The 64,821-nt window shown below is 48.2% G+C and overlaps 1 protein-coding gene across 1 annotated transcript; it reads right to left on the bottom strand.

Annotated features, from left to right (window-relative positions):
- Positions 1 to 15,316: 15,316 nt before the first annotated feature.
- LOC149345792 (uncharacterized) lies at positions 15,317 to 62,474 on the bottom strand. Its single transcript, XM_089586230.1, has 2 exons — positions 60,619 to 62,474; positions 15,317 to 15,620 (listed from the first exon to the last, which is right to left on the bottom strand). Exons 1-2 carry the CDS (start codon positions 62,472 to 62,474, stop codon positions 15,317 to 15,319), a joined length of 2,160 nt encoding a protein of 719 aa, XP_089442356.1.
- Positions 62,475 to 64,821: the final 2,347 nt, after the last annotated feature.

The following is a 64,821-nucleotide window of genomic DNA, read 5'->3' as shown; positions in this document are numbered from 1 at the left end:
CAGAGCGGGTACTGGGAGATATAGCTCGACGAGTGGGACCACGAAAAAACGGCTTTCGTAACCCCCGACGGATTGTACGAACTTGTATGGATTGTACGAAGTGCTGCCTTTTGGCCTATGTTCAGCGCCGGCAACTTTCCAGCTCATGGTGGACACAGTTCTCACTGGACTGAAATGGCCAACTACTTTGGTTTATCTCGATGATGTCGTCTTATTTTCTGCAACTTTTGCCGAACACCTTGAACACCTCAGAACAGTATTAGATGCCCTCCGGTCGACCGATTTAGCGCTCAAGCCCGCGAAGTGCCACTTTGGGTACCAAGATTTGAAGTTTCTCGGTCATCTTGTGAGTGACGATGGCGTTAAGCCCGACCCCAAGAACACTGCTGCTGTCGCCTATTTTCTTGTTCCTACAACCAAGAAAAGTTTGAAACGCTTTCTGGGTCAGTGAGCATACTACCGCCGCTTCATCGCCGATTTTTCAAGGATTTGACCACCCCTGTACGCCTCACGCGCGATAATACACAGTTCGTCTAGTTGATGTGGGACGCCGAGCAACAAAAGGCTTTTTTTTTTCTTGAATAAGCAGCGCGAACGCAGACGAGCACAAAAGACAAGAAAACGGACGACACAGCGCTGTGTCGTCCGTTTTCTTGTCTTTTGTGCTCGTCTTCGTTTGCGCTGTTTATTCAAGATGCTTAACCAACTAGCCCGCCAAAACGTGTTAAAAGGCTTTTGCCGATCTGCGCAGACGACTGCAAAGAACTCCTTTTCTTGCGCACTTTGGGGAAGAGGCTGACACCAAAGTCCACACCGACGCCAGCAACATCGGCCTCAGCACCGTACTTGTCCAAAACCAAGGTGGCTCGGAAACTGTCATCCCGTATGCAAGCCACACGCTGTCTCGCGCTGAAAGAACTATTCGACTGCGAAAAAGGAATGCCTGGTGGTTGTGTGGGCAACCGTGAAATTTCCTCCTTACCTCCACAACCACTCGTTCCAAGTGATTACCCATCAGAATTGTTTGTGCTGGCTGGCCAATCCTAGCCCGATGGAGCCTCCGCCTGCAAGAATTAGAATACACTATTGTGCATAAATCTGACCAGAAGCGCGAAGACGCTGACGCACTCTCTCGCGCCCCTGTAGGGTTAGTCGATGAGAGTATGGCGGACGGACGAGAGTGGTTTTCTTCAAGTTGTCAGCGACTTAGATTAATGATCCGTCAGCCAGCAGACCCAGACCTGCGCCCTATCATTGATTATATGGAGGGCCGAGCTTCTGATGTGTCTCCACAATTTTCTCGGAACCTGCCGGCCTTCTGCCTCCGGAACGGCATTTTGTTTAAAAAAAACTCCAGCACTGTTGACCAAGCGCACCTCCTCGTCGTGCCGGCAGATCTCCGCCGCGATATCCTTTTTGCTTGTCACGATGAGCCCCACCTCCGGCCACATGGGCTTTGCACGCACACTTGCATGCGTGCGCCAAGCGTATTAATGGCCCAAACTATCTCACGCCGTCCAATGTTACGTCAGAGGCTGACGCGAGTGCCAACGTCGTAAGGCGCCTCATCTCAAGCCGGCGGGTTTGCTCACACCTATTGAACCGCCTCGGATCCGGTTTGACCAAGTGGACATCGATCGTGTGGGCCCATTTCCTCCTTCATCGGCGGGTCATAAATGGATCACAGTCGCGACCGACTATTAACAAGGTACGCGGAAACTAAGGCGCTGCAGCGTGGCATGTCATCCGAGATCGCCCAGCCTTTTATGCAGCACATCGAGTAGCGTCATGGCAAACCATCCCATGTAATCACTGATCGAGGTAAGGCGTTTATTGCACAGCTCATGCGCGACGTGTTTGAGCTCAGTCTCACGCGCCATCGCAAAACCAGTGTCTATCACGCACAGACGAACGGGCTCACAGAGGGACTGAATAGAACTCTCGCCGACATGATCGCAATGTAATTAGACTGGCAGCCCAGAACCTGGGACGAGATTCTCCCGTAGGTCACATACGCCTAATCTGAACATAAAAACGTAGCGTTGAAACAGGACACAGAAAGATGAGGACAGGACAAGGCTACAACTTACAACTGAATGAAATCGATCAATGAAAGAAACATCCCTTTTCGAGCAAAGACAAGCATGCGAAAACTTGAAATGGTAAAACTTTGATAATCTAGAGAAATCCGGTAAAAGAAAAAGAGACGAAAGGAGGAGGAATAGCCACAGCTCATGAAGACTGTTGTACAAACATTAAGTGCGTCTTAGAAACTTTCTTTTTCCATTAGGTAAATAGATGGTGTGCTAAAGCACGCGTCACTAGTGCGTTGTGATATTTCATGAGCTTCCAAGATTTCCCTCGCCAATTGATCTTTACCCCTTCCTCAGACCTTTGTGCGGTTTAAAGAGAGGAAGCAACCTGTGCAGCTCTTGCAATGCTTTGGCAAGTGCTCATCAGTTTGCTGACGAAGTGAAGATGCATGTTCAATCAGCTTCACGTTTAGGCATCAGCCCGTCTGCCCAATGTACACACTTGCGCAGCGGAGAGGGATCTGATAAACAATATCTGTGGCACATAAGACGTGCGGCTGGTGGTTTGTGCTACATCTTGAATTCTTGACGCTCTCATGATCTGCCAGAACGTAAAGCTTTGCAAGCTTGAGGGGAGCTGAAAATACCACATCAATACCAAATTTTGCTGCCACTCTCTTCAAGTTGTGCGAGAGCCTGTATACATAGGGCATAACTTCAAACTTCCTTTTTTGTTGTCCCGGTACCTTTATCTTAGGTAACTGGATGTGTTCTCTTTCTTTCTGTAAATTTTTCTTTAGAGTTTCTGCGACAGCCACAAGAACATCGCCAATTAAGCCTGGTTCTTTAAGTCTTTGAACATGGTTGTCAAAACTACTACGAAATTTGTGCGGACATGTCTTGAGGGGCGAGACATTGCAGCCGCATGTCTCAGGTCGGCGCCAAAGACATGCCAAAGCATGACTTGCCAAAGCATTGCAAGAGCTGCACAGGTTGCTTTCTCTCTTTGAACCGCACGAAGATCTTAGGAAGGGGTAAAGATCAATTGGCGAGGGAAATCTTGGAAGCTCATGAAATATCACAACGCCGTAGTGACACGTGCATTAGCACACCATCTATTTACCTAGAGCAAAAAGAAAGTTTTCTAAGACGCACTTAATGTTTGTACAGCAGTCTTCATGAGCGGTGGCTATTCCTCCCCTTTTCGTCTCTTTTTCTTTTAACGGATTTTTCTAGATTATCACAATTTTTGCTATTCTTTCAAGTTTGCGCATGCGTGTCTTTGCTCGAGAAGGGATGTGTCTTTCGTTGATCGATTTCATTCAGCTGTAAGTTGTAACCCCGTCCTGTCCTCATCTTTCTGTGCCCTGTTTCAACGTTACGTTTTTTTCGTTCAGATGATGTATGACCAACTGGCCCCACAGTGTACTCTGTTAAACATACGCCTAAAACATGGCCACCCATGAGACAATCCACTTTACACCATTTCTCCTGGTCTATGGACGTGACGCTCAGACGATTCTCGATGCCATGAATCCGTGCTGCACTGATGACCAACCGCTCACGCCAGACGCCGAGCAGTTCGCTCGGCGCACCGAGGAAGCACGTCAACTGGCCCTTATTCACATTCAGTGGCAGCATGGCACGGATGCGCGCCGATACAACCTCCGTCTACGGCACGTCACATACCTTCCAGGTGACGAAGTTTGGGTGTGGACCACGGTATGCCGCCCAGGCTTCTCTGAAAAAATGATATGCCGCAAATTTGGACCCTACAGAGTTTTTCGCCATGTCATAGAAATGACCGACGAAGTTATTTCAGACGTAAATATGCAGGCTGAGCGTTGCCCACCCCGGCCATAGGTCGTGCAAATAGTCCGCATGAAAGCGTACTTCACGCAATAATGTTCAGTACGCTCTGCGTTCTACTAGTTGTCGCGTGGGACACCTTCGCCCACCTACCTTGTACATTTTTCTGTTCTTGTGCTGATCTTTTCGTTTCCATTCTATCGCACGTGCTCCAGGCCCAATTTTATATTTTTGTTTTTTGCGGAGGGACAGCAATGCCACCTGGTGTTCTCAGGTGGCGCATGAAAGTGAGGACGTTGAAGTGTATTGCGCTAGCTAGCTGCCGTATTCCGTCTGTCTGTGACCTGTCGCCCTATCTTCCGTGACAGTAGTAACGAACACTCAAGATACGAAAGCTCTGATTATTAAATGCCAAAGCATGGAAGCGAAAGCACATCCATGAAAGCGTGAAAACACAGACAGATCGGAGCACGCAGAGCCATCAAAGCTACTGAAAAATGAAGGTGACAAAAGAAGTTTATTATGGAGAGAATTGAGCATGCTCTAAAGAACGCAGGTAGTGTAAAAGTGGTGAAGGGAAAGTCAGGCGTTGCTAAACATGAGATGTATGCGCTAAGAGAGTAAGCGGACATTCTCATAAGCAGTACGGATAAGATAGCGCAACCGAAGTGTTCTACACACATCCATACAGCGCAATATGTAATCAGAATGTTAATGAGAGTGGCAGTGGCCCACTGCAATGTACTACCTACAGTTTAAACAGTTTACACGGTTTCAATTTGTTTTTTCATGGAGCCGGTATGTGTTGGTGACATATATCGTTGTGTGTGTTAGACATAAGCTTCACGTGCGTCTCCTCACCGCGATGAGAGTGCAAGTCAGTGTGTGCGCGCGTGTGCGTGTGCGTGCGCGCGCGCGCGTGTGCGTGTGCGTGTGCGTGTGCGTGTGCGTGCGTGTGCGTGTGTGTGTGTGTGTGTGTGTGTGTGTGTGTGTGTGTGTGTGTGTGTGTGTGTGTGTGTGTGTGTGTGTGTGTGTGTGTGTGTGTGTGTGTGTGTGTGTGTGTGTGTGTGTGTGTGTGTGTGTGTGTGTGTGTGTGTGTGTGTGTGTGTGTGTGTGTGTGTGTGTGTGTGTGTGTGTGTGTGTGTGTGTGTGTGTGTGTGTGTGTGTGTGTGTGTGTGTGTGTGTGTGTGTGTGTGTGTGTGTGTGTGTGTGTGTGTGTGTGTGTGTGTGTGTGTGTGTGTGTGTGTGTGTGTGTGTGTGTGTGTGTGTGTGTGTGTGTGTGTGTGTGTGTGTGTGTGTGTGTGTGTGTGTGTGTGTGTGTGTGTGTGTGTGTGTGTGTGTGTGTGTGTGTGTGTGTGTGTGTGTGTGTGTGTGTGTGTGTGTGTGTGTGTGTGTGTGTGTGTGTGTGTGTGTGTGTGTGTGTGTGTGTGTGTGTGTGTGTGTGTGTGTGTGTGTGTGTGTGTGTGTGTGTGTGTGTGTGTGTGTGTGTGTGTGTGTGTGTGTGTGTGTGTGTGTGTGTGTGTGTGTGTGTGTGTGTGTGTGTGTGTGTGTGTGTGTGTGTGTGTGTGTGTGTGTGTGTGTGTGTGTGTGTGTGTGTGTGTGTGTGTGTGTGTGTGTGTGTGTGTGTGTGTGTGTGTGCGCGCGTGCGTGCGTGCGTGCGTGCGTGCGTGCGTGCGCGCGCGGACATCACCCATGAAACTCATTGTATTTTCCTTTCCTCCCCTTCCCTTTCCCCACTGTGGAGTAGCAGGCCTGGGTCATGTTACCACCGGCTGCCCTCTCCTCCTTTTCCTCTCATTAAAATTCCTTTATCTATATCTCTCGCCAATATAGAAACAGGCAGTAATGAAAGCCTTAACACCAGTGCAAAGGTGGGAAGCAAGTGGTGAAAATAATCTAACAGCAGATCTTTTGAACGGCGGTTCGGATATTGTGCTAGAAAAATTATCGATGCTGTATACGCCATGGCTTATGAGCTCGAGTCCATCGCAAAATTAGAGGAAAGCTAAAATCTTTTAAACCGTAAGAATCGATACGTAATGGACTTGAAAAATTACATCCTGATCAGAGTACTGTTGTTGCTTTACCACTTTGTTTCCTTAGCCACTTAAAAACTCAGGACAACATTAGACTTGAATTAACCAGATTCTCAGGCAGGCGTTTACAGAGGCTACTCGACAGAAACCAAGTTCACTGAATCCAGTGACAAAGAAGTGGGCAGAATGTAACGAACCCCTATATGGCCTCCACAGATAAAGCATGACACTCATTCGAAACCTCAGCAGTCATGTAGGCGTTACGGAATCTTGGAGCACTTGTGCCTTATGTCAAAATGATGCAAGATATGAATAACGGCTGCACAACCACCGTACTTCACGGTAATGCCATCAATAAAATTATACGAATGACGGGTCTCACACAGGAAGACATGATCTCTCCAGTGCTATTAACCGCATTTTTACACGAGGTGTACAGAAGTATGGACTGGGGACCGGTGTTGTAAGAAGTTAATGAGGAATACTTCAGTAATCGGCGATTTGCTGATGACATTGCCTTCAAAGCCACTCGTGTGATGAATTGCAAATCATGATCAATGATAGACCGGCAGAGCAGAACAGTGGGTTTAAAAATTAATACACCGAAAACAAATCTAATGTTGAACTGTCTCCGAAGGAACAGCAATTTAAGATTGGGAGCGAGGCGTGGGAGTGCTAAGAGTACACGTCTGCTTAGGGCAGGTAGTGCACATCATATCCTGATCATGAGAGTCATATTACTGGAAGATTGTGAATTGGTTGGAGCACATTCGGCAGCTTCTTTAAAATCATGAATGGCTGTTTGCGAATATCCCTCAAGAGGAGTGTATACAACAGCTGTACCTTACCGGTACTCGCCTATTGAGGAGAGCTGTGGAGGCTACAAAAAGGTTTAACTTAATTCCCTGAGAACGCAGCGAGCTATACAAAAAGACGTGACAGGCGTAATCATAGGAGACACGAAGTAGGCAGAGTGGGTCAGAGAACAAACTCGGGTTAGAGACATCCTAGTCGATATCGATAAGAAATGGCCTTCGGCATGTCTTATAATGCGAAGGCAAGATAAACTATGGTCGTTAAGGGTTACGGGCTGGGTACAAACAGAACGAAAGATTAGCAGTGAGCGGCAGAAAGTTAGGTGGGCGGAAGAGATTGAGAAGTTTGCGGGATAAGGTGGCCGCAACTGACACAGGACACTGTTAACGTGGAAAATTGGGCGTGTTGGTACACTGTTAGTTGGTGAGATTAGGGAGAGCCCTCTATCGTGTATCGGACGAAGTGAGGCTAATGATCACTATAATTCAGCTCCTAATACCACCAGCTGCTAGCCACCTTGCGCATGTGCTGCGATGCGTTACACTGCTGCCATTGTATCCACTAACTTGTGTCCAGCCTGAGCTCCTTCTCTAATGCTACCACTGATTAGAAGGCATTACGCATAAGGTCTCGACGCGTTACACGGCAGGTGTTGTACCCCTTTACGTGTGTCCAGCTTGAGCTAACTTAAGAGACTTCCTCGCCATCCAGGTGCCTGGAAATACTGCCAGCTGATACGTGCATGTTCCCATAGACATTGAGACAATACAGGCGACTGCCGCGTGCGACGACGCGAAATAAAAAAAAATCCCTAGAACTGTTTTGATAGATAATTCGTGTCATGATAAAGTAAATATTATGCAATTTTGGATTCAGTTGGGCTTAACGTTCCAATTGGACTCAGGCTATCAGCGACGCCGTATAATCTTCGAATAATTTCGACCAGCTGGGGTTCTTTAACGTGCACTGACACCGCACGGTACAAGGGTCTAGCGGTTCTCCTCAATAGAAATGCTACCGCCGTGTCCGTCACGGAACTTGCGTCTTTCGGGTCAGCAGCCAAGCACCATAGCCACCCAGCCACCGTGCCGGTAAAGTTAAATATTCTGGTTTTCTTTCGTGTGCCATTCTTTTTCGCACCCCCAAAAATCCTCCATTCTCCCTTACACCAGCATCAGCGTCATTAGAAACCACATTTGCACAATATTAATAATAGTAGTATCAGAAGAAGTTTAGTTCTGGTTGTCGTAGAAATCGTGGAAATGACTTGACACTTCTGCATGCAGACAAGGAGGGTGGTTTCGTGTTTCTTGCGACAAGCACGTCAGGGAAAAGACAGGTGCTGCCATAGCGCACACCTTCGCACCTAACAAAACGAAGCCCTGTAAGCTGAGGGCGGAAGCTGTAAGCGCCTAAAAGATAGCTTGGATAAGAAATCCAACGGAAACAGCCTACAGGTGTTATTTTGTGAAAAAACTCACTAGGCGGTTTCCCCGTTGCAAGCCTCTGTTAAGCAGGCAGGTTATGGGCAGAAACTACTGGGTCAATTTCTTCTTCGATCCCTGACGTGGCGAGTTCGGCAGAGGTGCTAGAAGAGCTAGCCACGGGCATCCGGGGAGCCACTGCAGCTTTTTCGATCGATATTGAGGATATATTCTAGAGCATCCTCTAGAGAAATTATTACGCGTAAAACCAAAGCAATGTTCAACAGTCTAGCATGGGAACAGCAGTTCGCAATTGCTAGCGAGGTACTGGAAGTAGTGAGAGAATATGTATACTTAGGGCAGGCACTGACCGCTGATACGGATTATGAGAGGGAAATAACGAGAATGGGGTGGAGCGCATATTGCACGTTCTCTCAGATCATGAATGGCAGTTTGCCAATATCCCTGAAGAGAAAAGTCTGCAACAGCTGTATCTTAGAGGTCCTCACCCATGGGGCAGAAACGTGGAGGCTAACAAAGAGGATTCAGCTTAAGTTAAGGACAACGCAGCGATCTATGGAAAGAAAAATGATAGGTGTAACGTGAAGAGATCGGAAGCGGGCGAAGTGGGTGAGGGAACAAACGCCAATTAATGACATCCTAGTTGAAATCTAGAGGAAGCAATGGGTTTGGGCAGGGCATGTAATGCGAAGGTATGATAACCGCTTTTCCTTAAGGGTAATGCAGTGGATTCCAAGAGAAGGCAGACGTAGCAGTGGACGGCAGAAAGTTAGGTGAGCGGATGAGATTAAGAAGTTTGCGGGGCTACGGTGGCCACAACTAGCAAAGGACAGGGTTATTTGGAGAGATATGGGAGAGTCTTTTACCCTGCAGTGGTTGTAGTGAGGCTGATGATGTTGGGCATTTCTTGGAAATTTATATGGCTTTCACCTAATGACTATCTGGCTATAGTTGCAGAAGATATTTACATGCTTTCGAAGCTGCTTTTAGCACTCCACACCAATGAACTTCCTAGCCACCATTCCTTAACTTTCTTAGGCCTTCAGCTAACCTTTTTATTTATTTTATTTATTTATAAATACTGCTGTCTCTGAGGAGAGACATAGCAGGAGTGGGTGAATACATGAGTAAAAACAAATAACATGGGTAGCATAGAATTAGATAACACAGAAATATTAAAAACAGATCAACGGGTCAAATTGTCAGGCAACTGAACAAAAAACTCTTCAATTGGCAATGAACGAAGTGAGCCGTCCAATCCATTCCAAATTTCAACGGTTAGAGGGAAAAAAGAAAATTTAAAATTTGTCTGCATAAAATTTAGATTTTATGACGGTGGCCATATACGCTGGATGTTTTCAGCTAGGAGCAAGAAGGTATTGTTGCCTTTACCATCCGCACAAAGACTGTGAATAGTTTCCGCAATGATCTGAAAAAAATAACTGCAACGATGCTTTCGAAAGCAGCTTTGAGAAACAACTTCATTTGGAGCCAGCGGGGTTTCCAAGAGTCCACCTGAAAGCAGCTGCCGAATCCCTGCTTCAGAGTATTAAGAAAAAGAATGAGAATGCAAGGCTGGCTGATGTTGTTGCTGATGAAAAAAAAAGATTACAAGTTATGCCCTACGTGCGCGGGCTATCCCGCGACATTAAGAAAGTTGCTGTTAAGCAGGGAGTTAACGCTGAATTCTCTGCTCCCTGCAAGCTCTCGGGCCTGTGCTCGCGTATGTGACGAGGCAAATTGAGAATTGCTAGCTGTACGACGAAGCATGGAGATGTTTTCGCAAAATATTCCACAGGCGTGGTGTATAAATTTCCCCTCAAATGCGAAGAGGTTGACATCGGCTAAATTGGCCGGTGCATCAACGACTAGCTGCGCAAACACCACAACTGATTGGATTCAGCTGACGGAAAAAACTTGCCCCACCTACCCTTTTCGTGTGTTTGGATGCTACCCGCTTTGTTAGCGTAAGCATTCTTGGCAGAGGCAAGGGAAAAAAAAACGCGAAATGTTCGAAGCCTACTACATGAGGTTGCATGGTGCAGAATGCATTACCACAACTTCAGTACGCCTGCTCGAAAAAGAACTTGCTTTTTTGGCGCCCGGGCGATATAGTTGTGCTGCTTATCCGTCTCATGTCATTGTCCGATAACGGGTTTGGTTTTGCTGCGCATGTCCTGTGAGCGTTACTAGGTAGGTACCCTTTTCAATAAAGCGCAGTTCTTACCCCAGTAGCTGTTGGTGCATTCCACCTTCTTCTCCCTCGTCGTTTTGATTGGTTTTTCGCCTATGTACCAACTGGCCGGGATCTTCTCTTCGCATGAATCGGCGCAATAGTAACAATGATAGTATGAGAAGAGTTTTAGTTCTTATAGTCAGAGGAATCGGATGCGTAAACATGCTAGTCTGGCGTTCTTTCTGCTGGTGAACCTCGCGCTTCTGGGTTGTCGTCGGCGTCTTCAAATCCAACCTCTTGTGCTTGTCATGCACTCTACCACTCTCCGACGAAAAATGAGGTGCTCCGCCGAGTTAGGGAACAGGTACCACCCCTGTATCGTAATACGCCTTGAGGTGTTCGGCGTGCGCAGTGTCGCGGCCGCCACGACGGAGCAAAAACATAGCTGAGAAGAGGATGTGGCGGAACTCTTGGTATGGGCCGTGGTAATTGGAAAAAGTTTTGTCCCTCAGCCCAGAGCCGGAGGGAGCGACCAGAGCCTCACGAGGGAACCGGACGTACGACGGAGCAGGTTAGGAAGCGTAGCAAAGGTGTTTTTGGGGGGGCAGTGGTTCTTTGTTGTAAATGATCGCACAATTTGGCGGCATTCTTCTACGTCTGTGGCGGCTTTTAAAAGGGCCGTAGATTTGGGGACGTCAAGGGTACGTTGGATTACGGTACTCATGGTACAGCTGGCCTCTCATCCTAAATGAAAAAGCAAAAGTTTCAGTTTAGCTCTGCATGGCAGTGTTCTGGGCGTAGGCCATAAACGGTAGATTCCGGTCCCGTTTGGAATGCCCAGAGGCATTGTACACGGCGAAAATATCACTGAAGGTTTGTTTACAATGTACAGTCACATCGTTCGTCTGATGGTGGGAGGCCGTGGTCGAGAAGTGAACAACGCGGAATGGCTGAACAGTGCTTCTAATGTTTCCATGTGAAAAACTTTCCCAGTCGCTCAGCAGTGTTTTGGGGGCACTATAGCGGAGTAACGGATTGTGAACATGAAACTCGCTACTTCTTGTGCTGAGGCGGATGGCAACGGAAAAATTTTAGCCTAGTGAATGAGGTTGTTGGCTTCTTGGATGACCCAGCAGAGTCCATTCTGAGCGGTGAGAAGTAGCCCATAGAGGTAAAATGCCCACCACCTCTGGCACCACGGCTGCATCGGAGTCTAAGACACAAGAGTGTAAGACGCAATAGACGTAACAGGAACACGCAAGGGTGTAAGACACAAAAAGACGGTGGAGGGTTGTGTAGGCAATATCGCACGCGGGTGACAAGCGGTGAAGTCGGTGCTGATGAAAATAGGAAGCAGACAGAAGCAAACCTACATAATTATTTGAGGGTGTTTGGTTCATATTAGTCGGTAACGGCGCGAGGTATGGCAGTATCGTAAGAGAATGCCGTCCTCGGGAAACACGTGGTCTAATGTAGTCAGCTTCACGGCAGCGAAGAAGCAAATATTCACGGTCAATAGCAAGCTAGCGGCGGTGAGACATTCCAGTATTCCAGTACGCGCTCAAAGTGGGCCTGATTGGGGGGGGGGGGGGGGGGGGGGGTCGTCAGAAAAGAGAACGGCGCCGTCTCCAGAAAACGCAGGTGCGTTGTTTGCCACTCGAGCGCACTCAGTACCGGGTCCATCATGCGCTCAATTATGTCTGGAGATTTGTATAAGGCGAACCGAAAAGCGATAAATCCGTACAGGCCATCTGGGGTGAAGAAATATGTCCTTTACCGGCCAACAGGAAACGTTGGCACCTGCCAGTAGCTGGAGCGTAGGTAGAGAGATGAAAAGAATTCCGCTCCGTGGAAGCAGTCGAGGGCATCGTTCCGTCGGGGATTATATTGTTCCGTCTAATCTTGCTCAGCCGGTGGTAATCAACCCAGAATTGTAGACATCTGTCCTTCTGATCTATATCCACACAAGAGGTCCGAGTGCTCTGGCATGGCTGTCGGACACCGCGGTGAAGCATATCATGCACGTACTCATTGATGACTTGCTGATGTAGTCGAATTTTTCACGGAATCCAGTCTGTAGAAGTGGAAACCAAATATCAAAAAGAAAAGCACTTGGCAAATTTACAAAAAAAAAAGCAATTTGACGTTTTGGGGCCCACACGGGTCCGTTGCCCACAACGCCGCGGATTGAAGAAGGCGGTGCGCGGCAAAGCAGTGCGCGGCAAAGCTGGCGTAATGAGAGTGCCTAAATCTTAGGAAGGCTGCCCAGCGTCCGGTTCAAAACATGTCGTGTTGTTTGAAGGCGTAGTGATACCAGAAGTAGGCGCGATGATACTTCGCCGTCGCGATGACTGAGTCATTGGCCCAATCGATGGTATGTGTCGCATGACAGTGTCAACCAAAGCATTTTCTCGTATGGCCGCTGGCGAAGTCATCCTGTTGTTGCTTCAAGCGCTTAATGGAACTGCCTGATTGGCCGATTCATTGCAGGATATTTTATGTACAGCTGCGGGATATATGCTGCGTTCGACCGGGTCTTTTACTCTAGCAAATTTTCGGTTTAGTTTACTTGAAGAGACGTCGTCAATATGGGCACTGTAGTCCTCTAAAATCCTGGTCACAGCCTCGCTGACTCCTGGAGCACAGGGGATTTGTGCCCGCTTGCTTAACTCGGCACTTGTTGCAAGGTACTCGGATCGCTGTTCTATTCATATTTAGGTAGTACCGTTCCAGTGACTCTCCAACCACTTTGAAGGTTCTACACAACATAATCATTGGAAGGCAAAGAAAAACTCAAAGATCGAAATTTCTTTTCTTACTCAAAGCATACAAACTCTTCATGAGCCCTGATTCATTCATTTAGCCGCTCTTAACGCGAATAGCAAGACATCGTCAAAGGGAATCTCTAACGCCGTACAGAGCTAGAGTCAATGCTTTCCAATACTCGTTTTTTCCTCGCAAGAACACTCAGTTCAATGAACTCCCGCCTAAAGTACTAAACAGCATCAGTGCGATTGAGAAAACTACTTATTGACAGTTGCTGTGTTGTTGCTCCTTGGTTTTTACTCTTTCCTATTACCCACATTGCTAGCTTTCTGACATGTAATTTGATGTGTTCCTTTCACTCCTCCTGCTTTGACCCATCTTAGGGTCTGCAGTATTGTGCAAATAAATAAAAATAAATGAAGCTTGGCAGGTCAGCATCGGAAGCAAGGCTTTCATCAACTGAAAATAAAAACAGAATTCTTTGCAGCACAGGCAATCTGCTGAGCTCCCTTTGACCCCAAGAACTGGTATAACATGTCGCAATCCTTATCCGCATGTTCTTCAGCCACAGCGCCGCGCGTTCGTATTTCGCGCAAGCGGTCATTAGTCACTTGTAATTATTTTACTGGCCACTCTATACTAATGTAGCTGAAATGTGAAAGCCGGCAGAGTTCATAAGTGCCCAGATTTGGTCTAGAGCTAAGGTCAACCTCTGCGTCGAGGGCATGTTTCGCTGCAGGCGATGGCGAGAGGCGCAGCAATGACTTAGTATAGCGAAATCACATAGAAAATCGCCCTGCACTCGTCCGTGATCAGCTCTAAGTGGTAAAGCCGTTCGAAAAAATAGCTGAGTTGAATATGTCAGGGGGAAAGGCACTCGGTGGAGGTAGTCGGCTAGCGTTCGAAGGAAAAGCGGGAAATTTAGCAATGGGTAGCTTGCAGATCTTTAGAAAACCGCAAAATCTCGGTGCTCAATCTTTCCTGCACTGACGGCCGCGTTGCGCCTCCAAGTCGCGGCAGAGATTGAAACGGCTTAATAATCATCATCAGCCGAGTGCAATAACTACTAGGCCACTGCGGCGGGTAAATATATATGCAGATTGTGCCGCGGGGGTCAAGGCCCGTCGCTCACTTTTTGACCAGACATGCGCAGCACAGGCGGTGTTCACGCGTCGTCTGGCAACCGGCAATGGCGAGCGGGACGGAGACAGGAGAACCGGCCAAGTGGCGTGCCGGTAAGTAAACAAGCACTCCGACTAACGCTCCTGAAAAGCAGCCCGCATGCAACGGACTAATGCTTCAGAAACATGCGTCTAAATTGCGCGAGCTCCATAAACGCCCCGACATTTGTCATTGCACGTACCTCAAGGCCTCTCTCGTAACAAAGGCTTAATTCCACATCAATGAAGGATTTTTATTGAAATCTTTCCTCTCACACACGACTCGGTATCATCTCCCAAGCCCTAATCTGTAAACTCTCAAAAGCATATCGCAACATTCCTTTCAACATCATTTTTCTAAACCACATATCGCTGCTTAGTTACCACTTTCACGCGAATAAAACTCAGAGAGAACATCGTGTGGCATTCCCGATGAGTTTGAGCCCGAACATAACCTTGACCCTGACGGCAAGCTGAAGCCAAACCTCTGGGTAAGCACGAAGCGCACTTCAAAAATTTTTCTTCTGAATGCTGCCCTTCTTCGTGTTATCTCTGCGAACCCTTCGCAAGCTGCTGCGCCGGGCCAATTCGCGTGCCGACGATTGGTGACACGGGGTTCTTGCCGTCGAGGATATGGTAGTGTGCAGCCCAGATTTCCTTTAACGAAAGATCAGGGGAGGCGCGTCAATAAAAGGAGTGTCAAAGGACACTCCTTACCGCTGCTTAACAGTCCGTGGCTAAGGGCCTTCGTTTTCTGTGCTTGAATGAACGCTACCGCACGACTCCGGGGCCAGGAACCCTGCCTTTCTGCCCATCGAACCAGCTGAAGGGCACGGATCACTCGAAAACGTCAACGGGATGTTCCCGTCCTGGATGTGCCACACTCTCCCGGCATTCCATTTAATGCTTTCACCTACTCTCGACAAAATATGGTTACAATTTTTTGTTTGGTTATTCAGTCATAACTTAGCGTGCCACTGCACGAAGATATTGTTAACATGGACCGTAACCAGTGCCAATGTGTACACGAACTCTAATATAACGACACTCGCGCCGAAGTTTCACGCTTTAACTTTTAGCGATCCGAGACTGCAATGACAGAGCCTCTGATATCCCCGAAGGTCAGGTAACGCCTGACTCTGCTCCAGCACTGTTCGTCGAGGTCGACCAGCTGCAGGCGCCTCTCCGCGCTTGAGTCGCACACAACCCGCTCCCTGACGACGCCGGCCAGGCGCATGAAGTCGTGCAGACCCTCCAAGCTTTTCACAGCTTCCCGCAGGAGGACGGCAGCGTCCGGTTGGCTAACAGACGCCACTTCGACGACCTTCCTCGTGAGCGCAGGATGTCGGGCGATCAGCTCCAGACCCTGCGCACACTCCCTGTCGCGCCAAAAAAAATTTAAACCAGGCTTAAATGGGATCAAACGTCTATTTCTCAGCATCACATGCGGTGAGCGAATAGACGCGATCACTACACCGGCAAAAGTGCCGCGTGCTTAACCTTAAATAGTTGCAAGTCTGTTGCTTGAAAGAAGGCCAGGACTTGAAATTCTTGTATACGCGCCTAAACTTTAGTAGGTGGGGAGTAGTATACGAGGTCGCCTTCTCATGCGGTGCCATGTGCATTAGCCAAACTGGCAGGTGTGTCAATAAGCGTCTATTGGAGCATGACAACACAAGAAAAAATGATCCCTTTTCCCACGCAGGTGCCCACAACAGGAACTGGCAATGCAAGCATGAGGCTCCAGAAATAGTAGGGCAATGTTATTTGCAGAGTTAGCACGTAGAATTCCCGGATCTTGAATACCTTCTTCCGAAAATGGCAGAACAGGAAATGGACGTGGAAGAGCCCCAAGGGGGAAATTAACAGTAGAATATACTTCATACTTTGCGTTCACCCTGGCATCGTGCAAGATGCAGAGGTTCTCGGAGAGCTGTGTTTTACAGGACACAGGATGTTAAGGTATGGATTTAGCCTAGACATGAAGAAGGAATGGAAGGAACTAGCAAAGCGAAAGCTTATCAAACAGTTAGCAGCAAGAAAGAATGCAGAGGAATTCAGGATCTGGCTATACAACTCTTGATCGGCTCTGACTGAGGATGTCAACCTCTTGCGTTCAAATAATGAACGATTAGCTCAAACCTATCGTTACAAACTGCGCTGTAGCAGTTGGCGGTAGGATGGTTAGAAAGCATAGTTCCGCCTGGTCCTCTCAGGTGGTGCATGAAATTGACGACGTTGAAGTGTATCGCGCTGACTAGCTGCCGTATTCTGTCTGTCAGTGACCTGTCGCCCTGTCTTCCGTCACATATCTCGGTGTAAGCGCTGGGTAAAGATCCCTGCACATGTCCCATACTCGTACGGATACCCTAGGCTCCAGTCCTTTACTAGTCGACAGCCCTGTGCACCGTGCTAGCAGGAAGAAACGAGGCGTTCCTCCCGACCACGGGCTTTCGGGGTTTGCTGGGGCACCCACCCATCAATCAGTCAAGCAAGCTGGGGCCTACTACACCTCGCAGAATCCTCGACTGCCCAAACCATTGCACGGAAGTCTGCTCTAAGACGTCGAAGACTGGCTTGTCGATGCTGAACGGTTCGCCTCGTTCATATAATGGGATGACGCCACCAAGCTTCGAAACAACTTCTTTAGTTTGGAGGATAGCGCACGTACCTAGTACGAGAACCGAGAAGACGCCTTACACCATGGCGCGAGTTCCACCGACACCTGCTGCAGACTTACATCAACACGAATCGTCCAGAATGAGCTTTGCAGTCTTGCGGCGAGCGAATAGACGCGATCGCTACACCGGCAAAAGTGCCGCGTGCTTAGCCTTAAATAGTTGCAAGTCTGTGGTCCGTTGCTTGAAAGAAGGCCAGGACATTAAATTCTTTATTCTTTATTCCTTATTCAAGAGTTACCCCGCATTTGCCCGAAGGCGTTATAGCAGGGGGGTTACAGATTGGCAAAAAATACATCTTCACTTGCAGAGCACACTTGCATTTCGGAAAGCCGGTTCCACTGTTGTACTGTTTTAACAAAAAATGAATTTGCAAACAAGTTCGTCCTGGTACGGTACTCTCTAATTTTACGGGAATGATCATATCGTTGAGAAACGTAAAAGGGCTGTTTGAAGTAACTTGTATAAGCGCCTAAACTTTAGGAGGTGGGGAGTGGTATATCAGGTACCTTTCCCATGCGGTGCCATGTGCATTGGCCAAACTGGCAGGTATATGTCAATAAGCGTCTATTGGAGCATGACAACACAAGAAAAAATGATCCCTTTTCCCACGCAGGTGCCCACAGCAGGAACTGGCAATGCAAGCATGAGAAAGATTACGCAGAAAGGAAAGCAAAAGGCGACCCCCTTGCCCAGACTGCGTTTCGATGCGAGGAGTGCAAATGCGTTCCTGATTGCAAGAACACGCGCCTATTGCTTCGACACTGCGATAAGCTAACACGCGAGGTAATGGAGGCCTTCTATATTCACCACAATGGTACGATGTATAGCAGCAGCCCTTCCATTGCATTATCCGAGAGGGAATTGAGTTATCTGACCTCCCACGTGCCTTCCAGATAACTTCGGTTGTCTTGATAAGTGTTTTAATGTTTGTATATATACGTCCTTCGTTCTTCAATAAAAACCAGTTGATAGTCAGCGCTTGTTTGTGTCATTCTTTCGTCTCCTGTCCCGTTCTTGTTGCGCTGTGACCAAAATTATGAAAAACCTGGCGCCGCCCTCTTTGCATTGGCGTTGTCAGGCTTGCTTTGCTGACACCATCATCTTTTCTCATTCCAGGGGCAAAACTTAAGGAGCTTTAAGCACGTAAGACTAGAGCTGCGGGTTTCGATCAGAATGTGTCTAATGCTGTTCCACCGCATACAAGAAGAGCAATATTGCGATGTAGGAGCATCCCACTGATTGTGAAAACATGTCATTTCCTTGGTATTTTGAGGCCACCTGATATGTTCTGCAAAAGGAAGCCAACACAGCGATAAATTTTTGCACAAAAAAGAAGAGCTTTCCCGCGTGCAGAAACATGCAAGCGTGGCTGCTCGAGCTAGTTGGCAATTCATGACCGCTAAAATACACCGTCTTTTCTTAAGTACCGTCTCTTCTTCATCCGTATCTCAAAGTTGCACTGCGTATTTTAGCTGTTGCGAAAAAAACAGTAGTGACTGCACGCTGACGAGCATTATTAGTTATTCCTTATACGGACACTCAAATTCAGGGGGGCACTTTGTTGACCTAAAGCACGGTGAGGCGTAAGCCTTAAGGGCGGTGCTGCTGCTTGTGTCACTAATGTATGGTTAAGATGTTAAGCTACGCCTCTAAGAGTGGAACGCGTCAACGTCTTGCAACGCAGCCAGGGAGTCCACAGAACGCCATCGCCCCTTTGGCTCTACGCCTTGCTCGTCGGTAAACTGATTTTTGAGAAAAAGACACTTATCTGTGTCGCATATCTCGGTGGGCACCTGAACCTCGCCGTAACCGAAAGGAGGAAGATGGGAGTGAAAGAAGAGACTGTATTCAGTCGGCGCGCCTTTGTTCATTCCAAAGCATCGAGCTGGCATGGTGGAGTAATAAGCGTGCTCGTCTCGCACTCCGGAGACCCCGGTTCGATTCCCCAACTCGACCAATTGCCTACTCGGTTTGATTTGTTTATTTACTTGGAGCATCACTATACCATTCCTTTAACTGGCTGAATGGTTACTAGCGAAAGTACAATTGGCCACGTTTGAAATTCGTGCACTGACGTCCCGACCACTTCGTCCAATTTAAAATCGTGACATTTCTGTCAACAACTGCTGCTTACAACGATGAAGCATTAAAGACTTCCGCCTTAAAAGTGATTACTAAGACTAGCTTGATTAGGGTCTCAAGTTTCCAAAGTTTGCCATCTTTAGTGATAACAGGGCTCCTGTGAGCCAAGAAATTGGGCGAAATTGTAAGAACGGTTACCACCCATCGATAGAACCAATAAGTGCGCCTGGTCACACGAATTCTTCGGCGGCCATCACTGGCAAGTTACTTACACGAGCGCACTGTTTCGACGGAGCAGGAATGCTGTGATGCGAGCATGTGAAGCGTCGCCTGCCCCACTCGCCACTGCTCAATCGGCTTTCGTGAGGCCCTCATGGGCGCCACGCTGAGCAGCGCTTACCAGCCACACGCCGTCAGGGTCGTTCACTCTCGTCGCGAGCACTAATGCCCGCATTGGTATGAAGGGTGAGAAATGCGGTTTCATTGGAGGGCAGCAAGTTGGTGTCGTGTGTCCATGCATGTTCCAAAGAAACTCATTTTGATCGGGGTTTTCGGACAGCGGCTTTGTTTTCAGTTGTTTTCGCTTACTAGCTCAACGGATAGCCGCTCTGAATGTTATTTAAAAAGTGCAGCCCCTATTTCGTGCAGGAAATATCTGACAACGTTACTTAAGCGTTATTTATCAGCCTAGCGTACCTTAATGTTTCAGTTCGATTTCCCTTTTGAGTCGCTTTAAACAAGACATCGAAGAACAAGCATCGATGCTGTTGTTTACTTTGTGTTTCACCGATTTGATAGAATTACTATTTTTTTATTTCTACAGCCAGTTACTTTAGAGGCGAACTTAACTTGACTGCGCAGTGAGCTATGGAGAGAAAAACGACAGGTGCAGCGTTAAGGGGCAGGAACAGAGGAGAGTGGAAAAATGGCTGCCAGTTCAGCAGAGCTAAGCAGAAAACTATTGAAAAAACAGTTTTGTGCAGTTGGACATCACCGCACATACCTGAAAGTGCGATGAGGTGTCCACTGACCCAGTGAGCCAGTTATGCGCGTCTTCAACTTTTTCATCGTCCATGCCAATTTAAAACGGATGCTTGGGCGAGTTGGTGTGGCATTTTCCTGAAGAACAGCACGAAATTCAGCACCCGTCTGTGCGTATTCCTTCTGTCCTCGTCCATGTTGACGCTGTTCTTCAGGAGAATGCCAATTTACCAAATGTACGCCGGCGGCCTGCGTACCAGTGCCGCGTTTCTGCGGCAATGTTGTCAACGCCAACGTGTATTGCTCTAGTGCCTTGTTTCTGCCTCAATGTTGCCTACGAAAAAGCATGCAGCGAACATCTCTCTCTCACTACAGTCACGTAGATAAATGCGCGAGTATTAGTTTGATAGTAGTATTATGTTATGAAGAAATCAATGTACAATGCACAGAGCGAGAGAGTGTTGCAATTTAAAACGAGGCGTGCTCTGCTGCGGAGATAGCCTAATGCTCTCCAACAAAAATGATCGGTTTGCGCCGCAGCGGGTTCGAATCCAAATCGCGAATATCTGTGATATATTTTTGTTTATTTATTTCGCTTGGCACAAGTCCACAAGCACAGAAAATATACAAACATCGCACGGTCTTACTTGGGGTTTATCTATCAGAATTGTGCTTTCGAACTGATAAGCAACAAACGCGATTTAATGATATTCAAGAAGTCTACAAGAATACATGCGGGCGCTTGCAGATCGCAGACTGCGAAGGCAGGAAAGCTAAAATCTGATAGCCTAACGGAAAGGATTCGATGAGAAGTTAAACGCACCACGGAGTGGAAGATAGGTGGGTCGATCAGATTAAAAAATCTGCGAGGGCAACGTGGTCGCAGCTAGTACAGAACAGCCTTAATTGGAGGTAAGTGTGAAAGGCCTTTCGTCTTGCGTCGGGCATCGTTTTGAGAATAATGATATTGTTACGCCGCGCTGCGGCGCTGCCAGACGCCAGTGCAATGGAAAGAAGATGAACTCGAGGTGCGCAAGACTGGTGGAGCCCGCCGGACGCTGACCGTTCAGGGATGTTCCCGATACCCGCTTGTAAATAAACTCGTTCCCGTCCTTGCAACTTCGTATCACTTGGTGGAGGTGGGGTTTTGGCGTCCTGAACCTTCTCTCCGTTCGCAGCAGCCGACGCATGGCCGAGCTACCACCGGCATTTTCCATTATGACTACCCGCAACGGAAGCCATCCACCGCCTGCCAGCACGTCTAAGCCAGGTCCACCATCCATCCGGGACAGCTCCGAACAGGTCAGGGTCTGGGCGCCTCTGCCCGAGCCGCTATGTTTTCTGGCGCGGCGAACAAGGACATCGAGGACTGGCTCAAGCACTACCAGCGTGTGAGCAAATATAACCGCTCGGACAAGTCGATGCAGCTCATGAACGCTGTTTTTTTCGTGCTGGCACCACACTTTTATGGTTCGAGAACAATGGGGACGTACTTGCTACATTTGAGAGTTTTGTGGTCGAGCTCAAGCAGTGTTTCGGTGACACGCTGTGGAAAAAGAAAAGCCGAACAAACACTTGCCCATCCCGCGCAGCGACCTATCAGACTTGTACAATCAGGAAGCGCTAAAGCTGTGCTCCACTGTTAACTGCACCATGACTGAAGACGACAAAGTCGGCCACTTCCTGAAGAGTATCGCCGAAGACGTCTATCATTTCTTGATCACGAAGGGCGTCCTTACCACTTCGTCTGGCGTCATTCGTCATTGCCCGAAGTTTGAGGCCCTAAAGTCCCGCCGCATTTCCCCCAAGTTTGGCCGTCTGTCCAACGTGCCCATCGTCACCAGCGTTGAATTTGCTGGCAGTGACGCCCTAGCTTCCTTCGTCCGACGCATCATCCACGAAGAGCTGAACCAGCAGTATCAGCGCCCCGCCGATGATCCCCTATACAGCGCATGCTCGCTCCAGGCCCCACTCACTGAACCCCAAGTTTCCTGGGCCAGACAAGCCTACCCAGGTCCACGCACTCGTCCCGACCAATGTCGCGTCTCTGAACCACTAACGCACCAGTTCTCCCGCCGCTCCGAGGAAAAGCACTCTACTGCGCCTCGGAGCTCTTACGCGCCTCCGAGCGACTTGCTCGTTGATAAGCTTTCGTTAAGCCTGGGACACACGGTAAATATGTATGATGGGATGAACGGTACCGGTGTTGATATGATGCTGCGTGCGAGAAACTCGCAGCGAAGGTGGAGTGGCTGGCTGAGCGAAATCAAATACCGACGCATTCTGGGCAAGAACAGTCTGTAAAGCGAGGCGTTCGGACGACGGAAGCGACTTCATGATCATGCGCATGATATTGACGGAAAAGTGTGCTGCTCGACTAGAAGGCTCGCACTCAGCCACAGACCTGATAGTAAGAATGTCACAATCATGAAACCGAGCGAGTTTAAGCCCCCGTGGGACCAAAACAGGCTCTGACGCAGCATTTACTGCCCATAGTTGGGCGCAACCGTCGACAACAGCGACAATGGCCCGGAGCACGAGAACATTGTTTCGTGGCGTTGTGCACATCTGGCTCACCAAGCAAGTGGCAGGTGCCCGTGCGGTTGTCCGAAGAATGAACAGCAACGAACATTGCTGCCATGGATGTTAAAAACACATCTTGCATGACATCACTGCAGTCGCGTGAATCCTGCACAAAAGTAGACAGCATATTGCGCTGGAGAGAAATTTCTCCAGCTCTGCAATCCAAAGTGGCCTCGCATTCATGTAAACAATCAATACTTAATTTGACATCATGCATGGCATAGCGTAATACGACGAATTTGGCTCGCAAATAATCTCCAGCAATGGCGACTGACACAAATCAGATGCCTACAGGGCGCAAAGTTTCACCCCCAACACCACGAAAACTAGCACTCTGGTCCCAAGCAAACATCACTTTGTGTCCAAGGCGCTTTTAGAAAGAAAAGCTCATCACCGACACAGCGGCACCGGTGTCTACTAAAGCAAGAGTGTTTAAGCCAACACACACAGACACTATGTTCTTCAACATGAGAACAAGCACAGGAATTGTTCATGACGACTGTTCCGCGACCTCACCCCTATCAGCCGCAGGAGCTAGTTTTCCGGCGGTGGTGGGGAAGAACGACGACGAGGCGATGGTGAACGCCCACGTCGCGGGGACGGTGGTGTGAGGCTGCGGTCGGAAACGGGAGAATCGGGGCGGAAGAGTCGGTCTTAGAATGGCTGCCAGTCACGAGGAGGGTTCCAGGACTGGGGACCACAGAAAGCCAAGGACGGCCAGGCCGACGATTGTGCGAAGAAGCGAGATGGTTGGCCGCGACGCCGACAGCAACGGGAAATGTGCCCAGGACGACCACAACGGTAGCAAATTGGAGCCTCACGTGGAGCGCAGGAAAATAGGAAGTCGCTCGGAGGCGCGTAAGAGCTCCCAGGCGCAGAACAGGTCCATGGGCTGCTCTTGTTATACTGGTGCGCAAGAAAGATAAACTCTTGGCGTTTTGTATAGACTACCGCCGGTTAAATGCAGTCACCAAGGACGTCTACCCGCTCCCTCCCGCGTACTGGTGATGCCATAGACTGTCTTCAACCTGAGTCGTACTTCTGGTCGGTTGACCTCCACTCTGGGTATTGGCAAATCCCCACGCATCCATCGGACAGGGAGAAGACAACTTTTATTACGCCCGATGGACTCTGTTGGTTGGTTGGTTTATGGGGTTTAACGTCCCAAAGCGACTAAGGCTATGAGAGACGCCGTAGTGGAGGGCTCCGGAAATTTCGACCACCTGGGGTTCTTTAACGTGCACTAACATCGCATAGTACACGGGCCTCTAGAATTTCTCCTCCAAAGAAATTCCAGCCGCCGCGGCCGGGATCGAACCCGCGTCTTTTGGGTCAGCAGCCGAGCACCATAGCCACTGAGCCACCGCGGCGGCGATGGACTCTGTGAATTTAATGTCATGCCCTTTGGGTTATGCAATGTCCCCGCTACTTTTGAGCGATATATGGACAAAATATTGCGATCGCTTAAGTGGGAGGTCTGCATGTGTTACCTCGACGATGTGATCATTTACAGAAAGACATTTCGCGAGCATAACGGAAGACTACGTATGATGCTGGCTTGCTTCGCAAGTGCTGGACTGGTCTTGAACTCCACGAAATGCCACTTTGGTGAACGGCAAACACTTGTCCTCTGGGTTCTTGCCGACAAGGGTGGTATCCGGCCAGACCCAGAGAAGATGGCTGCCGTACGGGAGTTCCCACAGCCATGTTCTTTGAAGCTTAGAAGCTTTATGGACCTCTGCTACTATTTCCGCCGCTTCATTCAAGGTTTCGCCCTACTCACTCGTCCCTTGACTTCCCTCCTTCATAACGGCGCCCAGCACGTGGGCACATACGCAAGTCGCACTTTGAAAAAATCGGAAGGCAACTACACCGTGACGGAAGTCGAGTGTCTCGCTGTCGTCTCTGCCGTGCAAAAGTTTCGACCATATCTACATGGACGTCACTTCAAGATTGTTACAGACCATCACTGGTTTAATGACTTGTTTGCCTGCCTGAGCGTTCCGGTCGACTCGCTCGCTGGGCCTTACGCCTCCAAGAATATGACTTTACTGTGGCGTAGAAGAGCGGTCGCCATCATGCTGATACCGACTGTTTGTCCCGTTTCCATCTACGAGACACAGCAAGTTGCGAAGAGGACTTCGATGACTGTTCATTTTCTGTCTCTACCGAGTTTCCCAGCCTTGTGACTTTTCAGCAAGAACAACACAAGGATCCAAGTCTTCAAACGTTGTTTGATCAAGCCCGTACGTCTGCTTCTTTAACGCCGTTCGTCATATAGGACAGCATGCTCTTTAAGAAAAAAAATGGCTGAGGCTTAGCTTAGGTTAAGCCTAGCCAGATGCGAAGCCTATTGTCGCAGAGTTGCATATCGAGCACGCCGCTTGGCTAGACGTTCTTCACGCTCTTCATCAGTCTCTGTAGCACGCCGCAACTTGTGCTTCTCATTCCAACGAGCAGCCCTGTCTCCAGGAGGCATCTCTATCCCGTGTACGCCTAGCAGAGGCAGGCGCACCCCCTTGTATACCGCCGCTCCAGCATCACGTGTTCACTACAGCGCACCTAGCGGCAGAAGCAGGAAACACATTGGTCGCGACGCGTCGCGCGACGGCGCGAGCTGGGGCCCCGTTTCTCCTATGTCGTTACGTCTCGCATCACGTGGTCCTCCTTGGTCGCGACGCCTCGCGCGACGGCGCGAGCTGGGCCCCCGTTTCTCATCTGCTGTGACGTCACGCACCACGTGGTCATCCTTGGTCACGACGCCTCGCGCGACGGCGCGAGTTGGGCCCCCGTTTTTCATCTGCTGTGACGTCACGCATCACGTGGTATGACATGGAGGTCACGAAAGGTCAATGGTAACGACACCGCCGCGCTCGAGGAGCTGGGTTGGGCTATTTTAGTATGTTTCGCATAAAACTGTTCCCTGGAGGGTGCACGTCTGCTTTTGGTTGTCCCTGCCAGTCTTCTTGGCGTCGTCCTGCATGCCATGCATGACGATATTTCTGCCAGACATCAAGGGTTTTCTCGTACGTTCCACAGTACGCGGCAACACTTTTACTGGCCGCGGTACGTTGCAGTACTGCTCCGCAGTACGTTGCAGGCTGTATGCAATGTCAACGCTTTAAGCATCACACTGCCTCGCTTGCCGGCTTGTTGCAACCAAGTCAGTTGGCTTGTTGCCAACTGACTCTTCATTTGGGAAGATCGGAGTCGACTTGTTTGGTCCGCTTCCCATGTATACCACGGGTCAACGCTGGATTATTGTTTGCGTCGACTACTTCACTCGCTACGTGGAGACAGCTGCTCTTGTGTCCGCCAAACTTGCAGATGTCTCGTTCTTTTTGCTACACTCGGTGATCCTTCGCCCCGGAGGTCCTCGTGTCGTGATCAGCGACCATGGCCGCCAGTTCACGGCCGATGTTGTGGAAGAACTCCTACGGCTCTGCAACTGTGACCATCGTCATTTGTCGCCCTACTGTCCACAAACGAATGGCCTGACGGAGCTCACCAACCGCACCCTCATGAACATGTTGTCCATGTATATAGCGGCCAACCATAAGAACTGGGACACCGTGCTACCTTTTTTAACATACGCTTACAACACTGGAGCACACCACGTCACTGTTCGGCGTCGTCTCTGTTTTCGGCGTCTCTGTTTTTTGAAATGTATCCCCCCGGCCAGACGGGATTCCGTCACACTCTCGACTTCATCAACCTTCGCCAGGCCCATGGCCAAGGAATCATCACCAAGATTCGTCAGTATGTTGGCCTTAACTGCCGTATGCCTCATTCAAGGCTCACCTGAATTTTACTCTAAGATGCAAAGCCCGCTCCGTGGTTCCCCACTGCTTGCGTCTCAACAGACCGGTGTCGACGCTTTTTGGGTTGAGTGTGGTTGGCAAAGCGGAACGTCTGCTCCTGCAAGCAAGAATCTTGGACTGCAAGGGAAAAGTCCGCGCACTGGTGAACGAAGCGTTTTTTGCTCGTCGTCGTCTAGATGTCCTAATGAGTTCACCAGTATTCAGTTGCACGCAAATCAGAAGATGGAACGTCAACGCCAGAGAGGTGAGCGTGCTAATGACAATAAGTTAAGCAGGCTCCTATCCGAGCTCCAGACAGGCCAGACGATGGTTTTGAAGCCCGCTGTTCATAACCTTTCATCGTATAAGCCAAACTGAGCTGAAGAGTCTGTTCTGAATTTGGGGTTGAATTTCAACCTAGGAGCTCCACCGAATAGGAAGAAGTTGGTATGCGCTTTGGAGAATGCGATCAGCCAAGTTGAAAACACTCGCCGTGTAGAGGCCCTGCACACGGGTGGCAGGCGTTCTCAACGCCATGAATCGCGGACCTTCCCGTTCTACTTTGTCTTGTGAGGAACATTCCGCTATGAAGAGCCTCCGTGACAACAAGGATATTGTGATTTTGCCAGCAGACAAAAGAAACGCGACAGTTCTTTTGGACAAGTCTGACTATAAGCGCAAGATGCTGCCTCTGCTGGAAGACGGTGACACGTACGTCCGCCTCAAGAGGGACCCTACACTCAAGTTGGAGAGGGAACTGCAGAAGCTTCTCGCCGATGTATTTCAGTTCGTTCCGCACGGCCAAAAACCGCTATAAAACAAGCTACTATGCCATAATGGTTCCGCGCCAGCATTTTATGGCTTGCCAATGATACATAAACCAGGAGTTCCAATGCGACCTATCCTGGATTTTACCCGCTCCCCTCTGCAAAGCCTCTCCAAATTCTTGCACCGTGTTCATTCCCCGCTTGTTGGCCATGGGAATTGTCACGTTCGCAGCTCATACGACTTTGTTGAGAAGACCCGCAACACCCTGATCGAAGACAGTGACGTGATGGTGTCTTTCGACGTGAAGTCCCTGTTCACGAGTGTGCCGAGGGATTTGGTTGTCGACGTGTGCACCGCTGCGCTAGATAGCGATGCCTCTCAACCGGAAAGATCGCCAATAGAAGCACGGGACCTGCGCCGGCTCCTTGCTTTCTGCCTGAGCAATACCTACTTTGCTTTTAGGGGAAACTTCTACAAGCAAGTCCATGGGACCGCCATCGGTGCTTCTGTTTCGGTGACGGCCGCTAACCTCGCCATGGAGTCATTGGAGCGACGGGCATTAACCTCCTTTAACTGTCCCCCCAAAATCTTCCTGCGTTACATCGACGGCTGCTTTTGCATTATGCACAAGGACGCGGTGAGCCAGTTTCTGACACACCTGAGCAGCCAGGAAGACGCCATTCAGTTCACGTTGGAAGAAGAGGTGGACGGCAGTCTACCTTTCCTTGACGTCCTCGTATCAAGGAAAAGCCAGAGGTTGTCGTTTAGCGTATATAGAAAGATGGGATGCGCACATGAGACAATCACAAGAGACAATCACAAGAAAGAAAACGGGACGGGCACAAACTAGCAACTGAGGTTTATTCAAGAAATCGACATTTATACATAAGCATGTCAGCACTGGCAACAAAGGGCATCAAGGCTGATAGGGCGGATATAAAACGAGATAAAAACACTATGTGGATTCAGGTCATCATGTTTTCGAGGAAACGTGTCTCTCTATTATAAAGTTTGATTGATGTGTCACTGATACAATCTTTTCCTTTCTTTTTGATGAAATATGCCTCGAGAAGTTCACGTGCTTTATCGTTACGGCACTTGCGTAGAATCTTTACTTGTGTCAGGAGAGGCATGCATTTGTGTTCCAGGCAATGTAACGGCAAGTGACGCTACTCCTTGTTTTCGATTGACCTTTCGTGCTCACGAGTGCGGACATTGATACAGCGGCCTGTCTGTCCTATGTAAACCTTGCCACATGTTAATGGTATCTGATACATCACGCCAACCTGGCAGTCCACATAACGGTTCTTATGTTTCACGCCGCACAAATTTTTCTTCTTTCTGGAAGCATGTCTTGAGATGCGGGCACACAGGGCATTTTTCAAGAAGAAAAATTTGTGCGGCGTGAAACATAACCGCTATGTGGACTGCCAGGTTGGCGTAATGTATCAGATACCATTAACATGTGTCTTCTGAAGGAACCAGCGCACAAAACACAACGGACAAGAAAAAGGTGGTACACGACGGACAGGAGCGCTGAACTTACAACTTTATTTCGGAAGTAAAGATGCAACGTATATATACAGCCATGTCAGGGAGGCGTGTCACACAGGGAAAGCAAGAACAAGTGAAATCTACAAGGTCACGATGAGACAAGCGGCACAAGCAAACCAAAAACCTTAACTAATATAACATGTGAAGGTGACCAGTTTCAATGGAGGCAAGAAAAACAACAGGGAAAAAAACAAGGGAAAAAACGCCAGACCTCGTGAAGATGAAAATTGATACTGATAACAAAAACCGATAAAAACAAAAAGGCAAAAGCCAATTATCAGTTTTTGTTATCAGTATCAATTTTCATCTTCACGAGGTCTGGCGTTTTTTCCCTTGTTTTTTCCCTGTTGTTTTTCTTGCCTCCATTGAAACTGGTCACCTTCACATGTTATATTAGTTAAGGTTTTTGGTTTGCTTGTGCCGCTTGTCTCATCATGACCTTGTAGATTTCACTTGTTCTTGCTTTCCCTGTGTGACACGCCTCCCTGACATGGCTGTATATATACGTTGCATCTTTACTTCCGAAATAAAGTTGTAAGTTCAGCGCTCCTGTCCGTCGTGTACCACCTTTTTCTTGTCCGTTGTGTTTTGTGCGCTGGTTCCTTCAGAAGGATGTATTACCAACTAGCCCAACAACAAGTATTAACATGTGGCAAGGTTTACATAGGACAGAGAGGCCGCTGTATCAATGTCCGCACTCGTGAGCACGAAAGGTCAATCGAAAACAAGGAGCATCGTCACTTGCCGTTACATTGCCTGGAACACAAATGCATGCCTCTCCTGACACAAGTAAAGATTCTACGCAAGTGCCGTAACGATAAAGCACGGGAACTTCTCGAGGCATATTTCATCAAAAAGAAAGGAAATGATTGCATCAGTGACACATCAATCAAACTTTATAATAGAGAGACACGTTTCCTCGAAAACATGATGACCTGAATCCACATAGTGTTTTTATCTCGTTTTATATCCGCCCTATCAGCCTTGATACCCTTTGTTGCCAGTGCTGGCATGCTTATGTATAAATGTCGATTTCTTGAATAAACCTCAGTTGCTAGTTTGCGCCCGTCCCGTTTTCTTTCTTGTGATTGTCTCATGTGCGCATCCCACCTTTCTAAAGCAATATGAACCAACTTGCCCAACAACGCATCCTGCTGTATATAGAAAGGCTACACACACAGGCCGCTACCTACATTTCATTTCCGTGCATCCTGCCGCCCAAAAAAGAGCCGTTGTGAGCAGTTTAATGGAGCGGGCCAAGAAGATATGCACAAGCACCATTAACGCCGCTGCGGACGCATCAAGGGTACGGAAAGATCTCGCTAGCTGTGGTTACCCAAGCCATTTCATCAGGTCAACAGAATGACGGCTATCACGACCTCGACAACCTGACGCCCCTCTTCCCCCCCAAAAAACGCGCGTCTATTCCTTATGTGCCGAAAAGAAGTGAATGCCTCGGGCGTGTATTACGAGAGTATGACGTGCAAGTAGCCCATTGTTAGCTTGTGTTGGTACAGAAATCCACATCATCTATCGCCAAGCGGAGGAAGCAAGAGCGAGCAGAGCGTTGAAGCCGTGACGACGCGCTCGTCGAGACAGTCATGTAATCCAGTTCATCCTTCAGTGAATGTTGTTGTTTGCCGAATTGGTCGTGTCCATCATGTGCACCAAGGCTGGCACCATGTTGCCGCCATGAAAATGCGACAACTGATGAACGTCAAAGACTAGTTACCGAAAGAGAAATTCCCAGGAGTTGTCTACGCCATCCCTTGCGCAGATTGCAACGGTGTCTACATCGGCGAAACTGGAAGTTATAAGAAGCGCTTACAACAACATGCTCGTGATGTGCAGAAAGAAAGTACCCGCAATAACGCCTTGGCAGAGCACGCGCTGACGCAAAATCAGAAAATCGATTGGGAAAAGGTAAGAATCATCGAGAAACAAAAACTGACAGCATCACGACTTCATCTAGAGTCTCTGGTGATAGAGACGACGGTTCACACGCTTAATCGTAACGAGGGCAATCTTAACGCGATTTGCGCGCGATCCTTAGAGCGATTACTTTAGCTTTTAAAGACGAACCCTCTTGCTTGATTCCATTGTGAACAAGGCCCCCGTTCTGGGCGCCGAAACGTCAAGTACAATTTTCATTTGACTGGTCGGCGTCTCTGTTTTTTGAAATGTATCCTCCCGGCCAGACGGGAATCCGTCACACTCTCGACTTCACCACGTCTCTGGATACTTCCCGTTCTTTCTGCTCTATGCGCGCATACCACGCACCTTTCTGGACACGATTCTTCCCTTTTCTGAACATCGTGATCTGTCCATTTCGCAGACCCTTTGCCGTGCGGAGGAAGCGCGACGACTAGCTCGCCTCCGAACACCCAGGACACAAGTTCGCACCAAGGGCCGTTACGACAGTGGACACATTGCGGTGACGTATGAGCCCGGTGACTACGTTTGGCTCTGGACACTGCGTCAACGGGGCCTCTATCAGAAATTTCTCGCAAAGTACTCCGGTCCTTTTGTTGTTCTCAATCGCCTCAGTGACGTCCACTAGCAATCGCCAAAGTCACCCCAGGCAATCGCCGCTCTCGCAAGGTCCAGGTCGTACACGTAGCCCGCCTTAAACGCTGCCATCACAACGCTAACTCGCTCGAGGACGAGCTACGACTGCCCCGGGAGAAGTGTTACGCCTCACTGAGGCGCTGCCGGACTGCAGTGGACTGGAAAATTGCAGGTGTCTTTTCCAATCGGCCTGTGTTTGCGCCGCATGGAGAATTCTGCTGATTAATATAAGAGCGCCACAGGCTCCTACATTTTCAAGACACAGAAATCAGAACCTGACCAACCGTTCACGTTTCTTCCCGAATAGCACGGTCGGAAAAGAGATACTGAAATTTCTCCGGGCGGACAAAGGTGAGTAAGAACAGAGCAGCACAAGTTCTCAATGTTTGAAAAAAGCCTTTTCAAAAACTCGAAAAGCACGAGCGCTAACTTGCTACAGGTCTGTACTTATTACTTAAAAAACTGCTCACAGAGAGCAATGGATGGCCGATTTATACATGCGCATTTTGCTCTGGGCTTAAAGAAATGGTCTCATCAACTCCCCGGATGCCCTAGACAGAGCTTTTTGTACCAGCGAAATGTCCAGTCACGGTCGCGAATTAACACTGCATTTCCTAGCGTATCGCCTCTGATACAGAGTGTAAAAATATGAAATATTTCGCTTCTTCGAGCCCAACCCTATCAATGGCATGAACAGTATTTTATATTGCAGCGAAGCTTCACGATTGATTCCATAATGCTGAAAGACGCCGGCACGCGTCTTTGTCACTTTGCTTCTGACTAGAGATGCCACCAGGTTTATCCCAAATCATTTCAGCCATGTGCTATCGTTTCTACGTTTGTTGGAGATTGTTGTGGTCTTATTTTTTTGCTTTATCTCGAAAGTTCTTTTTCAGCAGGCGGTATTTATTATATTATTAATGTTAAAGTGTCTGCTGCCGGAGATAAAAGAGGCCTCATCAACAATAATTTGATTTAAGAGCTAAGCCTAAGAGCACAGGGGCCTAAAATTTTGTGACGAAACCAAAGCAATGGCATATCAACTGGAGCGGCCTGGAACGGCCTTCCGCACGACATCGCCGCAACCACCTGCCCATCAACATTTGCGATCTGTTTAGCAGCTACCTTTAACAGCGAATAATATGTGTACTTTACGTTTTTTTCTTTTTTTATTCGATCTGATTTTTAAATGTAACCCACCCCGTATGCAATACCCCCGATCCTGGGGGCCTTTTAGGTAATAAAGTGAAGTGAAGGAGTAGCTTTTATCTGGGCGCGTGATTTATTTATTCGCCTGCGTATTTACCCCGCCCCCCCCCCCCCCCGTTCCTAGTCCTTCCAAATACAGAGAGCACTAAATACCGTTATTTTTTCCTCTAATCATGATCGTTAATAAGGCGAAGCATTTAATGCCTCCTTTTTTTATCGGGTACTTCAACGGCTGATCTCGCAAATCGAGCTAATAAAACCTTAAAAGAAATAATTACTTGGACTGCTGATAATCACTTAAGAATTAACGTTAGTAAAACTGCAGCCGTCATGTTTCACCCACGTCACAAACAGTTTGAACTTCCTCTAATTGAATTAAACAATACCAGAATAGAATTTGTGCAGTCTGTGAAAACTCTGGGCGTTTACTTTGCAGCAGATATGTCGTGGAACTACCATATTAATTACGTCGTTCAGAAACTTTCCAGAACAGTTGGTATCATGCGCCGCCATTGCTTTCATTTTGCTATGTCAGTCAACATGTTACTTTATCACTCTTTGTTCTCATCCATAGCCAGCTACGGATGTGTGGTGTGGGCAACAACAACAGCTGAAAATATTAACAAACTCACAGTCTTACAAAAACGTATTATACGCATCACATGTAAAGGGCCGTACGTCTTCCACACTGCGAGCCTTTTCCACCGACACAACGTTATTCCAATGAACTCCATGTATAACTATAGGCTGTGCTATAAATTCGCCATAATGAAAAATGACTCCTTACTTACACTAGCTGGGCTAGAGCAAAGCAGAACTGTGTATGATACCTGCGCAGCAGAGCCTTGGAGTGTTAAGAAATGCCGCACAAACTATGGCAAACAAATGTTGCAGCATACTTTACCGACACTTCTGAACGAGTTGTGTCACGGCGATGGAAGTGGAGGCCGATGTGCCTTCTGTGGATCCCGGTGGGTCGGCAACGGCCGGCCAGAGGAAGCGCCTGTACGCCCCGAGTGACGCAAGCAGCCAGGAAACCGTTGTGTACGGTGATGACTACTCTGCTCCTCGAAGTGATGACTCCTCGAACGACGATGGGTTCGTACCCGTCGTTAGTAAGAAGGCCAAGCGCAGACAGCGCAGACAAAATGAGTCGACGTCAACGACGTCCTCAAGTAAGGATACGATGATCAGGGCGCGAAGTGCCGAGGCACATACAGCCTTGTTCGTGCCATTGGAGTCTACGGACAACTTGAATCTCCTAAACAGGCAAGCCATCTCTGTGTTTCTTGAGAGCCTCGTACCAGGAGGTATTAAAGACGTTAGAATAAACCCTCACAAGAAGATCATTGTCATTGATGTCATGAAGCGAAGCGAGCTAGACAGTTAGGCTGCCATCACCAAACTTGGCAACTTCAGTGTACGTCCTCTTATTCTAAAAGACAGCGGAACCACGGCTGGTGTAATTTACAACGTTGACATCGCCATCCCTGACGCCGACTTGCCCATCTTAATCAAGCCGGCAACCAACAGCATTTCCATAATGCAAGTTCAGCGCCTTGGAAGGTCTACATGCGTCAAGCTGACATTCAAGGGTGACTGCATTCCATCATACGTGAAGGTGGGGCACTTTCGTCACCAAGTTCGCCCATTCGTGCCTAAGCCGCTACAGTGTAGGAAATGTATGAGGATTGGCCATGTGAGCGGCGTCTGCCACAACTCCATCGTGTGCCCAAGATGCTCTGAGCCCCACAGCGGCGACAGTTGCCGCGCGACTGCCTTGAAGTGCGTCAACTGTCGTGGCCCTCACGACTCTTCCTCGAAGGACTGCCCTCGCCTAAAGACCGAGAGGGAGGTACTGAAGCAAATGGTGCGTGACCATTCCACCCACAGAGAAGCCGCTGCAAAAGTGCGACGACGTCGTTCGCGCCGCCGCCGAAGGTTATTGAAGGAAACAAATACCTTCGAAGAGAAGACCCCAAGCGGCACTGCAGTTTGTCCGCCTCCACCGACAAGAAATCAGGAAAGCCCGGCGACCGGTGACTCACGGTGACTCACGGTGACTCATTCCCTTCCCCAGTGCAGGGTAGCCAACCGGAAACCTTTCTGGTTAACATCCCTGCCTTTCCCCCTCTCTTTATCTCTCTCTCTCTCTCTCTCAATTTTGCTGTCCTTTATTTTCTCCTCCCTGTGTTTGCCTTTATAGGGTCTTTGACCTAATGTAGTTCTTTTTTTCCTTTACAAGCAGAATCTACTGCTTACTGAACGTACATGTGTCATTCTATGTACTGAAGATACGTGTTTTTGTTTCTTACATTTTGTTTGATGTCCTATTCCGGCGCCGTCAATGCTGCACTGTAAGAGGAAGCCAGGACCTCTCAAGCTGTCTATCCAGCTTTTTCCCTGGCTGTCCTCGCAACACCTAGTTGCGGAAAATAAACCTTCAAATCAAATCAAATCGTTGTCGAGAGAAGGTTGTCAGCAGAGGTTCCACGCTTTTCTTGTCAGACCAGAAAAAAAATATTTGTGCCCGATGGGATTGGAACCACCATCCATCCGTACCGCAGCCGAGCGTGCTAATGGCTACGCTACTTCCGGCCAACGCATACCGGGTGTTTTTTTTTTAGAAGGTCCAAAGTTTTTAAAAAAAGGTAAATTGCTTTAGGTTTATTTTGCTTGTGTGTGTCCCTGTGTCTTTCTTCGTGGTTCGTCCTTTGATTGCGCATCCTTTACCTTCACAACATCATGTACCAACTAGGCCCTACCCAAGTTTTGTTGACTCACGACCTGCTGCCTCTGATACCACGTGGCCTCCACTACCAAAGCCTAGAGCGCGCACTGCGTCAAGTACGCTGCCGCACCCCATGTCTGCGACACCTACGCCTGATCTGGGCAAAAGGCATGATTACGACCATGGCCAAGATATGCAAGTGATTCCAATCCTCACGTCACTGATGAATGTCATGCGTGATCTGCTGTCCAGCTTACGCACGCCAGTAGCACAGAACGCATTGCAAGGACTGGACGCGCTACAGCCAGTTCTTGCAGCTCTACAATAGAAGACACCATGTCTCCCCCGGAACTATCTTTTCCGAAGAAAGTCAAAGAAGCTTTTATTTTTCAGTGGAATGCCCGCGGGCTCCAGTCCTGGATTTCAGACACAACCGCTTCTCATTCTGGTGATCTGTGAACCGAATCTGCTCAACATTTTAAGATTATCCCCGCACTTTCACAGAGGCCAAGATCCTCGGCCCGTGGCCACAACAGCCGACTACCATCAAGGCTCATAAGGCACTGTTTTGTCTTTCCGAGAGACTGCCTTGCTTGCTAGATTGTGACCTTGTCTCTCGCTCCTTCTCTCTTCTCTTCCCTTTTTATCCCCTCATTCCCTTCCCCAGTGCAGGGTAGCCAACCGGAAACCTTTCTGGTTAACATCCCTGCCTTTCCCCCTCTCTTTATCTCTCTCTCTCTCTCTCAATTTTGCTGTCCTTTATTTTCTCCTCCCTGTGTTTGCCTTTATAGGCTCTTTGACCTAATGTAGTTCTTTTTTTCCTTTACAAGCAGAATCTACTGCTTACTGAACGTACATGTGTCATTCTATGTACTGAAGATACGTGTTTTTGTTTCTTACATTTTGTTTGATGTCCTATTCCGCCGCCGTCAATGCTGCACTGTAAGAGGAAGCCAGGACCTCTCAAGCTGTCTATCCAGCTTTTTCCCTGGCTGTCCTCGCAACACCTAGTTGCGGAAAATAAACCTTCAAATCAAATCAAATCGTTGTCGAGAGAAGGTTGTCAGCAGAGGTTCCACGCTTTTCTTGTCAGACCAGAAAAAAAATATTTGTGCCCGATGGGATTGGAACCACCATCCATCCGTACCGCAGCCGAGCGTGCTAATGGCTACGCTACTTCCGGCCAACGCATACCGGGTGTTTTTTTTTTAGAAGGTCCAAAGTTTTTAAAAAAGGTAAATTGCTTTAGGTTTATTTTAGCACTGGGGCTATACTGGAGGCTATGGCGCGCGCCAGGCAAGAGGGAAACTGGTTTAAGAGTGGGCACGGGAACAGTGACATCGGCATACCTCCAATGCTTCGCTTCTTTACCGTGCAGGCCGTGCTGGCGCTCGCCATATCCACTTCGCCGGCTGCAGGCACTGACTCGACGTTTTTCCCTGGTACGGTGGTTGCAAGATCTGGGCTTCGTTTCACCGACAACTTCAGCTTTCCACCCGGCTAGGCTTACCTGCTCATCGAATCCCTCGTCCACACCCGTCCAGCGTCATCGACGATGGCATCACCACCCACACCGGATTTAAAGCGACAACACGCTGGCTTTCCCTTCAGTGGGCACGGGAACAGTGACATCGGCATACCTCCAATGCTTCGCTTCTTTAACGTGCAGGTTTGTACGCACTATTCTTTGCACGCTAGAAAATGCGACGATCGCTGTTTACTTCTGTTCCCGTGCCCGCGGGTGTGCTTTGATGTTGCTTGTGAATGTTTTTCAATGATTTCTCTGCTTTTGCGCTCTGGCGACATTGAATCTAACCCGGGTCCTATGACTCGCTCCCTTGACATAGACAACCTGCCAGACAATCCGTCTGAACAAATTAAAGTTATGTTTAAGCTGCTTAAGGATGTACATTCTCGTACGTTGCAAAGCTCTAAAGATCAGGCCGAATTAGCAGCTGATATTAAAGACATTAGGAGTAGTCAGAAGAACATTGAATCAAAGTTAGCTGGCATGCACAAGAGGCTTGATGAACTCGAGGAAAAGGGAAAGAAAATCGACGACATGGACCAGGAGCTCTCATCTTTAAAGAAATCTGTAGAAGACCAACGTATTCGAAATGATTTGCTGCAGTCTCGCCTTGATGAAGCCGAAGATAGATCGGGACGTGAAAATCTAATATTTAGGGGTATACCCGATGAGGAAGAGACTTGGGCAGACACTGAATCTAAACTCCTGGAAGCCTTGACTAAGATTGTCGAAGTATGCCCCTCCAGTTCAATTCAACGTGCACATCGCCTGGGCGTTTTTTCAGATGAGAAGTGTCGACCGATCATAGCTAAATTTTCTGACACTAAAATGAAAGACAAGATATGAACCCTTCGTAACCAATTTAAAACGGATAACATCACAATCAGTGAAGATTTCTCACCGGCTACGCGCCAGGCTCGGAAAAAACTTTTTGAATTCGGAAATATTCACGCTGGCCCTCGCTCTTTTAAGATACGCTATAACAAGCTATCAATAAAAAATGCTTCACGTATAACCCTACCAAGGACACTGTTGAAGAAATCATGGCACGTGGCGAATCGTCTAGATTGGATTCTGTGGCTGGATCTTCCGCTTCACCGTAGGGAATCGCGAGGGGTAGTGGACAGTTGCCATCGTCGGTATCTGTTCTTTATACTAACGTCAGGAGCCTACTTAACAAGCATACTTCTTTATCTTCTGCCGTAGGCACATGCTCAGCTGACATTATAGCGCTAACCGAAACCTGGCTCCCAACGCATGTATCGGATTCCGAAATCTTCCAAAACGCTCATCGCTACTCGGTATATCGTTGCGATAGAATAGCCAAACGTGGCGGCGGTGCTTTACTTGCTATTTCTAAAGACATTCCATCTTCATGTATCCAAGTCTTCTGCGAATTAGAACTAATATTTGCGTCAATAGTGATAGGTCATCTTAAACTGATTATTGGCGTCTGTTACCGTTCTCCTTCTTATTCATCTACATTCACTAACGAACTTCACGATGCTATCAATCTTGTTCGCGCACGATTTCCTTCATCACCACTTTTTCTACTTGGAGAATTTAATTTCCCAACTATTTCACGGACTACTCAGCTGCCTTCTTTATCTTCCCCTTCCTATCAAGCTAAAGAATTCTTAGAACTATGCACCATGTTTTCGCTAACTCAGTTAGTAACAAAAGCCACGAGGACAGTAAATAACGCTTTGAACACTCTTGAGCTAATTCTAGCAACTAATCCAGAGTTAGCTAATGATATAACTTATCTTCCAGGCATCAGGGATCACGTTCTGCTCAATTTTTGCATTAATGTACCACGTCTAAAACCGAGCAAAATAAAAAAAATCACTCTAGATTACAAACGCGCCAACTTTGCCGCTATTAACAATGAACTGGGCATATTTGTTGATTACTTTATTGCTAACTCTGACTACTACTCTGTCGAAGAAAACTGGATATCGTTCAAAACGAAGGTTCACGAACTAACTGATAAGTATATCCCTAAGCGCATCGTCACCTCTAATCCAGAAGCACCTTGGCACAACTCTCACATCAAACGATTATCTAACAAAAAGAAACGTTTATACCGCCGCGCGAAGCTTTCACCATCTAACGTGCGATGGGCGAAGTACAAGTCTGCTTCCGACGCTTACGTCAACGCGATTAAACGAACAAAGAATACCTTTTTGTCTGCCACATTACCAACTATTTTGAAAACGAGTGTTAAGAAATTCTGGCGCGTTATACACCCTCAGAACGACCCATTAATTAGACTACAAGATGCCTCCGGTAACCTTATCCCCAGTGATCTTTGTGCTTCCGTGCTGAATAACACATTCGTTGAAAGCTTTCCCTCCATTTCAAGCGTTAATCTGCCTCACATACAGCACCACGTGTTCCCGAAGATGTCACCTATAACTATTGATCCACCTGGCATAGCCAAATTAATTGAATCTTTGAAAAATGATTCTTCACCTGGTTCTGATGCGATTAGCGCTCAATTTCTAAAAAAATACTTGTGCTTATAGTTCAGTTATACTAACCAAACTTTTTCAACAGTCACTCGACACAGCAAGCCTTCCTAACGACTGGAAAATTGGGAAGGTGGTTCCACTTCACAAGTCCGGTGGTAAGCACTCCCCTCAAAACTTTCGTCCCATTTCGCTCACTAGCACATGCTGCAAATTACTAGAACATATCATTTTCAAGCATGTCGTTACCTTTCTCGATGAGAATCCATTTTTCACACCTGCGCAACATGGTTTTCGTCAAACATACTCGTCTGAAACTCAATTACTTGCCTTTACTGATAAGCTATACCGCATACTTGACAACTCATCTTGTGCTGACTGCATTTACTTGGATTTTTCCAAAGCCTTTGATAAAGTATGTCATAAATTGCTGCTACATAAATTGAGCCATCTTAATCTCAATCCTAACGTCTTCGACTGGATTAAATCTTTCCTTCTTAACCGTTGGCAATTTGTGCATGCTAATAACACTAATTCACCGATTGCTAACGTGCTATCTGGTGTTCCACAGGGATCGGTCCTTGGACCACTCCTATTCTTAATCTATATTAATGACCTTCCTTCTGCCATATCTTCCAACATTCACCTTTTTGCTGACGATTGTGTAATATTTCGGGACATAAATAACGTTAACGATACTGACACTCTCCAGTCAGACCTCAATTTGGTGTCACACTGGTGCACTACATGTAATATGGAATTAAACATTAATAAATGTAAAGCTTTGCGTGTTTCCCGTGCACCTAACGCTCTTCCTTCATATTATCTTAACGGCACTCCTCTTGATTGGGTAAAAACATACAAGTACCTAGGTATTCATATCACTCAAAATTTAACATGGTCTATTCATATTGACTACGTTATTAATAACGCTAACCGCATGTTAGGGTACTTACGTCGCAATTTCTCAGCCGCTCCCTCATCTCTTAATCTTATACTCTATAAAACACTTATACGTCCTAAACTAGAATACGCGGCATCAATATGGGACCCTACACATGATAACCTTGTATATTCCTTGTAACTAGTCCAAAATAATTCCGTTCGCTTCATTCTTTCAAATTACAACCGTACGGCAAGCATCACAGCCATGAAATCTAACGTGTCACTCCCACCGTTACAATCTCGCCGTAAAGTTGGTCGCCTAACACTATTTCACAAGCTATATCATCACGTTACGCTTCACGACTATTTCATATCACCCCCAGAATACATTTCACGTCGCATCGATCACCGCCACAAGGTTGGCTTCCCAACATGCCACACCAAATCTTCTTTTCAGTCATATCTTCCTCGCACATCTGTTGAATGGAACCGCCTTCCCCCCGATATTCCAGCCATTGCAGATAACAAAACCTTTCACGACGCAATAGCTAACATTGTTTATTCTGAAAGAAGTTGATCATGTGGTATATCTGTTTCCACTGTGTTATGTACATTGATTTTATGTTATTTACACTTTGTGAATGTTGTTTGTTTTAATCTGGAGAAAATTTATTTTGTGTCGTGTCCGGTCGCTGTGTTGAATGCAGCGAAAGACGCACACGGTACTTTTAGACTTCGTTTATTTAAAGCCGATGAGGGTGCGACCAGCGTCGACCGAGGCAGGAGCCGAACTGGCCGCCCGAAGAAAGGAGGGAGTGGAGAAGCGTCCACGGCAGGGAGTGGCTTCCCAGAACAGGAGGAGGGTGCGGGGGCGCACCGTGGGGGGGCATCCGGCGACAGCGTGCGACGAGGCGCAAGCGGTCGTTAGGAGGAGGATTGAGTGGTCGTTAGGAGGAGGACGCGGGGGCGCACACACACAAAAGCAATATGGGGACACAACACTTCCTTCCCCCTTAGAAAGTTGCCTGGTATCGTGCAGGGGGTCGGCGCTCACGCGTGGAGGCGCGCTGGCTTTGTGCGCTCGGGGGAGAAACACTTGTAGGCTGGCTGTTGTTCGCTGTGTCTCCTAGGTCTGTCCTGGGCGAAGTCTCTTCTTCCGGGAAGAGATGCCAGGCTATGTGGGAAGATGGTGCACGTGTTCTCTCCGCTGGCGGACAGCTCTCAGACGGCGTCGTAAATCTACGCAGCTGGTTGAGATGTCGGCGTGCTACTGTGCCATGTATGTTGACGAGCCAAGAGCGCAGGCCTATGCGTCTGACAATTGTAGCTTCCTCCCAGCGTGGCTTTTTCAGAAACTGTCGGGCGAGGACGCGCTGCCCCTCATTAAGCGTGCCGCAGCGCGGAATTGCTTTTTCTTCCCGGAACGTCTCTGCCTTTGGCTCGGGGAGGATGGCTGTGAGCTGGGTTCGCATTTCACGCTCGAACATCATTTTCGAGGGGGTCTCGCCTGTTGTGCTCTGAACCGTCGTGTGCTGCTTGAAGAGAAAGCGCGCAAGGCGGCGCTGCAGCGAGCCTGTCTGATCTCTTTCAAGGGCGCGTTTTAGCTCGGCTACGTAGCGCTCGGCTTGTCCGTTTGTCGCTGGGTGGTAGGGGGCCGATGTAACTGAGGAGATCCCGTTGTCGCGATAAAACTTGAGAATCTCCGCAGACACAAACGGTGTTCCGTTGTCCGACACTACCTTGCGCGGCAGGCCGAACGTTGCAAATAGTGATCGGAGGTTGTCAATGACTGCTGCCGAAGTCGTCTGTCCCATTTGCCTTATCTCAAGCCACTTTGTGTAGGCATCTACGACCACAAGGAAAGTGCAGCCCTCAATTGGTCCTGCAAAATCAATGTGCAGTGTGTGCCATGGTGTGTCTGGCTTTTCCCATTCTGGGACAGGAGCTTTCGGCGGGGCGCTCCGGCTGCTCTGGCAAGGCTTGCATTCTCGCACCACTGTTTCGATGTCGTTGTCAATGCCAGGCCACCACATGTAGCTTCTGGCACACTTTTTCATTGCAACGATGCCCCGATGTCCGGCGTGGATGAGAGACATAGCTTGTGCGCGTAGTTCTCTCGGCATCACAACTCGGGACCCAAATATGATGCAGCCGCGATGGGTGCTCAACTCTGTAGCTCGCCTGCGGTAAGCGTCGAAGTTGTCCCCTTTGAGTTTATGCACGTTGCCTTGTTGAACAGCTGTGTAAACTAGCCGGAGAGCTGCGCACTTCTGCGTAGATGCTGCAACTGTGCCTGCTGTAAGCGGAGGTTCTGGCAGTGCTTCGAACATCAGAACGTCTCCTGGTGGAAATGGTTCGTCAACAGTTGCGTCTAGTGGCAGACGGCTTAGCGCATCGGCGTTTTGATGTTTACTCCCATTGCGGTAGACCAGAGCGTAGTCGTACGCTGAAAGTTTGATGGAATGCTGCGTCGGCTCGATGACACCTTGCTGCTCCAGTTTGTCCAACTCTTTTTCAACTGAATCTCGGAGAGCAAACGGCACCGGCCTGGCCTTCAGAAATTTGGGTTGCGCGTTGTCCAACAACTCCAGTGTGACCGGGGGCCCTTCGTTTCCTGGAATCTCTTCCGAGAATACTCTTTCGTATTTCTCTTGCAGTTGCTCAACCATGTTCTGGCTCGGCGTCTGGTGTATGCCGCATATCATCACGCCTAGTGGAGAAAACCAGTTTCTCCCTAGAAGGCTTGATCCTGTGCCCTTCATAACAAGCAGAGGTAGCGTATGGGTCTGGCCGTTGTAGTTAACCTGCACGTTGGCAGAGCCCAATAGTGGCAGATTCTGTCCTGACCACGTTCGCAGGTGCGTGTCGTCTTGTTGCAGGGCTGGTGCGTCAGATGGCCATGAAGTTCGGAACGTGTCCTCACTGATCAGAGTACAGGCTGCGCCGGAGTCCACCTCGAACTTAATCAGCTGGTGATGTACGCTTACTTCTGTAAAAATCTTCGGTCGCGTGCCGAGATTCATGGTGTTCAGGTCGTACAACACAGATGGTGTTGCTGATGTTGTTCCATGGAGATCAGATAGCGGCGTATTCTCTGAGGCGTTGACGCTGTGATTAGGCTGGGAAGGTGACTTTATCTTGGCAAGTCTCCGTTTCGTAATGCATGCTCTTTCGATATGCCCTCGCTTGTGGCAAAAATTACACGTGGCTGACTGGAATCGACATCCCTGGGGGTTGTGTTGGTCGTCACACCGCCAGCAGCGTTGTGCCTTTTTGACCGATTTTACAACAACAGAAGGCTTGCGCACCTGGTTGCTTGTCTGGTGTACCGGCTCGGTGTTCCGGCGAATCCCTCTCTGCTGGTGACCGGCGCTCTCCGCTCGAACGGCGATGTCGTAAGCTTTGCTGAATGTGAGGTCCTTCTCAGCGAAGAGGCGCTGCTGCAGTGACTCGTCACTCAGTCCGCACACAAATCTGTCGCGTAACATCACGTCCAAGGGAAGCATGGTGGTGTTAGCAGAAGAAGCTGCGTCTCCCTCCTGCCCGGTAGCTGTTGTCGACAGCGTTCCAAAATTGCAGTCGGCAGCGAGCTTCTTGAGCGCGGCTACGTAGGCGCTCACAGTTTCTCCTCCCAGTTGATCTCGTCGTTGGAAGCGAGCCCGGCTGTAGACCTCGGATGGCCTTGGGTCGTAGTGCTTTTGCAGCGCTTTTACGATGTCGTCGTAAGACACTGCCGCTGGTGTGCTTGGCTGAATAAGGGCGCAGACAGTATCGTAGGTCTGCTCCCCGCACAGCGTCAGCAGGTTGGCCCTCTTCAAGGCTGGGTCTGTGATGTTGTTAGCTTCAAAGTAGAACTGAAGGCGTCCAACCCACGATGACCACGATGAGCCGTTGAACTCTGGTATCTGATTGGGAAACCCTCGCGTAGCCATGGCTTGTCAATAGCGTTGCGTAGCGCGGGTCGGATCCACTTTCTCGTCGCCACTGTCGTGTCCGGTCGCTGTGTTGAATGCAGCGAAAGACGCACACGGTACTTTTAGACTTCGTTTATTTAAAGCCGATGAGGGTGCGACCAGCGTCGACCGAGGCAGGAGCCGAACTGGCCGCCCGAAGAAAGGAGGGAGTGGAGAAGCGTCCACGGCAGGGAGTGGCTTCCCAGAACAGGAGGAGGGTGCGGGGGCGCACCGTGGGGGGGCATCCGGCGACAGCGTGCGACGAGGGGCAAGCGGTCGTTAGGAGGAGGATTGAGTGGTCGTTAGGAGGAGGACGCGGGGGCGCACACACACAAAAGCAATATGGGGACACAACATTTTGTACTACCTGTTTTCACTGTATTATATTCATTGTTCTTTATCCTAATTAACCCACTCCCCTCTGTAATGCCTTTGGCCCTGAGGGTACAATAAATAAATAAATAAATTAGTTCGCTGACTAACTAAATATGTTAATAAACTTTTCTAATTTTTTTTTAGGTGTTATGTTGTATTCGCAGAGTTGGAGATCGTCCTCCAAATAGTCCAACCGAGAAAAAACGATTTTAATTAAAAAATTTTCACGCACGTTACGAGGCGCGAAAAAGTCACCCTGGTAGGCATCTTCACACCATAACTCAGCGGCGGTGAGCGGCGTCTGACGTAGTTCGCTCCGCTCTGCGCTTTGCGTCACACGGCTGATATCACCTGAAGCCCAGACGGGCGGCATGCGCTATCGCTGCTTGTTTCGATTCGCTCCGCGGCCTCAGGGAATGCCGCGTTGGAACAAAAACGCACTGACACAAAGCGCAGGGCGGAGCGAACTACGTCACAGGCGCTCACAGACGCTGTGTTACAGTGTGAAGCTGCCTACCAGGGTGACTTTTTCTCTCTTCGTAACGCGCGCAAAAAATTTTTTGATGGAAAATTTTTTTTGGGCTGGACTGTTTGGAAGACGATTTCCTATTCTGCTAGTACAACATATCCCCTAAAATAAAAATTATAAAAGTTAACGTATTCAGTAAATCAGCGAACTAATTAAAGTAGTTTGCCTGTTACCTGGCGTCCGCCGTAGCCCTCAGTATAGTCCCAGGGTTAAAATAAATCTACAGGAATTTACCTTTCTTTAAAAATTTTGGACCTTCTAAAAAAAATACCCGGTATGTAGTTCTCCGTGTCTAAGACGCTGGAGAGTTGGGGAGGAGGAATAACCGCAAACTTGACAGGACTGAAGATCGAGAAGAGGACAGGACGAGCGGTAACTAGCAACTGAAGTTTACTGAAAAAAAGACATGTTGCAGCAAAGGTTGCATCTGCGCATAGCGTACGGGAACTAAGATAGTGACACGTGGAACACACAAGATAATTAATGATATACATCGAAACGAACAAGAAACGAACAAAAAACAACAAAGAAATGCCCGTCACAGGTTTAACAGAAACCGGGTCTCTTTATCTAAAAGCGCCACGGAAGGCTCACTCACACACATATCAAGCCCAAGTTTGCGCATGTGTGCCGCCTCTAAAATCTCTCTTTCGAGCCTCGACCTGCCCCTTCCGATGATGGTGGCTTTGTTGAACTGTGGGTAGCAGCCATCGCATTCCCTGCAGTGTCTCGGCAGATTTGCGCCATTATCAGGTTTCAAGGAGCGGAAGTGCTGTCGCAGCCTATCGTTTAGACATTGACCCGTCTGGCCAACGTATACTCTGCCGCATCGCAACGGGAACTGGTATACCACATCAGTGGCACAGTTGACATATCTGTGCTCATGCTTCGTCGTGCACGCGACACTGCGCTTACCTTCCGCCACGCTCCCGCAGAGCTGCGATAGCTTGCAAGGGGCTGAGAAAACAATTTGAATGCCTTGCCTACCTGCCACCCTCTTGAGGTTATGGGCCATCTTGTGCACATAGGGGACAACTTCAAGCGGCCTTTTGTCCAGAGGGATCGCCTCCTCTTGGCCACGCACCTTGTTCCGCAGTTTCCACAACAGAGATTCCGCCACTGCTTGGAGAACGGGTGGTGGAAAGCCTGACTGCAGCAACTTATCCACTTGGCCCTGAAAACTACCTGCAGCTTTGTGCTGGCATGACTTTGAGAGAGCTGACCTCATACAGGTCCTCATACAGGTCATATTCCTCCTCCCCAACATGTCTGACCAACTGGCCCAAAGCTTCCCCTTGTTGAACCTTATTTCTCCTACATTGGGCTCTTTTTTGTGTCACTATCCGTCCAGCAGCAAGTGTGGTTTCTGTGCTAGCCTTATTGCTTCAACTGAGTGCCGAGCAAGAACCTATGGCTATTTCCTTCGTGCTTCTATCTGCCCCCCGGACATCGAGAAAGCGTTCGGGGCATTTCCCCCTTCAATTGGGCACTGGAGAAGAATCACCAAAATTCTGAAAGCGGAATGCTGGCGTCAGGTGCGACTTTTGCACGAGTGGTTGAAACTGCTCTGCTTCGAGTGGTGCGGTCGCGGGAGCCAGGGACAGAGGACCCTGTCCGACTATCAGAAAGCGGCCCGCTCGTCCGTGGACTTCCTTTGGAATCACCAGCGGTTGAGCCTCCCGAGGAAACGCAGACAGGTGGCTGCTGAAAAGGTACCTGTTTTCCGCTTGTACGGAGCTTCCCTCACAGAAGAGGCACAAGCCTTACTCGAGCGAGGGCCTAAATATTGTTTGGATGCGCCAGTCAGCAGGCAGGGCATGCTCGCACTCGTGCGGCGGATAGCGGACAAGGCGTCCAAGGAAGAGCGTCAGCGCTGCCATTTAGACGGTGTGGATGTAGTAATGAGGTGTTTTCCTCATAAGTCGCACAGCCAGGATCTCCTGGGTAGAGTCGCTGATGATTTGCGCAGGGGTGAGCTGGCATTGCTCCTATCCGATAAGGAAGGCGGCTTCACAGTCCTCCCACAAAGTGTGTTCCGCGAGAAGGCCCAGCAGGCAGTGACCAAAAATTTCAACGAGACGAGACTAAAACCCTCGAAGGTCAAGCAAGCTGCACTGAATTTGCTCGAGGAGATGGACCTTCAAGCCCTGCACAACCAAGTGAAAGCTATCAAGGCAGATGCCCTGTCTGTGTTCTTTTCTGCAAAGACGCATAAAGACTCGTGCCCTCTACGAACCATCGTGACCGAGAAAGGTAGCTGGCAGGGTGTTCTAAGCAGGTACCTCATGAAGCACCTCAACAACCTCAGTCCTGAAGATCCATTCAAGGTTGCGAGCTCGGCTAGCGTGACAGCTGTGCTGCAGGAGAGTGTCATCGGCGCGAATTTCAGCATTTCGATTGACATTGAAGAGCTCTTTTATTCCATTCCGCACGACGAACTTTATTCCGCGGTCAGCGAGCTGATTGATCTTTCAGGTGTTGTATCTTTCCAAAATGATTGTGGTGTCTCCAGAGACGGGTTTTTAGAGTTGCTAAGGTACTACCTTTGCGCAACCCTTGTTAAATTTGAGGGGAACCTGTACACCCAGAAACGGGGCATCTGCATTGGATCTTGTGTTGCGCTGGTCCTGTGTGAAATTTTCCTTGCTAAGTTTGACCGCAAGCTTCAGCTTCAGCTTGACGCTGCCAACATTGGTGTTAAAAAGGTTTTTAGATATGTGGATGATTTCTTAGTCCTTTTAAATGTTGACCACGAAGCCCGTCATGACACAGTCGCGGGGGACGTACTTGCGGTTTTCAAGCATTGTTCCCATTCCTTAAACTTCACTCTTGAAAAACAGCAAGATCAGTGCATCCAGTTTTTAGACTTGCAGCTTTCTTTTAGCTCCAATGACCACGTGTGCTGGGCCTACAGGCCGCGTTCAAAAAAGGCCGTGTTACCCTTCTCTTCCTGCCACTCCAAACTAATTAAGAGAGGCATAGCCATGACCTGTATGAGGTCAGCTCTCTCAAAGTCATGCCAGCACAAAGCTGCAGGTAGTTTTCAGGGCCAAGTGGATAAGTTGCTGCAGTCAGGCTTTCCACCACCCGTTCTCCAAGCAGTGGCGGAATCTCTGTTGTGGAAACTGCGGAACAAGGTGCGTGGCCAAGAGGAGGCGATCCCTCTGGACAAAAGGCCGCTTGAAGTTGTCCCCTATGTGCACAAGATGGCCCATAACCTCAAGAGGGTGGCAGGTAGGCAAGGCATTCAAATTGCTTTCTCAGCCCCTTGCAAGCTATCGCAGCTCTGCGGGAGCGTGGCGGAAGGTAAGCGCAGTGTCGCGTGCACGACGAAGCATGAGCACAGCATCAAAAACATAGCATCAAAAACGTAGGAAAGTACTGCGTTTAAAATTATTTCATAATATATTTCATTCTAGAACTGGAATAGACAGAACCAAATATATAGCCAACCCTGATTACGTGTCTTTACGTAGAGATCATTCACTTAAAGTTAAAGAATACAGGTGCCGGACTGACCTTTTTAAAATGTCTTTTTTCCCCAAAACGGTTTCGGAATGGAACAAGCTGCCTGAGGAAGTAGTGTCCATATTATCAAATGATTCATTTTCTTCCATGCTGTGACATTTTTTTGTGTATAATAATTCCGTGTTCTTTCTATCTCATTGTTATCTTTTTTTTTTGTAACCACCTGCACGCGGTGGCATTTGTGTACTTTTTCTTCTACCCCCCCACTGTAATGCCAGCCAATGGCGCTGTGGGTATGATGATAAATAAATAAATAAATAGATATGTCAACTGTGCCACTGATGTGGTATACCAGTTCCCGTTGCGATGCGGCAGAGTATACGTTGGCCAGACGGGTCAATGTCTAAACGATAGGCTGCGACAGCACTTCCGCTCCTTGCAACCTGATAATGGCGCAAATCTGCCGAGACACTGCAGGGAATGCGATGGCTGCTACCCACAGTTCAACAAAGCCACCATCATCGGAAGGGGCAGGTCGAGGCTCGAAAGAGAGATTTTAAAGGCGGCACACATGCGCAAACTTGGGCTTGATATGTGTGTGAGTGAGCCTTCCGTGGCGCTTTTAGATAAAGAGACCCGGTTTCTGTTAAACCTGTGACGGGCATTTCTTTGTTGTTTTTTGTTCGTTTCTTGTTCGTTTCGATGTATATCATTAATTATCTTGTGTGTTCCACGTGTCACTATCTTAGTTCCCGTACGCTATGCGCAGATGCAACCTTTGCTGCAACATGTCTTTTTTTCAATAAACTTCAGTTGCTAGTTACCGCTCGTCCTGTCCTCTTCTCGATCTTCAGTCCTGTCAAGTTTGCGGTTATTCCTCCTCCCCAACATGTCTGACCAACTGGCCCAAAGCTTCCCCTTGTTGAACGCTGGAGAGTGTTTGTAGAAAGGCGTCGAATGAGACGGATGCCTCCCAAACGCAAAGGTTTCGTCTCACCGCACTTTCGGTCAAAAGAGTGCCCTCCTGAATTTTTTTGTGCTTTTTTTTATTTGAACAGATTATCAGTGATGAAATTGAGGAAGTTCATAACATTTATTCCCCGTTTCAATGGCTAGCCATTACAGGGTGAGATTACTACGCGCGAGATTACAGGGTGAGCCACGCGCGAGTGAGATTACCCTGACCGTGAGTGCATGTGCTCTCAGAGCAGGCGGCGTCATTTTAAAACGCGGCCGCTCATCTCCCCTTGTACCAGAATCCGAGCTGATGATTTCAGGCACACACGTTCTGCATTACCACCCACGTAAAGCTTCTCCAAAGTTAATAGATGCTTTTCTTACCGGAAAGAAAACGCCGCATTTCAAACCTAACCGTCGAATTCTGTTTGGGAGCGGAAGCTTGGATTAAGATAATAGCTTTTCCTGCGTGTATTCCTCAAACTTATTTTGCTGTGGCCTATGTCATCACATTAATTGCGCATTTTCTTCTATAGTTTACTTTGCGCCGCCGCGGTGGGTCCGCGGTTTTGGCGCTTAGATGCTGACCCGAAATACGTGGGTTCGATCCCGGCCGTGACGGTCGAATTTCGATGGAGGTGAAATTCTAGACGCACGTGCACTGTGCGATGTCAGTGCACGTTAAATAATTCGAGGTGGTCGAAATTTCCCGAACCCTGCACTACGTACGTCCTTCATAGCTTGAGTAGCTTTGGGACGTTAAACCGCCATAAACCAAACCGTATACCAAATTACTTTTCGTGAATAAGGCATAATTGCCATTCACTGCATGGTTCTTGTTTCTACTTTGTGTTCGCGCCTACAGGCCTCGTTTTTGAAGCAAAAAGCTTCACTAGGCTCGTCAACACCGGCTTCGCGTGAGCCGGAGGCCACTTCTGCGCATGCGCGAAACCGAGCGACGTCACGTTCGGCGCAGGTGGCTGCCGTCGCCGCCGCTGACTCCGTCGCCTGACCTTTCGCTGCCGCCGCCGCCGCACGCTACTGCGCATGTGCGCCGCTGCTTCTCCTCCTCGCCACCGTTTGACCTTTCGCCACAGCCGTGCGCAGTGCGCATTTGAAAGGAGGGGTATATAAGGCGCGCTTGCCCATAGAACAGGCGCCGACACTCGCCATGGAAGGAGAAGAAGCAGCAACCGATCTAGAAGTGGTAGCTTCGGAGTTGGCTCAAAAGCAGCGAGAGATTTTCGCTTCGAGAAATCCAGGCTTGACCTTAGCTAAGCCACAGGTATATTTTTTTACTTCAAATTACATTTATGCAACGTATGCCAGATTGCACCAACCTCACAACAAGTAGACCATTAAATGTTGCACAGCTGAACTATTTGTGACGAAATTCACAGTTCCACAAAAGCGATGTACACGCTGGGCACGTTGGTTTTCCTTAACAGCTATACGATGGTAGCACACGGGAAAACCATCAGCGTGGTGTTTTTCCTTGCCCTCTTTCCGCGTTTTATTGCGCCAGCACCAAGATTGGTTCGGTTTTACGGGTCCCAAAGCACCTAAGTCTACGAGGAACACCGTAGTGGTGAGCTCCGGATAATTTCAACCACATGGTGTTTTTTTAACGTGCACCGACATCGCACAGTACACGGGCCTCTAACATTTTGCCTCCACCGGAATGCGAACCAGCGCATTCCGCGTCGGCAGCCGAGCACCGTAACCACCGAACCACTGCTGCAGCCGCACAAGTTCCTTACAACAGGTTGGTCAAAAATCTACGCAGTGGGAAATCTGGCCCAATTAACTCGTTTTTTATAGTTGGATGTCTACTCCTGATAATGCGAACGAGGCGTTGGGCACACCTGGCGATTTCGGTGGAAAACTGCTACTATATGAGGATAAAATTCCTTTGATATTTTTTATTCCTTCTCAAAATGACCTGCATGCCATCTTTTGCTCGATTTTTCAATTTCAATTTTCAATTTCAATTTATTTCCCATGTACACATGGTGAGGGCCGATGAAAAAAAGCCAGAAATTTTGGCTTGACGTGCCCCTCGGCCTCTACATTGCAGGGCAGCAGGTAACATAAATGTTTAAAACAAATAGAATCTCAAAATGCTAGCAATAGTTATCAAAAATGGTTTTGCGTATTATTAGAAAAATGACAAGGAATGAAGTGTACAACAAAAAATGGTAACAAAAAAAGGAAACTGAAAAATACACGTCATCGAACAACAGGAATTCGGTTACTCAAATTAGGTCAACACTATACGGAGACGAAAAAGATAAAGAAGCAGTGAAGGAATAAAGAAGCAATGATCTATAAACTGGCACATACATCGTGTATAACTTGGCGGCATGCACGTGAAAGATCAACTTGTGCAATTTGATACTTATTTAGAACACGGGGCAACGTGTTTGCTAGACTATGTGTACCATATATTGTGCGGCAGGTTGGAATATGCCACAGTTCGCTGTGTCTGATAGGATAAACTTGTGCATTTAGTGAAACGTGTGCCGTGTCACGCAAGTAATTCATATTTTGTTTTATGTTCTTCTTGTATCTTTCAGCTTTTCATATATTGAAATCATTATTTTATTTTATTTTGTGTACATTTTATTAAAGTTATTATTAATTTATTAAGGTTACTGAAAGGGGAAATATTCTATGGAGTAATAGAGCAACCGCTGGTTTTGCCCTTTTTTCGCTTTGATGGGAGAACGGGTTCGCTTACGCCCGCGTAAGTACGGCGTATTTATTAACCCCCCTGAGAGCTGCGAGGACATATTCGAAAGCTGATTTCTCTTCGCGATCGTGCTTACCGTGAGAACTCGTTGGCCTCTTCGCGTGTTTTAAACCTTGAAAGGGGAGAATGCGGAACAGGCAGCTGACGAAGGCGCCAACTTTAGCTCGTATGCGATTCCTCGACAGTTCCTACGCCTTTAATTCCGCCTCCTAAACGACGTCAATCTTCGGATGTCGACGGAACTTCGTGGTGCTTTGCGAAGAGAACTCTCTGCCAGCTGTTGGTACATTGCGATGTTGAATTTACGCCCATGCAAAACAATGCACCTTCTTTTTCTACCTCCGTTCATTTGTGCTTGCTCCCCTGTGTATTTTAGTAAAGTTAGTTTGACGCTGAATAGCTTATTGCTCTGTTACCATTGTCTATCACAAGTGCGATCCATGAAGCTCGTGCCAAGTTTTTGCGCAAGAGGGGTGAATGGATGATTTTTATTTGCGTCCTTTTTAAATCGGGGCAGTGACGAGCGCCACCGGCCAAGTAAATTAGTCACTGGTCAAATGCTTAGGGGAAGCCCCAGAGTGAAATAGATTTGTAAAGCGGTGGCCCGGGTACGAACCCCGGACAAGGAAGGTTTTTTCTTTAACTGCGATGTTTCTGAGAAAGCTGTCCAGCTTTCCTTTGTAGCCTTATGGTGGCGCCTAGGTGGATGTCAATGAGCAATTAGTCCTTTATTAAAAATATTCTCTACCCTAGGGGCTTCCCCTAAGCATTTGACCAACACTGTTCCCTCTTCCAGTTATTGATCAATTCGCTCTCGTCCTACCATAAGCTTGCCGTTCCGGTTAGCTCAGTCGGTAGAGCGACTGCTCCGGTGAAGAGGTGGTCCCGAGTTCGAACCCCGGACCGGGACGAAATTTAACTGCGAAGTTTCTGAGAAAGCTGTACAGCTTTCCTTTGTAGCCTTATGGCTGCGTTTGGGTGGATGTCGGTGAGTAATTACTCCCTTATTATAAATTAGTCACTATTCTATTTTCCCCCATTTTACACCGAAATATGGCTTAATTTTAGCTTATAGCCCTTAAATCTATCGCAGAATCTACAGCGTTAACTGTAAAATATTACTTATTCAGTAAATTTAGTAGTGGAGTTAAACCTGCGCTAAGAGCGCGCATTTTCCCATTTTTACTTATGCGCGGTTTTGAAGACAGTAATCAAGCCTTCATAACACATTACAGCTTTCTCCTTTCTGAACAGCACCGTTAGCACATGATGAGTCTAGATGCTGAGTGTCGAAGAAAGGGCACATTGACTGAAGACAAACAAAAGGAGGCGCATTTCGAGCTTAAAGCAAATAACGGGAACTCAGAGACTGTTCATTATATGCAAGTGCGATTGGACCACAGAAAGCGCCCATAAGCTTCGCCGTGCATGAGCCCCCAGTTCTTCACAGCGTACGTAGTACATTGTGACTGGCTGAAGCAAATGTAAACTCTACAGGCCACTGAACTACAACGGGAGAAAACGCAAGACCTGAGACGACACAATGGTCGCTATGTAGATGAACGACGCGAAGTTCCCTTTCGCCAATGTTAAAGGGAACATTCAGCCACTTATTACAGCATAAAAGAGTACTTTTCCCTTCATAAAAAATAGTATTCCTCTCCACAGATAACGCCCATAAGACATCACCAACTTCAGTGCAGAACTAGCAATACAGTATAATGACCGTTCCTCATTCAGAAGACGGGCCAGGATTACAAATACCTTGTGTGTACATCTCATTCCACGTTCCTGCCTCGTTCGCGCAGGTTCAAGTACGATATGCCAAAGGATCTAGAAAGAATGTTTCCTTTCATACAGAAGCTACACGTATACTCCAGCGCGGTCTGTCCCGGCCTCGGCGGCTGCGTTTCTACATAGATATAGACGTGTTCGATGCGATATCGGTAGGCAGGCGTTGAAGAACCCGAACTCCTAAAAGGCTACGCCCAGGTGATAGAAGTTATTCCGGAGACATCGAATAGGGCGCGATTCTTAGTTTTCCGTTTTTTTTTCTCTCTTTCATCAAAAGCATTTGTTGGGCGAGTTGGTGTTTTTGATGATCCATAACTACAGCGCAAACGACAGGACAGAGATGAAGAAGGGACACCTTTTCACAACTAAAGTTTATTGGATGCCAGAAGGTATAAATACCTCCCTGGCGGCCAGAAAGAATGCAGTCCACACTTACATGCGTGACTGACATAATAGTGTACCAGTCATATGCCGCCAAGCAAATCACATGCGCGAGAATACAATATAAGCAGTGACAGAATACAATATAATCAGTGAGCAAGCACTTGTCAATATTCGCAATCAAGGTATCTTCTTTCTTTTTCTGACAACGCGGCAGATGAAGCACTGATGCATTCTTCCGAGAGCCTACCTATTAAGTGAGCTTCAATGATCTTCCTTGCTAACGAGTCACGGTTCTTTTCTAACACTGCACTTTCCTGATAGTTTGGCGCACAGACGTAGGTGTCATCGTCATCTTCAGTGCCTTTGCAGTGCCTGCAATGTTTCGCCACGTGGCCAGAGATAGCGACACGGGAGACATTATACTCATGCTCTCTGAGTCTTTCGTTTAAACATCGGCCGGTTTGGCCGATGTATCGCTTACCACAAGACAGTGGCAGCGAATATATCACCCCTTCCTGGCAAGGCACGAACTGTTTTGCGTGCTTTATCGGGCACTTGCGCGATTCTTTAATCTCTGAATTGACATTCTTAATCAGGCTGGACAGTCGTTTGGGCGCCGAAAAGACGACATCAACGCCTGCATGTTGTCCGATTCTTTTCAGATTGTGCGACACTTTGTGAAGATATGGCAGCACAACAATCTTCTTTTTCTTCGTCTCTTTCGTACATTTACTATTTCCTTTTGATTTTAACTTTTCCAGTAGTTTTCCTGCCACGGAAACTAATAATTCAGACGGGTAGCCTGCCTTTGCCAGGCGGTCTACTTGGTTGCTGAAGCTATGCTTCAACCTGTGTTCACAGGATTTGTTGACTGTGTTGCTAAAAACGGTATGTACAATTGCTCTCTTCAATTGTTCTGAGAATGCCTCACACCATTGGTTTTAACACACGAAGTACCATTGAATGATTTTATTAGGTTTTTAGATCTTTCGCTTCATTTCACTCCATCTCATGTTTGTTGGGCTTATGAGCCCCGTGCTGTTAAGCCCATCTTGCCGTTTTCATCAGCTCACTCCAAGCTGGTGAAGAGAGCAATTGTACATACCGTTTTTAGCAACACAGTCAACAAATCCTGTGAACACAGGTTGAAGCATAGCTTCAGCAACCAAGTAGACCGCCTGGCAAAGGCAGGCTACCCGTCTGAATTATTAGTTTCCGTGGCAGGAAAACTACTGGAAAAGTTAAAATCCAAAGTGAATAGTAAATGTACGAAAGAGACGAAGAAAAAGAAGATTGTTGTGCTGCCATATCTTCACAAAGTGTCGCACAATCTGAAAAGAATCGGACAACATGCAGGCGTTGATGTCGTCTTTTCGGCGCCCAAACGACTGTCCAGCCTGATTAAGAATGTCAATTCAGAGATTAAAGAATCGCGCAAGTGCCCGATAAAGCACGCAAAACAGTTCGTGCCTTGACAGGAAGGGGTGATATATTCGCTGCCACTGTCTTGTGGTAAGCGATACATCGGCCAAACCGGCCGATGTTTAAACGAAAGACTCAGAGAGCATGAGTATTATGTCTCCCGTGTCGCTATCTCTGGCCACGTGGCGAAACATTGCAGGCACTGCAAAGGCACTGAAGATGACGATGACACCTACGTCTGTGCGCCAAACTATCAGGAAAGTGCAGTGTTAGAAAAGAACCGTGACTCGTTAGCAAGGGAGATCATTGAAGCTCACTTAATAGGTAGGCTCTCGGAAGAATGCATCAGTGCTTCATCTGTCGCGTTGTCAGAAAAAGAAAGAAGATACCTTGATTGCGAATATTGACAAGTGCTTGCTCACTGATTATATTGTATTCTGTCACTGCTTATATTGTATTCTCGCGCATGTGATTTGCTTGGCGGCATATGACTGGTACACTATTATGTCAGTCACGCATGTAAGTGTGGACTGCATTCTTTCTGGCCGCCAGGGAGGTATTTATACCTTCTGGCATCCAATAAACTTTAGTTGTGAGTCAGCGCTGTGTGGTGTCCCTTCTTCATCTCTGTCCTGTCGTTTGCGCTGTAGTTATGGATCTCTTTCATCGCTTTCCTCACAGCGCAGTTTAGGTATTCGCAGTGCAGGGAGTCAGTTACAGCGTCATTTAATTCCCTTAGACTAGTTTTCATTTTTAAAAATTGACTAGGAGGCACTTGCGCGCGCAGCGCTCTTTGCACTGACGCCATCTGCACGCAGTTTTCGCACATAGAGTGGAGCTGCTCGAAGTATTTCTGGCGGTCGACAATAGATGGCACGCCACAACCCCTTGTGTTAAAGCCCCTCAATGAAACAATTTTTATTTAGGGGCTTTACCTTGTGTTTCAGATGAGTGCGTTCGTTCAAGAGCGCGGTCAATTGTTGCGTCCAAACATCGGGAACGCCAGTGTCTCAGCGCGCCTATGATGCGGTCAAGCCTGATGAGACCTGCTACTACACCGCCTCTTTTCATGGCTATTGCTCAAAATAAAAACGAGCAGACTATAGTGCCGGCAGCGGTATAGTGGCGACATCTGCAAGCACGGCTAGAAAACAGTCACCATGACTGCTGACGTATAGATCGTTTACAGCGCGCAGTTCTTCCGTTTGAAACCAGATGGCGCCACAGGTGCACTCGGAATACTGTGTCATTACTTGCCTCGTAAGTCGCCGGCGCGTGTGCTTCGACGCAGCAGTGGAAGTGCGGAAAGAGAAAATATATGCTCTGCTGTGGATTGCAAGAATTGCGACAAACAGTTAATGGTGCGGGATGCGATCGTTTGCGGGCTTCACGGGACCGAACTACACAAAGAGGTAATGCCCCTGTTCGCGCACCTTGGACATCCACCCTTTCCGAACGGGCGAAAGCAACACACATGTTGGCGAGCGCTAGACAGCGAATATAGAAGGAAAGGTCTCGATCTTGGAAAATCTGCGAGGGTAAGTGCGCAACATAGCCGCATGAACAAGCTGTCCCGCCACCGAAAAGTCACAAAAACAAAACACGACTTACGCTCTTGCATACCGCAACTGTATATTGTGCAGTGCATAGCCGTTCGAGCGGACAACGCTTACCGTCAGTTCGTGTATCACACACCGCCTTGGTGCTTCTGTTGAACTTCGCTCCAAGTAGCGCGGTTTTCGTGGACCACAATCGGAATAAAGCTGTTACGGCTGCTGTGCTCTGCGGTTGTGAATTCCTCGCGATCCATGCGAGACAGTCACTAGAAGTGACTCCGGCTGATTACTTACAACCAGCGAGACCTCGAGCATTTTCATGTCCGCATATCGAGCGTGGAGCGTACCACAATTTTAAACTATGTGAGGCTGACATAATTGTGAACCTCTTGTAGTGAATGCTCTGCCATACGCGGTTTATAACAATTATATCGCGGAATCCTTGTAAACGATTGCATGCAAGCTTGTGAAGGCTGCTTGATGCATGGTACTGCTTACTTGATTGGGTAACGTTTGTTTGTTTATTTATTTTTGCCGCCTTCCTTTGTTTAGCAAACCAACAGAAAGTATTTTAGGCTTCCTAAGCACCTTTAACAGGTTGTAAACAAATGAGTACGATGTGCATGTAAGCGTTTTAGAGTAGTCTCCGCATGCATGTACACAATACGACAATGACCTGCGCAGCCGCAGGCTCATTAAACCTTGCTGTTTTAGATAATAACAATAAAAAATATTAAGCAAAGCCTTCAGCGGTATTCAGGCGACCCATCCGTTGCCTCGAACAGGCGAAGAGCTCAGCGGCTCTCCGCGCCATGAAGCCCGATCACGTTTTCACGCCTAAAGTGATCAACTTGGGGTTTTCACACGTCCTTCGAAGCTTCGGAACAACCACAGTGTCGTCTTCCCACTCCATTACAACCGTATCAGCTGAAACACTGCCTGTCGGAAGCGCAACATCAGACGCAGCAGCCGTCGCGACGAGGCGCGCGCCGAGCGGTCAGGAGGCGAGTAATGGCGGCGTGATCACGTGATCAAAGATGGCAGCCCCCATGATACGCCGCTGTAAAGCGTCTATAGGGGGCGCGCGCCACAATACTGTCACGTCCGTTCGCGACACGGTGGTTCGCGAGAGAACATGCTCTGTGCTGACGTCATTTAGCAGGTCATCGCATCGCTTAAAAGAACTAATACAGAAATTCAGCGTGAAAAGACACCTTGCACACCGTCGACAAACGCAAATAAGGAGTTTTTATACGATTATGCTGTGCAGCGTTATTCGATAGAATGTAAGCGCCTTGTTCTTTTTTAACTCACGCATTTCATTATTTACCTCATCATCATCATGAACCTAACTACGACCCAATGCAGGACAAAGGGCTGTCTCACTGATAGGAACCTGGCCCTGTGCCAGCTGCGGCTCTTTTATTTTAGCACCCTTCCTAATCTCAACCGTCCACCTGACCTTCTGCCATCCGCTGCTATGCTTGCCTGCTTATGGAACACAGTCCCTTTCCTTTAACGACCATTAGTTACGTTGTCTCATTACAGGCCATTTCTTCATTTCGATTACGATGACATCGACTCACCTGCGGGGATAGGGTGGCCGCAGCTGGCACAGGACAGGGCTAATTGGAGACGCCTTTGACCAGCAGTGGGCCTAGACAGTCTGGTGATGATTATGATGATGATGACATCGACTCACGTTTGTCCCATAACTCTGCTCTCTACTTTTCACTTAACATTATACCATCATTTTCCTTTCCGTTGCGCGCTGCGCTTCCATCATTTTAAGTGTGTTTGCTGGGTTTCATGGCACATGGGCAGCTAAGGTCATCATGCGTCAAGCATAAAGTAAAGGAAACTTTTTCAGCGGAATTTGATAAAGACGTGGAAAGTGGTCCGAGCGGTGGTGAAGAAGGCCTAAAAAGTGTCTACTACTTAGCAGTAACAGAGGAAACGAAATTTATAAATGACTGATGGTAAACGCTTTAAAGAAGGACAGGTAGCCTCAGCGGCTATCCTTGGCTGGGCAAGGATCTCGACGCTCCCAACCAATCAAATAAAAAACATCCTTTTTCTTAGTAATGAGAGAGTGGCAGCAGAGCATGAGGCAAAGTACTGGGTCATAATTTACATTCTTTTAAGAAAACCTGCTTCTATTAAAATCTAATAACACAAGACATGTCCCAAATTTCTAAGAGCAGTGCTGGGTGAAAAGGGGTGCGTTGGTTATTGAACGGAAAAAAATCCCCTTTTCCTTAGCCTTTCGAGTATCAAAACAAATTGTGATTGACTAAGTTCAATGCTCGGCAATTTTTCTAGTACGCCAAGGTTATTGCACGTCTCTTCGAACAGCAAGAGCAGTGCCCGGGTTGCTTGCGGTAACTTGTTAGTGTTCTAGATGCGCACTTCATAGCAATGGGGTAACATACAATATGCTTCTGCAGTGAATGGATTTTTAGAATGTACGAGCATGTGAGCATGTCCATTCTGTCTGCAAGTGAAGGTTCGTTGGTTTGTATACACAGACTATTTATGGGTGATGTCCTGCACGCACCGATGGAAAGACGCAAGCCTAAGCTACTTATATGTCTGGACATGAGAGGATATTGAAATGCGGTCACGTGCGCCAGTGTCTTGTTCAGTGTGTAGTGCCAGCACTGTAGGCCAGAGCAGGAAAGCATAATCCCGTTTGACACGTCGGCGGTCTTTCACAGCGCTCCTAGACAGCGAAATATCAGCCAGTGTGACGTCGGTGAATGCTCGTTATTTTTTATGGGTGCAACACACCTGGTTGGTCCAAAGAAAACGATCCCCACATGCCGCGTCGTAAAACGTTTCTAGCACCTTTTTTTGGAATGAAGATTTATGCGTACTCCCTGCATTGATCATGAGCACTGCTGCAGTCCTTCCCTTTTTGTCTTTTTATTAAACGCCTAATGATGGTAAAAGATCAGGTGGATGCGTGCACGTGGCACTTATGCCGTTTTCACCCAGCGTATAAATAGCACGTCTTCGTTAATAAATGTAGTTGTTAGTCTGCGCGTCCTGTCCGAAAGCCTGCTTTCGTTTCCTGGGTCTCTAATGTGGGGTTTCCAGTAATTACGACTCGATGCGTTTTGCATATCCGGGTAGTTTTACTGAGCATCGTTCTGTAAAGCGTCAGGTGCTCCTCCCTTTATGAAGATTAAGAGCCCCAATTCACACGCTTTGTGTGCTTTCGTGCACCTATTGCGTTTCGAATCTCCTGAAGGTTGGTGGAGACTTCATCCTCGGAACCTTCACACTTTTCGGACCCTTCAAGATCTCCCATTACGTGCCAGATTAGGAGCTGAAAACAGCTTACCTGTCATTTCGAGCGCCAGCGACGAACCGAGCCGCACGTGTCAGGAGGCCCGAGTTGCGCGCAGCGGTAGTGGAGACCGCCAGCCAGTCCCTGGCCATGTCGCTGTTGACACCCCAGTGAAGAGTGAAGCTGAGGAGCGTGTGGTTGTCCGCCAGTCCCGCTGACAGCGCCCGAAGAAACGTGGCGGCGCAGCTGGTTCTCTCGGGTATGAAGTGGACCGTGTGCAGGCGCCGGCTCGACCTGATCACACTCGCCAGGAGCTCGACGTCCTCCAGGTGCATGCACACGGCCCTCAGCCGCAGTTCTTCCAGACTCGTGTTCCGGGACAGCGAGAGCACAATGCCTCTCCAGCGCTCGGTCCGGGCGTCCGAAAAGAAGTTGTGACACCACGATATCAAATGCAGCTCTCTAAGCGTTGTCGTCGTTTCGATGTAACGAGCGATGGCTGAGCAGTGGATGTCCTCCAATACGGCCGTCCAGATGTCCAGGTGAGCGGACGTAACAAGAGAGAACGACGACAAGCGTTGCAGAGCTCGTGAAAACTTGTCTTCTGTCCCGCTGCGGAGGCATGCCGAGAACTGTGAATATCCAGAGCATTGGCAAAAGTAGAAGACGCAACAAGCGTGGCAGTTTGCGGTAAGCACTTGCTCTCCTTTGGTGATATCGTTCAGGGTTTCATAAATTTCACACAGACGGTCACTGTCTGTCGTATCCAGCTCAACAGTCACCTTTTGTATACTTGCCTTTGTTGGCAGCAGGGTCAGAAATTGTCGCCATAGCTCCGGTTGAAACATGCGGTACGGAAATCTAACTGTTCTTATTGTCTCGTTCTTACCCAGCGCCAGGAGCAAACCGGCCATTCCTTGCTCAGTTTCAGTATCGCTTAAGGTTGAAACAAGGCTGAGGCCGCGAATGACATCGTTCTCTGCTAGTATCTTCGTCAAAAGCTGCACGCTACTCTTTTCAAGAACAAAACCCGTGAGGCATACGTCACAAAGCTGCTTATTCGTTAGCAAGCTCTCCAGAATCGACAGCAGCGAATCATGAGCTTGCCCGCTAGATGCTACAATATTCAGTGTCGTTAATGTAGAGCAGTTCTTCAAATACTCCGCAAAAGCTACCCGGCAACTGTCGTTGGCGAACGAATCGTGCAGCGAGAGCTCTTTCAGTGTAGAGTTCGTGCGGAGTGCGGTCAAGAATTTCTCAGCGTCCTGGGCTTTCATGCGCAACTCTGGGATCTTGAGAACAGTCAGTGACGTCGTGGTCGAGAGAAGCGCCGTTAGAACATCCATGAATGGCTCCGAACATTCCTCGGCTGCCGTGCACTCGAATTCTTCCAGACTCTCCAGAGAAGTTATGAGGTCACAAAGCATCGTGTGCGTTTGAAACCGCGGAAATCGTAACTTGAGATATTTCACAGAGGACTGCTCCTTAAGGCAACGACAGAGCACCGCTTCATACTCTCGCAGCCGGTACGGTCCCACTTCGAGGGCCGTGACACAGCGGTGTGTCTTCAGCAGCCAGTAGACGAGTGTTGCGGTCTCGTGCAGCTGGTCTTGCCAGGTATCCACGGGGTGCGGCCCGTCGAAGCTCGCCAGACGCAGCTCCCAGCGGACACTGGGCAGTTCGCGCAGCTCCAAGTGGGCCTGGCTGAGGAATTCGTTCCAAGCGGCCAGGTACCGGGCTATCTGGCATGTGCGGCCGTCGGCCGCGGTGCACGGCGACCGGAAATGGACGGTTGTGCCCGAGAACCGTGCAGTGGCGCCATCTACGTTGGTCAGACGGTGACCAGGCCATTCGTCCAGCATCATCGCGGTAGCTGATGCAGCAGCCCTGGCGGGTAGCCCGTCGTCCATGATTACTGCCGGGCGCCGAGATGTTACCCGCTCTGATTCTGAAAAGATCAAGGTGTCATTAAAATACGCTGTGCAAACCACAATAATAAATGCTCAGCGGGTAAAGAAAAAGCCTGTATTAGAGCGGGAACTAAGGTAGATTAGGTTGCTCTTATCACAAAGCATAAAACATGATTCATCGCTGTTCCTTATATGCACCGTCCTGTCATCCGATGGTCGCGGATACCGGCTGTACGTGAATAAGGATGTTTGTTTGTTTGTTTATGGGGTCTAACGTCCCAAAGCGACTAAGGCTATGAGAGACGCCGTAGTGGAGGGCTCCGGAAATGTCGACCACCTGGGGTTCTTTAACGTGCACTGACATCGCACAGTACACGGGCCTCTATAATTTCTCCTCCAAAGAAATTCTAGCCGCCGCGGCCGGGATCGAACCCGCGTCTTTTGGGTCAGCAGCCGAGCACCATAACCGCTGAGCCACCGCGGAGGCTGTGAATAAGGAGCCTATATGAATCTGGAAGCATAAAAAAAAATTCAGGGGGCAGTTTGTTGACCTAAAGAGCGTTTAGGCGAAAGCCTTTAGCGCGGTGTTGCTGCTTGTGTCACTGATGTGTGGTTAAGATGTTAATTAAGTGCACAATTGTTTGTCAATCTTAAATGCTGGAATCACTGGAGGGAGTTCGGGAGCCATCCGTCTGATTCGACGCCTTTCTGCAAACATTCTCCAGCATCCTGGACAAGAACTTATATGTGTTGGCAGGAAGTAGCGTAGCCATTAGCACGCTCGGCTGCAGAACGGAAGGATGGTGGCTCGAATCCCATCGAGCACAAATATTTTTTGTTTGGTCTAACTAGAAAAGCGCGACACCTTCTGCTGACAACCTTCTGTCGACAACGATGAGGCATTAAAGGCTTTCGCCTTAATGCATGATTTCAGATTTAGGTGCGAACGCCAGTGGTCGGCTTTCGTTCTGACAGCTGAGCGCAGTATACTTCGCCGACTCATGTTGGTCGCCATGTTTGATCACACGATCGCGCCACCGTTACGCGCCCCCTGACCGCTCACCGCCTGCCTAATCGCTATGGCTAATGCGTCTGCTGAAACAGTTCCGACAGCCAATGTTTCGGCAGATGTGGTTGTGAAGAAGTGGGAAGACGACACTGGGCTTTGCCCAAAGCTTCAAAAGACACGTTAAGTACCTTGATCACTTGACGCATGAAAACGTAATCGCCCTTCACGTTGCGGAGAACCGCTGGGAATTTATATCCGTCTCTTCGAACCAACGAATGGATTACTTCAGCGCTTGTTTTCAGTCTGTTTTATTGTTCCCGTCTACAATGGCGAGGTTGAGTGCTCGTTTGGGAGCTTAGGTCGTTGTCATAGAGGGTACTACATGACTGCAGAAATAGCTCCAAAGCGTTCATATGCACACCGTGCCCGTTTGTTTACAACCTGTCACGAGCGGGTGTCAGTTATCCAGCGGTGCTTCGGAAACCTGCACTTTTTCTCCTGGGTTGATTGAAATATAATCGCGTACGTATGTATGCGCTTTTAAATATGAAATACGTACGTATGGCTATGCACGAGTGCTGGTGATTAGGCATCGAGTGATTGGGCATTTCCATGCTGGCGTTGAATTCTCAACGTTAATTTTGTATTCTGACGCTGTATTCCCAACGATAGATGAATTACCCCGCTAGCGATGAATGCCTGCAGTTCATTCTTTTCAACTCTGCTGAGGTAAAAGTTAATCTTAGTGTTGCGCGCATGCTAGTCATGCGCAGCTATAGCTACAACGGGTCACTGATGTGCAGAATGATCGACAGTCGATAGTTCTGAACTTCGTAACTAACAGCGTCGCGACCGCTAAAAGTGTGACACTCGCGCACTTACTTTTAGTTTTTTGTACCGCTCCGACATGTATGAATTCAGGCGGTAGTGACGAGGTCAGTTTTTGCTTTCCAAGTTTGGGCATACTGAAGCGGCTTCAGCCCTTTGATTACCTTTTGTGTTGTAAAAAATTATGGCGTTAAATGTATCACTACTTACATTCTTGTTATCTGATTTATGTCGTTTACTGCATTAATTTGGCTTTTTATTTTTCACTTGTATGTGAGTACATGATCAACACAGTAGACATGGATAGAAACCCGGCACATAATTATCGATGATTTGTCGAAGGGTTGAACCTTCTGGACAGTGGCTACGTTGGCACTGCATTGTGCAAACGTGACTGCGAGAACTGCAGCATTAACTTCGTTAAAACAAACTTCGTTTTGGCAAGGTATATATAGGCCAGACCGGAAGGTCTATCAACGATAGGATTAGAGAGTACAGAAGGGATGTTTC

This window comes from Amblyomma mixtum, chromosome 4 (genome assembly GCF_055824585.1).
Source record: "Amblyomma mixtum isolate Tamu chromosome 4, ASM5582458v1, whole genome shotgun sequence".
NCBI lineage: Eukaryota > Metazoa > Arthropoda > Arachnida > Ixodida > Ixodidae > Amblyomma > Amblyomma mixtum.
This window is presented reverse-complemented; position numbering and strand designations above follow the sequence as displayed.

Coding starts and splice junctions, on each gene's coding strand:
- LOC149345792 (XM_089586230.1), bottom strand. CDS start 62,474: ATGGACGACGGGCTACCCGCCAGGGCTGCTGCATCAGCTACCGCGATG. Junction 15,621..60,618: donor GCTGGCGCTCGAAATGACAG/GTAAGCTGTTTT, acceptor TTGGCGCGACAG/GGAGTGTGCGCAGGGTCTGG.